Here is a 72,089-nt window from a genome sequence, read left to right as displayed (position 1 = left end):
TATAAGAGAAAATGTTTCAGGAGTTACAAACGCAACTTACAAAAGGAAAACCTATTATTTCAGCAGTTTCTGAGGGTCTTCAAATGTTGGTTGTTTTAAAAGTATTTTTTCTCCTCCTCCCTCCCTTCCCCCCACCACAGCTCCCAGCTAAGGAACCAAGACTGCAAGTCTCCAGCCTCAGCCTTGAGGTTAGTTAATGGCCCGAAGGTCCAAGGCCAGCTAGTTTCAGAAGATTAGCACCTACGTGCAGAAGTAACAGCCCAGCCTGAAAGATGTAGACATTATTCTTTAACAGATTAAGCAAAGAAACCAACTTTCAAGTACACTCTAAGCTTTCAAATATTAAAAAAAAAAAAAAGCTTTCAAATTGCACAGCTAAAAGAGACCAGCGTTAACCCTCTTCAGTTTAAGGCCTCCTTTTATATGAGAGTTTTTTTTTTTTTAATGAGAGCGTAAACTGTTCACTTGGCTCCAAAACTTTCTCCCAGTGCTATTTCTGTTCAATGGAAAAAAATTTATTCGGCATTCTCATTTTCTGTCAAAATGCTTTAAAGAGAAGAAAAGCCTCCTTTATTTTTTTTCTGTTTCCTCCTGATGTTAAACCACACATTTCGAATGTTAAGATGCTGCTTCAGGGACTCTCAAAGCCACAATTTCCTACAAGAAAACAGAAGGCAAATTCTCCACGTATGATACCTCTGTTATTCTATGGTGCTGTCAACATGGTGTCAGCTATTATGAAGTATTGTGAAAACACTTGGCTTTACACAGGGGTCAAGGACATTTACTGTGAAACTCAGAGCAGTATTAAGATTTGGGGCCCTGTAAAGTCAGGAGGGATGAGTGGCAAACCTAGTCCATCCATCTAACATGACCACTAAATACTCCTTAGTTTTAATTTCCGTTACAGTTGAAACGATGTTCAAAATTATCGCCAATTTAGTGAACTCTTTTGTTAGACTAACTTTATTGTCAAGATATCATTTATTATTTGGATGTGTTCATATTAAGCCACTCCCCAGTGGCTTGGACAACGGTCCAAGACTTCTGGGTATCTTACCCTTCTATATATCCCTGCAAACCAACCTCATTAATCCCTCAAAAATACCTTTTCTTGTTTTCCCAAAGGCCTTGCTCACGTTGAAGTAACAGATGGTAAATGTTTAACTTAAAAAATTGTTTTTCCTAAGTCCTGTATCTATAAGATTTTGTGTATTCTATGTGACTTGTTCTTCTGCATTACTGTATAACCTTCAAAGAACCAACTACATTCTTTCATCATAAGATAGTAAATGGCAAATAAGCAAAAAGCAGCTTTGTGATTCTCGCAGTAGGTTCTCTAGAACTGACAGCCCATTTGGAAATGTCTTTCTCACTCTTAATAAACAGTCGTTTTCTTTAATTGTCAAAGTCTTATTGTTTCTAACAGTTCTGAAGTCAGAACCGGAGCCCTGGTGGCACAGTGGTTAAGAGGTTGGCCGCTAACCAAAATGTTGGCAGCTGGACTCCACCAGATGCTCCTTGGAAAACTTATGGGGCAGTTCTACTCTGTCCTATAGGATCACCATGACTCGGAATCAACTCCAATGCAACAAGTTTATTTATTTATTTATTTTGTTGTTGGCGTCAGAACCAGGACCTGGTGTTTCTTGCCCTGAAGACCAGCCTGTTGGTAATAGGCAGGAGGATCCCATGAGCTATTTTCAGCTCTGTTTTCCCCAGATGTCTGGAGTCCTTCTCATAAGCAATCCCCAGGCTGGGCTCCACTGTCTTTGCGGTGCCGCTCATCGGGAATAAAGTGTTTATTTTTCTCCCATACCAGGTCTGGCATTGAAGTCTTTCTCCTGGACAGGGTTTGGAATTGAGGGATTTCTCCCAGACTAGGTCCAGCATTGAGGTATTCCTCCCATGGACTAGGTCTGGATTGGGGATCTTTTCTCCCCGACTAGATCGGCACTGGGGTAATTGTGACTGACTGGCCAAAAATAAAATTAGGTTTCAATGAGCAAGCGCAATTTTGAGATTTGAGCTATTCAAGATAATGCGGCCCATGAGTTCTAAGGATGGGTTGATGGAGTCCCTCCTGCAGGTTAACTAAATGGGTTGTTGATTGCCTTAGAGACAAGAATTGGGAGTTCCCCTTCCCCCTTAGCCGGAACATCTGCAATTATATTCTGTCCTCTGATCTGCAGTTTCTTTAAATCTATGGATTGATTTAACTAAGGATGATCTTGAACCTCAGAGGCCTCAGTGAAGCTCACTCTTTTTAGATGATTGTTTATGTACAGGGCAAATTAGAAAAAAGAAGAGAAAAACTGCAGTACTAAAACTAAACAGCCTGATTGGGACATTGATTTCAACTGGTAGTTTGAGGTCACAAACAGATTTAATAAATCTAAAATAGCCTACAAAGAAGAGGTTATTTTCTGCAGAAAACAAATGAAAACCTGAAATACTAACAGTTAAGTATCTAATCTTGAAAACAAACCAAAAAATGAAAATGAATCACTTTGGATTTTGAAAAATATCACAGCAAATTTTCTTGATAGATTAAAATCTAACAAAGCTTGTTTATAAAACAAATATAAACTTAAAGGTAACGCTTCAGCTTGTTAGCATTATGAGCAGGCCTTAAAATATAGAAGAAAAGATACTGAGAGCTGAGAAAAGATGGTTTGGTAATAAGTTATAATAAAAGGAAAATGTATGCTTGTTTATAAACTAGTTAAAAACATTTAATTTTAAAATGCTGAACTAATTTTAAGGTTGTTTAATTTCCTAATGAAGAAAATGTAAAAACATAGAAAAGAAGAGTAAAAATAAATCAAAAGAAGAGACTGTAAACTCCAGGGCTGACAGGCTGGAAGATAAGAGAGTTTCCAAGGATTTATGATTATTTGCTAACTCCTGCTAAAAAAAAAATGTTGGTAATTCAAATCCACCAGCCACTCCTTGGAAGCCCTATGGGGCAGTTCTATTTTGTCTTAAAGGGTTGCTATGACTCAGAATCAACTCTAGGGCAATGGGTTTGTTTTGGGTTGGTTAAACTGTAGTTTCCCATGAATTTATATTCAATTAAAAAAAAAAAGAATTTAAGGGAGAAATGGAAAAAAAATGTTTTTAGAGTTCAGAGAGATCTGGAGACAGAAAGGCAAAAATAAGATTTGAAATAAAGGGAGATCTATGTAAATAGCTGAAGGATCAGATAACTGGAAAGAAGGTCTCTGTAAGTGAAGAAAAGATGAAATATAACTAATGTAAGAGTTAAAAAAATTTTAAATAAGTAGTTAAAGAATTAAGAAAAGAACCATGAAAGTGTCAGAGTTAAAGTCAAAAAGGCAGTGGAGCAGACTGCGAACTAAAGTTATTTTAAATTTAAAAGATTTACTAACATGAGAATCAGGACTCAGATTCTGCCTTAGAAAAATGAAAGAAATGTCCAGGATAACAAAATTAAAGGCTAATAAGGATAACTTTGCTATAGCAGCTTCAGATCCGGTATTGATATGCCATGCATTAGAAAAAAATTATATTAGAATTACAGGATTCAGTTCAACAGTTAAAAATCTGTTATAATGATAATCTCTAAGGAATCACAAATTTTATGAAATGATTTTACAAACCAGGTTAGCTTTACATTGTAATGTTAGCTGTTCAAAGTGGTGTCTATAGCATGGTTGATAACCAATGTCATATGTATATTAATGACACTCAAACTGAAGTCTATTAAGATGTTGTTATAACCTAAGCCTGTGCCAGGGCCACAGCTGATGCTACCTATTTTAAACCTAACCTTCCTCACGGTCTATTTACTTCTTTTCTTGATTAAATGATATTGGAAACTGGTTTCAACAGAGGTTTCAATCAATTGGCCTAAGCTTCTTGGGTATTCTCTACTTTGTCTTTCACCGTGTGGTGTCTGAGGTCTTAAAAGTTTTCAAGCAGCCATCCAGGGTACAGCCACCGGTCTCCATTCTACTAGAATAACAAAAGCAATGAGGAGTTCATGACAACCTACATGTATATCTACACATGTGTCCTATAAGATTGTTGATCCAATATATGGAGACCTGAACAACCAGATGGTGCCTAGCCCAATGATAAGGTTGATCACAGGTCCTAAATAGAATCATGATCAATAGGGATGAAATTGTTAAAATTGAACCGTTTGAGGATCTCTGTGTGTCATACCATTAAATAAACCAATCCAAAACAAAACCAGTTGCTGTCCAGTTGATTCTGCCTCATAGCGACCCTATAGAGTGAGTATATTTAATAATACCATTAAATATAGCCCTGCAAATCAACCACATTAATCCCTTCTTGTATTCCCAAAGGCTTTGCTCACTTTGAAGTCAAGATGCTAGACATTTAACATAAAAGCTTCTTTTTCCCAAGACATACATCTCTAGAATTTTGTGTATTCCATGTGATTTGTTTTTCTGCACTGCTGTATAACCTTCAAAGAACCAAGTGAACATTCGCTTTACCCAAGATTGTAAAAATCTTTGCTATAGTCACAGCAGTTTCTCTAGAACTGACTGCCTGTTTCCAAACAATTCTCTTTCTCTCTCACTTTAATAAATAGATGATCTCTTTAATTGTTAAAGTCTTATTGTTTTCAACCGATGATTTGGAGAGTCTCCAGAATATGACGTGTTGCTATATACTCTCCCTCAACCCCCGCTTCACACACACACACAGAGACAATGATTTCTTAGGTAGCATGAGTACATGGAATTTTCTGAGGTGAGGAGGATTACAGATAAATATTTTTTTTTCAACTGAATCACAAGCATATTCTTCACTAGAAGTTTCTCTGGTTTATTTTTGTCCCTCCCTTGATCTCCATTGCCTGGTACATCTAATTTCCATTTGCTTTAACTTATTCTCTAATATTTGTATCATGGGACACTTCTTATAAAGAAAAAAAAAACATTCTGAAGGTTTGTAAAATAGATGTCATATTTGTTGTTTTGTTTATTTCCTGACATAACCTTCCCAAGGCAGTATTTCTAGTCAGAAAATATGTGTGTTATACTTCTTAAAGGGTATCTGACTTTCATCATGTTGTTTCAAAATATCAAATAATTGCCATCTGTCATTTAAAAATTTCTCCTATGTCACTGTTACATTAAATTGTTTTTTTGTTTTGCTATGAATTATCTCTTCAATCATCTACTTATACTTGTATTGAGTTTCCTTGTTGAACTCTATTACTCCTAATCTAATAAATTTTAATGTAGATCTATATTAAAGAACATGATTATGTGTACATGGGTGTTTCCTTTCTTCACATTTATTCCATAATTATTAGGATGTAATTTAGTGAATATTGTGGTAGAAAAAAAAAAATCATGATAACTCCAAAATTAAGTGTCGATAACTCACTAAACAAACTAAAATACTTAAAAACTAACATAAAATAAAACATGAATAAGTGAAGGCATATGTCATGTTCTTGGACACCCACTGCCCTTGAGTTGATTCTGACTCATAGTGACCTTATAGGACAGAGTAGAACTGCCCCATATGGTTTCCAAGGAGCAGCTAGTGTATTCAAACTGCCGACCTTTTGGTTTACCAGCTGAGTCCTTAACCACTGCTCCACCAGGGCCCCATGTTCCTGGATATACAAGTTATTATTTATTGATGTCAGTTCTACCCAAACTAATTTATAAATTTAATACAATTCCAATTGAAATCATAATGGAATTGTCTTGGGAAATGGAAAAAGTGATTCTAAAAAGTGTTTGAAAACATAAATTTATATAAATAACCCACAAATTATTTTTGAAAAATAACAATAATCAACAAATCCAATTTTCAGAATGAAAAATATATTACAGGTGTACAAGAATTAATTAAAAGTATACTTGCAAAATAATTAAAAAGGTGTGTGACAATGGTACTATGTCAATATGAAAGAAATCATCTATTAGAGACCAACAATTTAACATTGAATGAAAAGTTTTTACTGGCAGCCAGGGACCCTAATCCAACACAGAACCATTCAAAGTGTTCAGAGTGAGGCATTTTAAAGACGAAATGGAAAATTTTTAAAAGAGTTGATTGCTTGCAATATCTGTTTGTGGTATAAGTACTAGACTAGTCTCAGTTGGTTTGTGATGAACGTATATTGTTTATCATGGAGCTATGGCACGTTTTTACACCCAACGAGCATCCAAAATGCTTGAGTCAGGATTTTGACACTCAGTCAGGTCGTGTCAGTGTCTAAAGACTAAATTGACTTTCACTTCCGGCCAAGATTGCAGAAGCAACAACTGGATTTACCTTTTTACCTGCATGATCAACACTCAACAGTTGGCAAGACATTTATGACCAAAATTTAACAGCTTGAAAGACACTGTCCCCAAAGAGAGTGGCAAAGATAAGCAACAACAACAGACAAATGAACAAACAAAAACTCTGACAAACAACAAATGTGGGCTGTTTGTATAAATATTTACTCTTTTAATTATTGCCAAGATTCAAGCTCAAATCAGAGGTGTTCAGGTTAGCTACCTGGGTAGATTAAGTAGTAGAAATAGAACTTTTTCAATGACCACAGATCAGTTTATCCTACACAGGGAATGCCTTTGCTATTTTTAAGATAAGAGCCATCTCGATATTAATTCAGAGTTAAATAAGAAGGGATCTGTTGGATCAGACCTAACTCAAGTCCTTGACAGTTACGTGGTTCCCCTTCATCTGGAGGAAATAAAATTACATGATTAAGATACCAGTAATATTTAACAATGACATACAAAGCAGACAACAAAGTATTGCCTAAGCTGGACGTTGTCTGACTAAGAATTAACAAGAGTTCTTCTTGTCATGTGTAGACAGCATTGGTGGTTCAATGGTAGATCTCCTCCTTCCATGTAGGAGACCAGGGTTTGATTCCCAAACATCCCACCTCATGGGCAGCCACCACCATCTGTCAGTGGAGGCTTGTGTTGCTATGATGTTGATCACGTTTCCGAGGAGCTTCTAGACCAAGACATACTAGGAAGAGAGGCCTGGTGATCTACTTCTGAAAATTAGCCAATGAAAATCCTATGTATCACAATGGTCTGATCACCAAATGATCATGGGGAAGGAACAGGACCAAGCAGCATTTTGTTCTGTTGTGTATACGTTCCATGAGTTGGGGGTCAACTCTACAGCAGCTAAAAATAACAGCTTGGCCACATGGAACCCTTAGAGCTAGTGCAAAGTAATCATTGTATCAGCAGAGCTTCAACTAATTTGGCTGCAGCTGCCAACTACACATAAGCAGGAGGGGTATTCTAATGGCATAGGCTTCCTCTCTATTATGTTAATAGTCCTAACTCACAGTCAGCCTTTTCTTTCCAAACAACAAGCTTAATTAGCATAATTAGCATAATTTAAGCAGAAACCAAACCAGTTGCTGTGCAGTCTATTTGGTCTCATGGCAATCCAATGCGTTGAACATCTCCTTAAAGGGTTTTTTGGCTGTAATAGTTATGGGGATCCTGGTGGTATAGTGGTTAAGTACTATGGCTGCTAACCAAAAGGTCAGCAGTTTGAATCCACCAGATGCTCCTTGGAAACTCCGTGGTGCTGTTCAACTCTGCCCTGTGGGGTTGCTATGACTTGGAATCGACTTGACTGCAAGGGTTTTTTTTTTTTTTTTTGGAGTGGGGGAGTTTAATATTTAAGGAAGCAGAACACTGGCACTTTCTTCCATGGTACCACTGTGCCGATTCAAACCATCAACCTTTAGGTTAATATTTGAGCACAAATAATTAGGGACACCGAAAGTAGTAGGTTGCTGCTGTCTGGTCTTTAATGAGGAGAAGTCTTTTCTGCTTTTATATCCCATGGGAGATAGTAGTATTTCTAAACTGAGGTAAGTGCTCAGCTGTTTTAGAAAAACTAGGCCTTATTGCCTACAAAAACCAATCAATTCTAAACAAACAATCAAAAATCCCTTTGTTGACTTTTAGTTTGGGGCCTTGGGTACAATTGAAAAGGTTTTATTCTCACAGAGGACAGAAACTATCTATCTGCTCATATAGTGACCCAAATTTTACAGTTTCTTTATGGATTTGCACCTTTTCTCTAGATGGTTTATGTTCCTCTGCAGCTGATCTTTGAAAGAGTTGCAAGGAGTCTTTCCGTGAACAGCTTCAGGGGAACACGTAGTAAATCATCTACAAACAATTCCAGGATGGATCCTTAGGCAAAAGCGAAAACTTCAAAATTATTATTTAGACACTGAGAGAAATATGAGAGGGTTTCTATAAATACTTGAGGCATAACCAACCAGGTTATACAATATTGGCTATTCATTGCCACAATGATAACTGGTATGCCTTCTAAAAGATTGATTTAAGTTATATGAGTCAAATTATTTTCCCTACTTTTCTTAGAGAAAATTCTATCAAGGGCTTAGAATTCATTGTGATTTATGGCTTCTGTGTCTACAGAAGTGTTTTTGAGTGCACTCTTTTCTCACACAAGCACCTTGTGAATTGATTTGCCATATTACATACCAGAACAAATAGCCGGTTGCTGTAAGAAAAGAGGGCAATTCCCATCACAGCCTCTAAACTTTTTTTTACCTTCCTGGGCAATTCAAAACACCTGGCTTAGAAATTGTATCTATCCTTTTCTGACAGTATGTGCCCAATTGCTTAAATATCTGACCTGTATCTATTATCTATATTGAGTTTTCTTTGTGTTCAAACACCTTTGGGGAATTCTTTAAAACTGTACAAGTGTGTTTCCCTGAAAGGTAAAAAAATGACCCTAGGGAGCTTACGTGCACAAGAGTAATTCTGACGTGTTCTATCTATTTACACCTATGCAATCCTACAAATTGTTTTATTTCATGTTCATAATTATAAATCTTTTATAAGCCTCTCTGTGAAATTTATTTTAGTTCTAGCCGTGCCGGTGTGTAAAATGATCTAAATTATACACATTTCACAGTAAAATCCAAGTCATTAAAGAGCAAAATTGTTTAAAAATATTTCAAAAGACTTTATTAACCCGCCTCAGATGTTACAAAGACAGGTGAAAAATAGATCATTTTATACCTGACACAAGGTGAAATTAAGACTCTTTAAAGAATAATAAATAATGAAAAAATACTAAGAGAGTAAAAAAGAAGAAATGCTGTCTGGTTTAAAAAAATTAGTAGAGAAGAGAAATTTTTCAAACTTATAGACTTTTTTTATAGACTTAGCTTCACATTGATGCGTGGCAAGTCTTACCTTTTTGAAAGATGGTTTACTAAAGTATTTAGGAAGAGAAGAGGTGATTTCTAAATTGTGACATTGTTTTAATAGCTTAAATTCATATGTGACAATATTTCTCTCCTTTGAGGAGGCTACTGACCGAATAAAGTATGGTGGAAGTATGAATTACAAGTAACACACATGAAGCCAACTTTTCCACATTATGGCTTACTCATTATGATTCATTGATGTGACAGGGCCGTCAACAAAATCTCATGCTCTCCTATGTTTGTTCCAAGAACCAAACTGTCTGGAACAAGAGCCGTAATGTTCTGCTCTTTTCAGAACTCACAAGATCACAACTGGAGTGTTACATTCCCTTCTGAGTTCCATATATTGCATGTGAAATGAAGAAAACAGGAAATGTCATGAGTAGAGTAACCACAGTGGTGAAACAGAAATTACATAAAAAGGGAGGCAACATCAGGGACTTTGCAGCTTTCAACTATGCCTAGCATATTCCTTTAGATGACGGATGATTGTATTTGGGATTTAAATCTATGTAGACAGATTTAAATTTATTTTTAACATCTGTTTATTTATTTATTTTGATTTTTTTTTCTTAAGGCACAAAGAATTTCCCCCAAATTATTTAAATGCCCTGTCTTTCCCCATGTATTTTAAATGTGTTTTAGATTTTAAATTCTTATACACACAGGCATTTCTTTACCCTAGATCCTAGTCTATTTCATTCATTTTGACAGCATTTTATTAAACTATTTAATGTAGTGTGATAGTATTTATTGATCTGGAAGGATATGTTCATCTTTAGTAATATTGTTTACAACTAAGAAACATACAAAAACTTGGCTATTAACATCAACATCAATCAATGCTATCAACTCTTCCTACCTCTCCAGAAATTACAGAAGTAGCCAGATGTCGTATAAAGCAGTTCATTAGAGCACAGGCTTTATGGGATCAAATTTGTCACTTTACTCCGTGGTCTGTGATCATTTTCCTATGTGTATCTTAAAATTTTGCATAACTATATCTAAGTTATACAGTTTTGAGAATTTTAGGAGAAGGTGCATACAAAGTAGGCAGCACTGCACACGGTATCAGATATACGCTAAAAAGTTAAAATTATACTATTATTTTTGATACAATTTGGAAAGAAGTTTCACGGTTTCTGGATCTGGAAAACAACTGTGTCAATACATTTTGGAAAACATAGGCAACAGGGCAGTATTGGATTTGTCCACTAGGAACTTGATATTTCTCTTGATTTTTCAGAATTTATGAATGTCTCACAGTCAGGAATAATAATTTTCTTCATATAGATTTGATAGTGGTTTTTATATTTTTTCCCCCAGTAACTTTGCAAGCAAAGATTGAGTTAATTATACTCAAGTTGGTAAAAGTTTGTGTCCTGTTCACCCTTATCTGAGTTTTTTTTTTTTTTTTAACTCTTTGGGTACCAATTAATATGAGAAGCACCGTGTATTAGAATTCACATAATGGGTTGATCCTGAGTCTTAATTCCTATCCTCCTCACCACAACAAGTAATAAAAAATGAATCCCTAATTTGCAGGGATTAACAAATACTGCAGTACATAATGCCTGTGTGGCTCTGGTGTTCCGCTTGGCTCTCTGAAATACATCTTTACTTTAAATGTTGACCTCATAGTTCCTTATCGCATTGTCAGCTCTTTGATGTTTGAATGAAATTATTCAAATTTTTTTTTCAGCAGTTTTACTCATTTCCAGTGAGACAGCTGATTCTAATAACGGAAACCATCATTCCTGGAAACAGAAACTCTAAGGTAAGATTTTAAGCTCTCTCCCTGTTGCTATACTATCATCTAGTTCACTGCAATTTACAACTGCATCGTGCTCTGGTGTATGCCTCTCCTCCAATTTACTGACGGATTCTTCTAGTGTTAGCTAGAAAGTTCATTTCCAAATCTCTGTAACACAATAGCATTGAACTTAAAATTGTGGAATTACTGGGTCATATGGTTTTGAAAACTAAGTTTAATCATCTTAATATTTTAAAATTCAAGACTGAATCTATATCTTCTCAGATCCCAAAAGGCCATACACAGTATGAAGATAGTAGGAAGTTGTATTATAAGGGGGAGAAAAAAATGAATGTGGAATAACCTGCATTCTATGGGAAATAGAACCTCCTGGGCAAACCCAGAACCAAGGTGTAACCAAGGCAGTAGTTAAAAAAATACAGGACCAGTCCTGAAAGGAAAATTTCAAGTAAATCTGAAAAAAAAAAAAATTCAGTTAAAATCCTAAAAAGGTAAAAGTGAGCATGAGGGCCAGCGGTGATCATCCAGAGAATAAAGCTTTTCAATGGGCACGCCACATCCAGGAACAATAGTGTAGACTTTCTTTTCATATCTGAGCACGGACTTTCTGCTCACTTGCATATTAAATTTCAGTTTCCTTTACTGTTAACAAAAGTATGTTTCAAATAAGAGGAATATAAACAATTAAGATAAAAGAACCTCTCCATTGTATGAAGCACTGATCAAGAACGTGGCAATCAACAATGTAATTCAGATTTTGAAAAGATCTGGGTAAACTGTACTTTCTGGGTGAAAGACATTACAGAATAAGAATTGCAGTCCTGTTGATGGTGTGCCTCCACAATACCACCTCTGGTTCTATTCTCTAATTCTAGAAAATATGCATTTGTTCTTATATTCTATACATAGTGGTAGATACTTCTTTGTATACCAAGAAGAATAAGGCATTTCCACAAAATGCCTTCTTAAAGCTGCTCACAGATAAATTAGGAAGATAAGAACTCTAAAAATTGAAAGAATTTATAGTATTATACAATTTAAGATTTTAAGAAATAAATAAAACCTTGTCACGGGTGGACAGCGGCTGGTTCAAGAGATCTGGTCAGAAGGAGAAGAGACGGTTCTGCCTGAGATACAAAGAAGGCTCTGAGGTGCCAGTAAGCCCTGAAATAAACTCCCCTTTCAAAGACAGTTTGAATTTGGAAAGGTGAAGGATGATAATGATAGGAGAGTGTTAAATGTATAATTCCCATGAGAATGAAATCAGAAGAAATGCTCTAATGAGTTGACTAGCCAATTTTGGCTACAGATATGATTATCCTTTAATTTGTTAAAAATGGATATTTTCCCACTTTTTATCCCCAGCTATGTTTTGAAAACTGGCTTCTTTGGATAGTCTTTTCAAGACTATTTAAGTGTAGATACATCATAACTAAATGACCTTTGAAGTGCTTTCAATTCTTTTTGAATCAGAAACCAGACGTGCAATTTATTTTTTAAACTATTCTCCTTATAACGATCCTGTACACTGCACCAGCCTCAACTCTTACCACTTTTGCCTTACACAATTATGTTGTTGTTAGGTGCCGTAGAGTCGGTTTTGACTCATAGGGACCCTACCTACAACAGAATGAAACACTGCCTGGTCCTGAACCATCTGCAATCATTTTTATGCTTGAGCCTGTTGTTGCAGTCGCTGTGTCAATTCACCTCCTTGAGGGTCTTCCTCTTTTTCACTGACACGGTACTTTACCAAGCATGATGTCCTTCTCCAGGGACTGATACCTCCTAATGACATGTCCAAAGTATATGAGACTTAGTTGCACCATCTTTGCTTCTATGGAGCATTCTGATTGTACTTCTTCCAAGACAGATTTGTTTGTTTTTTTGGCAGTTCATGGTATATTCAGTATTCTTTGCCAACACCACAATTCAAAGGTATCAATTCCTCTTCGGTCTTCCTTATTCATCGTCCAGCTTTCTCATGCATATGAGAGGATTGAAAACACCATGGCTTGGGTCAGGCACACTTTAGTCCTCAAGGTGACATCTTTATTTTTCAACATTTTAAAGAGGTCTTTGCAGCAGATTTGCCCAGTGCAATGTGTCTCGATTTTGTGACTGCTGCTTCCATGGGTGTTGACTGTGGATCCAAGTAACATGAAATCCTTACCAACTTCAATCTTTTCTCCGTTTATCATGATGTTGCTTGTTGGACCACTTGTGAGGACTTTTGTTTTCCTTATGTTTCCATGCTGAAGGCTGTGATCTTTGATTTTCATCTGTAAATGTTTCAAATCCTCTTCACTTTCAGCAAGCAAGTTGTGTCATCTGCATAATGCAGGTTGTTAATGAGCCTTCCTCCAATCCTGATGCCCCATTCTTCTTCATATAGTCCACTTTATCAGATTATTTGCTCAGCATACAGGTTGAATAGGTATGGTGAAAGGATACAACCCTGACACACACCTTTCCTTACTTTAAACCATGCAGCATCCTCTGGTTCTGTTGGAACAACTGCCTCTTGATCTATGTACAGGTTCCTCATGAAGAATTAAGTGCTCTGGACTTCACACTCTTAGCGATGTTATCCGTAATTTATTACTATCCACACAGTTAAATGCCTTTGCATAGTCGATAAAACACAGGGAAACATCTTTCTGGTATTCTCTGCTTTCAACCAGGGTTCATCTGACAGCAGCAATGATATCCCTTGTTGCACATTCTCTGATGAATCTGCTTTGAATTTCTGGCAGTTTCCTGTTGATAGATTGCTGCAGCTGCTTTTGAATACCTGCCACAAAATTTTACTTGGGCGCGATATTAATAATATTGCTCAATAATTTTTTCGTTCAGCTGGATCACCTTTCTTGGAAATAGGCATAAATATGGATCTCTTCCAGTCAGTTGGCCAGACAGCTGTCTTCCATATTTCTTGGCATAGATGACTGAACATTTCCAGTGGTACAGCCAATTGTTGAAGCATCTCAGGTGGTATTCCACCAATTCCTGGAGCCTTGTTTTTTGTCAATCACTTCAGTGCAGTTTGGACTTCTTTCAGTACCATCAATTCCTGATCATATGCTATTTCCTGAAATGGTTGAACATCAAGCAATTCTTTTTGGTATAGTGATTCTGTGTATTCCTTCAATTTTCTTTTGATGCTTCCTCGGTCGTTTAACATTTTCCCTGTAGAATCCTTCAGTTTTGTAACTCGAGGCTTGAATTTTTCATTCAGTTCTTTCAGCTTGAGAAAGGCCACACATGTTCTTCCCTCTTGGTTTTCTATCTCCAGGTCTTTGTACATGTCATTATAACACTTAACTTTGTCTTCTGGAGCTACCCTTCGAAATCTTCTGTTCAGCTCTTTTACTTCATCAGTTTTAATTTGCACATGATCCCTCTGTTGTAGGAATGGCCTTTACCCATGTTCTGCCTGGCTAATTTCTCATTCTGCGAGATTTAGTTCAGTCACAATTTCCCCAAGGATGCGTCCTCTGATTATCCACTAAGCAGGATTTGTTTCTTTTCCTGTGCAACATCTTCCCATGTTTCCTACTGTCATAATATACTAGACTCTTCTGAAACATTCGGTTTCTTTGTTTATTATTTTAACAGACTGTGAGCTATTTCAGAGTAAGAACCACTGTTTATAAATATTTTCACCTTTCCCAATAATATAATACCGGAAACAGCATAATTAATGAACACTTCTTAAATGAATAAAAGAATGAGTGAACACGCATGAACACAACATGCACTTATACACATACACACACACACACACACACACACGGAACATTTTGCAAAGTCATGCTCAGAGCAACATGAACCAAAAATAGCATAGCCTCCCACCCCCTCCTTTAGATGTCAGTGTCATCTGAGATAAATCTAATTCTGCGTGTCGGGCATGAAATGATGTATGAGGCACACCTCTGAACTGTTGCAGCCAGAGGGGAGATTTAATGATGCTATACGTGAACGGGAGAGCATCTCTATTTCTGCATAACAAAGGAATCCATTTTTAGCTCAAACTTTAAAAAGAAAGTTAGTATTTCATCAAAAAGTAGAAATTACAGTAACGCTTTTGCTGGAAAAGCATGTGGCAGAAGGCAAAACACAGGCAGATCAAATCAGAGAACACTGAGTGCTTCCATTGGAAAGAAGCAAAATAGAAAGCGCAGGGAAACACAAAGAGGCCAACACATGACAATTAGTAACTTGTGAACTAATGGATGGCCTTTTTAAAGACACATTTAAAGGACAAAGCCTGATTACTTCAAGTGAACCTTGAACAGCACAATAAAATGTTTAGAAATCTTCATTTAAATTGAATCAAAGATGAAAGTTAGTAGACATAGCAAAAGAAAAATATCTACTATTGAATCAGTCTAAATCAATGTCCCAGCAGGCAGCACTGTTTGTGGAGTAGTGAAAATGATTCTAAAATTCACCTAAGGGGGAAAAGAAGTATGAGAATAGTCAGAAAATTAAAATACATATATATATTAAAAGAATCTGTCTTAGAAAGTATTAGGATGCATTATATCTTAATTGAATTGGGTATTATTGACACAAAGAGATAAAGACAGAGAATAATGGAATAGAATAGGATCTATGTTACAGGATAGGAGTTGCAGTCCTATTTACGACCTTCCTTTAAAACATCATGTCTATTTTTTTTTCTAATTCTGGAAAATATCCAAACTATATTTATATATATATTTTAATATATTAAAAGACTGGCATTTCAAGTCAAGTAATTTCTAATCAAGTGAAGGCAGAGTAAAGCCATTTTGTTCTAGTCTTCTCCCTGGAACACACTGGAATAAGAGCAACAACAACCTCAACAAAGAGATAGCAATTCAAATTCAATGAAAATTTTACCTATGAATCAATTACAATCTCAAATCACTAATGAAGGCTTTTCACAGTGTTAGAATCTCACTAAACTTCTTATCTCTCTCTTTTTTTTTTTTTAACTTTGTTTTGTGGCACAATTATAACTTTAATTATAACTATAATTTTTCATCACAAAAGTGTTACAATTCGAGTGTGTGTTTTGTGTTATAAGAAGTTCACTGCAAATATACATAACAGGAATCTATTTCACTTGTTCGTGCCAGTGATGATGGTGGTATTGAAGTCAGAGAAAGTGTAAGGATCTAGAAAACAGGAAAGAGATAGCATGTATGGAAGGGGGATGGATTGAATATGACAGTAAGAAAGTTATACCAATGGTTACAAAGTGATTTACTAACAGGGAACATGGAGAACACACAGACATTATTGAGAGAAAAAATAATTTATTATTGGACAGGTTGGATTTGAATTGCTGTTTTGATATCCAAGAGAAGTTAAATAGGCAGATGGAGTTACGTATCTGAAGCTCAGGACAGTCTGGGGATAGGATGTAGAGAAAGCTTAAGGTTTGACATTGAGCCATTCTGATATTTAAATTGCAGGTAAAGAAAAATAATACAAGATAAGAGTATGGTAATGGACAACCAGAGAGGATAGGATTAAATCAGTAGACTGTAAAGACAAAAGAATGAACAGAGAAGGGTATTTCCAAATAGAGGAAGTGATCACCAGTTTTCATTGTTTTTGTGAAGTCAATTAACTATTCTGTAGTCGACATGCACAAAATCAGGAAATTCAGTTTATTATGTTTTTATATGACTAGGGAAATAAGATGATATGAAGCTTAATTGGGTTTGGGGTTCTTATCAGAGTTCTCTTATATTGTGAATACTAACAAATCACTTTACCTTTATACGCCTCTGTATCTTTATTTTCACAGAATTTTCATGACAACTAAGGGAGATAATGTCTCAGAAACGGCTCATAATTGTAAAACTGTTATCTAACACAAATATGAAATGCACTGCTGTCATCATAATGATTAAATCATATAAATAATTAAGACACAGTATACATGTATTATAATACATATTTTATAATTTATAATTTTATAGAATTATAAAAAATTTATATTTTATAATTTTATAATTATAATTGAGAAACCTCTCTTCCCAGAGAGCCCCGGTGGTGTAGTGGTTAAGAGCTGAGGCTGCTAACCAAAAGGCTGGCAATGTGAATCCACCAGCTGGTGCTTAGAAGTCCTATGTAGCAGTTCTACTCTGTCCTATAGGGTCACTATGAGTGGGAATCAACTCAACACCACTGGATTTTTTTTTTTTTCTCCCCAAAACATCTGTATTTGTAGAAGGATGATTTAGATCCAGATTATTGCTAAAAGGCTTTTAGTTTTGCCATTCTGAAGCTGGATATATGAAGATAATATGTAAGGGAGAATGACAGAATTAAGCGTTATTATTGAGTATCTGTTATGGGCTATCCATTTAATGCAGTACTTGGTGTATCCGTCAGGATAGGTTATTATGCTGCAATGACACAACACATTTTTCTCATGCTATATATCCAACACATTGAGTGAGACAGAGCTCTGCTCTTCGTGCTCTGGGATCCAGGCTGACAGAGGCTCGATCCTGATACCTGCTTCCCAATCTTCTAGGAAGGGACGGGATGTGGCAAATCACACGCTGACTCTTCAAATTCCCACCCAAAAGTGACACATGTGACTTCCCAAATTTCAATGGCCAAAGCAAGATACGTAGATATGTCTATTTTTAAAAAGGGTGAGAAAGTGCAATTTTATCTTGTATCTGGAAGTAGAACCAGAATATTTGTAGTTAAGCCTTGATTGCTATCACATTGTGGGTGTATACATGAACTATTTTAAATCATAAAATTATGCTGGTTGCTGATTTGCGGATAAGGAAATTTAGGATCCAAGAAGTTAGGTAAGTTTCTTAAAGGCAAATAGCAAGTAGGTATGGCAATAAGGAGCCTCGTTTTCAACCAAGATCTCTCCGGTGCCAAAGTTCATGCTTCACAAGCTGTAGAATATTTGAATAGTGTATCTAAGAAATTATCTTGTTTAGTAAGGGGATGAAATTACTTCAAATAGATAGAAATTATGCACACATAAGAATAAATATATTCTTAGGTATCTGATACTAATGTTGAACCCATGAGAAAGTAATAAAATATTCAGCCACATTATAAGCAAACAAACAAAGAAGCATACAGTTTAGCAGAAAAGCATAGAGGTCAGACTAACATACAGCTCAGATTGAATATGATATATGGAGTCAATCAGTGGAGCTAGAAAATAAACAGATCGAGGTACCGGAAAAGGCTTACTGGACTGAATAGAGCAGGAGTTGTGATTTGAATAGAGCGTAGGTAGGTTGTTTTTGGCTCACTTATGTCTCAGAGGAAACCCTGGTGCTGAAGTGGTTAAGAGCTATGTCTGCTAACCAAAAGAGCAGCAGTTCAAATCTACCAGGTGCTCCTTGGAAACTCTATGGGGTGGTTCTACCCTGCCCTATAGTTGGAATAGAGTTGGCAGCAATAGGTTTGGTTTTTGTTTTTTTATGTCTCAGAACCAACTCACAGGGATTTAACTGTATGTTACATTTTTTTTTTTTTTTTTTTACATTTTACCTTTATTACAGCATTCAGGAGCAAATCAATTAGGAGAGGTCTCTACTTCTTAAATTCATATTGTGAGTGACTTACACATATGAGATCTGAGAGGATTACAGAAGCAGACATAACCCTAGTCATGCCAGGTCTTTACTCCTGATCCACAGAATCTGTGAGGAAATAAATGTGTGATGTTTTAAGCGATGTTAGTGGAAATTTGTTACACAGCAATAGTACTTTTATTCTTAATTGTATGTTTATTTTTTTCTTAAAGTCCCCCAAATTGTACCAGGTATAGGGAACAGAAAACATGAAACTGTCTCTCTTTGAGAAGGAGAACAAAGTCCTGAGGGAAGACTTCCTAGAGGAGATGAATTTTAAACCAACCATTCAGGTAAAAATAACTATTCCTTTTATAAATAGGAGAGGGCAACATTCCAGGAAGAGAGAGCTATGAGAAGATCTGAGACAGTGAGACAGGACTAGGCTGGAGCAGAGACAGTTGGGCCTTTCCCTGTCCCTTTCCCCCCTTTTTTACACAGTCCGAGAAAAAAACAAGCAGGACAGAGAGTGGAATAAACAACCTGGCCCACTCTCTGTAGATCAGAATAGAACACACAGGCCCTGTGGGCAAAATGTACAGGCTGAGGGGTGGTACAAACTGAAATGTTGCAAATGAACTGTTCATGTAGTTTTGCAGGACCCCACAGGAGTGGAGTGTGTGCAAATGAAGTAAAGGCAACCACTGTTTGTCCTTCTGGTGCCCGCGGAAGGGGGCAATGTGATAAACAGACCCAGTGTGCCTGCTTCACATCCTATAATGAGTTATGTTAAGGGCAATTGAAGGACTTCCTTTTGGAAGAAATCCTGCCTGCGCACCTGCATTTGCATAACCCAGTCCTTCCTCCCCCCAGAACCTCATGAATAAACATCAAACCCCTCCTCCCCCCCCCCCCGCATTGAAACCCTTAAATACTTGGCTCTTAGGCATAACGGTCAGACAGTCTCTCAAGAAGGTTCTATCCCTTACTGTCTCCTTTTGCTAGCTGCTGGCAAAGTAAATTTGCTTGTGTGACTCCAGGCTGCCTCAATAGTCTTATTGGGCAGCATGAATCCGGTTGGGTTCAGCTGAGGAAGGGGCCCTCAGTAACAGATCCACAGGCAGAAGGGTGTGAGAACAGGCTTTATCGCCCAGACCCCAGACCCTACCACTGACTTAAGAAGGGCCCTCTTCCCTTTCTCAACTTCTGAAACAATTAATAGGCTCTGGCTTACTTGGCTTTACTTTAGGTGCTAGCTAGATAGATTTAAAACAGTGTATTAACAGAAATGACAAGATCCAGTCGCCAAAATTCCAAGAAAAAATAAATTAGGAATCACTAATAAATGAATGGTGCTCTTCTTCTATTAAAAAGAAAAAAAGAATTGTAACTGCTGGATTCTAGCAGATTCTGGCCAGATACCTGCTGAAGAGCTGCCCTAAGGAGCTCCTCCCCCTGCTCACTGAGCCAGATTCATCCTGTGTCTTCAACAATGGCTCACATCTCTTGCATGATACCCTGAGGAAACTTAACTTAATTTGGCCTGGGGTAATGACGTGTTGCCATCACACCGCCATCCATACTCTGGTAAGTATACCGCCACGCACTGACCTCGAATCCCGGTTGCAAATCACAAGGGCTTTGGGATTTTCACCACCAGACTTCGATTTCTAAAGCTTTTTTTGCATTTTCCTTTACTTTCTCCAATTCCTTCTCCTGATTTCAGGTGCCAGCTAACATCTAATTATATTAGGCTGAGCTATATGAGATTGCTAATATTTTACGGTACCGGGTCGCTATGAGGCAGAAATGACTCCAAGGGCAACAAGTATTTTTGCTCTACAAAAAGGGAAATTTCGTGCTTGGAATGTGGTAGACACATAGATATAGTAGAAATGATTTAATGTACATTGTTCTAATTATGCCACAGGTTAATATTTACTTTTTCAAATTTAATGTTTTCTGGCACAGCCACATGTTTACCTGGGTTTCTAATTTCCGACCTCGCTACTGCTGTCTTACTGCGGAGAGGCCTGATTACCCTCACCATCATCACCTTTCTAGACTGTTAAAAGAATATTCATTGTATCTTTCCTGCCCCATTTCTTACATTTTTCTCACTTGGTTTCAGTCATCTTGGCAAAATTAATTTCTAAACCAAAAAAAAAAAAAAAGAATCCGAAACCCATTGCTGTTGAGTGATTTGGACTCATAGAGATCCTATAGGACAGAGCAGAGCTGCCCCACAGAGTTTCCAAGGAGCGCCTGGTGAATTCCAAGTGCGGACTTTTTGGTTAGCAGCCATAGCACTTAACGGCCACAGCAACAAGGTTTCAGAACTGTTTCTCGGCCTGTTATTTTCATACTCTAAAATTTTGGAGTCTTCTTCTTGACTATAGGACAAAATCTAGTATCTTTATCATTCTGCCTTTTTTCCTGAGCTTGGAGAAACCACCCCATTTTTTTTTCCAATTTGTCAATGGCTGATTACCTTCTAATATTCAGCTCAATTTCATCTCATCTCTTATTTTTACCCCCAAAAGGACCATCTTCTACCCGTAGCAGAATCAGAGGAAAAAACTCCCTCTTCTGTCTTTTCCCAAAGCTCTCCCATTTAACTGATCCTTGTTGAATTGTCTTCCAGTTGTTGCATAGGCGTCTACTTCTCTGCTGGATTGTGGTATCTTTAGTGCAGAATTAATGTACCAAAATCTCAAGCATAGAATTGAACTTGAAGTAGGTTCTCCTTAAATGGGTCTTGGGTTTAATTAAATTAGATTGGGACTGGTACTAAATGCATAACAATATATATGTGTCTAGTTTGTTGTGGGATCCTTGGTGGCACAGTGGTGAAGAGCTCAGCTGCTAACCAAAAGGCCGGCAGTTCAAATCCACCAGCCACTCCTTGGAAACCCAATGGAGTAGTTCTACTCTGTCCTATAGTGTCACTATGAGTCGGAATCAATTTGACGGCAATGGGTTATTTTATTGTGAAGGGTCTAGATATCACCTATCGAGTGACTTCAATGTCTTAATTTATGGGATTTTCTGATCACAGGAAATTAGAAATTTGTCTGGAAACAGAAATTTATGGCACCTAAGCTTGACTCCACACATAAGTCCTCTCTCCTTGGAGTCTAAGATACAGAATTAAAAACTGGGAAGGAACTTGAAAACAGATTTTTTTAGTTTTGATTGAAGTGGCTCAACCCATAGATTACAGAGTAAAGTAGAAATCTCTACACAAGCAGAACTGGAGTTTTACTTGGTAACGTACATTCTTTGTTTTCTAATCTACAGCAAAAGTTTCTTTTCAAGGCTTAACCTAAATCCTTCATGTGAAAATTCTAACTTATTCCCTCAGTTAACAGAAAAGGCCACTGCTCATTGTTCCATAAGCAGTATTTCTTCTCCGTGAAGATTAAGTCTCCATTCAACCTTCTCTCTCTCCAGCTACAATGAACCTATTTCTTCTATCTCTCTCCCATAGGGCCAATTCCCTAACTTTTCATCACTCTGCTTTTTCCTCTGTGGCTTTTTGCTCGAACCCCATGACAACCATCCAGTCAGGGTTTCTGCCTCATCTGAGGGCTATCAAAGGTCTGTCCTATCCTTCTATCCTATGTGACACAGGTGGCAATTAAAGATGTGAAAATCTGTATCCTCATACAGGTTCCTGCAAGGAAGCCAGATGACTTCTTTCTCAGACACAGTGAAGACTACAGGTTTTATAGCTTTTATCAAATTCACAAGATGTCTGCTGATAGGTCCTTAGATAAACAGGGTACCAGATAACTGGGCACCTTATAACGTGCAAACACAGTGGTCTCTAATGACAGTCCTTGGTTGCTTTCTGAAACTGAAGACCATCTCTAAGTATATCATTTCTTTTTAAGAAATGCAGAGATGTTGTTAAACATAACTCTATTCTTTAAAAAATTTAGACTCTGTGGCCAGTCAGCAGAACAAATAGAAAAGGCTCCAGTGGGCCTCACATATGAAATCACTAGCAGGATAATCCTACAGGATTTCAACGTCTATGCTTCGATGACAGAGCACTTCAATAATAGTTTTCTACAGAGGTATATTTTACAATCCAATGAGCTAACAAATTCTAACCCATTGAGCTTAAAACAAGACGAAATAAAATAAAACATAAAATGTTCTTGTTCTGCAGAACTGGGCATGGCAATTTCTTGTGGTTTTTTTTTTTTTTGAGGGAAAAAATTGAATTTCAAAGGCTTCTGCATTTGGGTAAAAATAATTCATAGAAACGATTGTTCACTAATAGCTGCGTGTTATTAAAAGGCTGTTGAGATTATTATTTTCCCTTCATGGTCTGAGAAAATTTCATATAATGCCTTAAGCAGGATAAATTAATGTTCAGTTCATCCCTTCTGCTGTCTTCTCTTGTTTATTAATTAGCATAATCTTCTAACATTTAGCAAGATAAAGCCTGCTGAACACTAGGGAGATTCATTTAGAAAGGGAAACACAAAAATGCTGGAGAGAAGACTGCCTCATAGCCCGCTGCTTCTCTTTGTCAGACCGTTTTAATCAAGGATGTGGCTGTAAATACATCATCACTTTATATTTACGTGTAATGCTTCCTGATTAGCAACGAGAGAGACTGAGGAAATGGATGATAAATCTGTCTGTCCTCATTATGGCTTCCTAGAGTAATTCAGAAAATGAGACATTTGGAAATGTATCTGGAGCGGATTATGCAACACTTGGATCAACATGGCCAGGAGAGCTGGCTATGTGACATGCAATAGATGGCATAGGCCTCCACCTGGGCTAGACCAATTTCATCCATGTTTATGTCAGTGTGCTAGAACTATTCCATCCGTGTGTATATCAAGCCAAGGAGCCCTGGTGGTTCAGTGCTTTAGCCTTCAATTGTTAACCTGAAGGTTGGCAGTTTGAAACCACCCAGTGGCTCCATGGGAAAAAGGCATAACGATCTGCTTCCATAAATATTAGAGCCAAGAAAACTCTATGGGACAATTCTACTCTGCCACTTGGGATTGCTATGCGTCAAAATAGACTCAATGGCACTCAACAATATACAGGCTGACTTCTGGTTATGAACGTCTGATTTACATAAAACTGTAGTTACGAACCAACCTCCCAAAGCAGATTATGTTAAAAATTTGAGGTACATATGATGTTTCATCTTGCAAAATTCTATCATGCAGTCTCTGGCATTGTTTCTATTACCAAAGCCATATTTTCCAATAGCCAGTCCTGCTTCTTTGTTTCCAACTTTTGCATTCTCACCACCAATAATTATCGATACACCTTGATTACATATTTGATCAATTTCAGACTACTGAAGTTGGTAAAAATCTTCAGTTTCTTCATCTTTGGCCTTGGTATTTGGTGCAAAAATATGAATAATAGTTGTATTAACTCATGTTTCTTGTAGACTTATGGACATTATCCCATTATTAACAGCTTTGTACTTCAGGATGATCTTGAAATGTTCTTTTTTGAGGATGAATGCAACCCTGATTCTCTTTAATATGTCATTCCCGGCATAGTAGACCACGTGATTATCTGATTCAAAATGGCCAATACCAGTTCATTTAAGCTCACTAATGCCTAGGATATCAATCTTTATGTGTTCCATTTCACTTTTGATGACTTCCAATTTTCATTAATTCATACTTCATACATTCCACTTTACGATTATTAATGGATGTTTGCAGCTGTTTCGTCTCATTTTGAGTCATGCCGCATCGGCAGATGAAGATCCTGAAAGCCTGACTCCATTCACATCATTAAGATCTACTCTACATTGAGGGGCCCTGGTGATACAGTGGTTAAGATCTTGGCTGCTAACGAAAAGGTCAACTGTTTAAATCCACCAGCCAATCCTTGCAAACCCTATGGAACAGTTCTACTCTGTCGTATAGGGTCGCTATGAGTAGGAATCAACTCAATGACAATGAGTTTTCTACTGTGAGGAGGCAGCTCTTCCCCATTTGTATTTTGGGTGCTTCCCAACCTGAGGGGCTCATCTTCTGGCACTACATCAGACAATGTTCTTCTGCTATTCATAAAATTTTCACTGGTCATTTTTTTAAGAAGTAGACTGTCAGGTCCTTCTTCCTAGTGTTAGTCTGGAAGCTCAGCTGAAACCTATCCCCATGGGTGACTCTGTTGGTATTTGAATATGGGTGGCAGAGCTTCCAGCATCACAACAACATACAAGCCATCAGAGTACAACAAACTGACAGAATTTTGCAAGACCAACGACTTCTTCATTGCAAAAATCTTTTTTCAACAACGTAAATGGTGATTATACACGTGGACATCACTGGATGAAATACACAGGAATCAAAGTGACTACATCTGTGGAAAGAGACAATGGAAAAGCTCACTATCAGGAGTCAGAACCAGGGCCAAGGGCTGACTGTGGAACAGACTATCAATTGCTCATATGCAAGTTCAACTTGAAGCTGAAGAAAACAAGAGCCAAAGTACAACCTGGAGTATATCCCACCTGAATTTAGAGACCATCTCCAGAATACATTTGACACATTGAATGCTAATAACCAAAGACCAGTCAAGCTGTGGAATGACATGAAGGAGATCGTACATGAAGAAAGCAAGAGGCCATTAAAAAGGCAGAAAAGAAGGAAAAGGCCAAAATGGATGTCAGAAGAGACTCTCAAACTTCCTCTTAAACATCCAGTAGCTAAACTGAATGGAGGAAATGAAGAATAACTGAAGAGAAGATTTAGAAGGGTGACTAAAGAAGACAATGTAAAGTATTAAAATTACACGTGCAAAGACCTGGAGTTAGAAAACCAAAAAGGAAGAACACACTGGGCATTTCTCAAGTTGAAAGAACTGAAGAAAAAATTCAATTTCAAGTTGGAATTGTAAAGGATTATGGGGAAAATATTGAATGATGCAGTAAGCATCAAAACAAAACTGAAGGAATACACAGAGTCACTGTACCAAAAAGAATTGGTCCATGTTCAATCATTTCAGGAAGTAGCATATGATAAAGAACCGGTGTTACTGAGGTAAGAAGTTCAAATTGGACTGAAGACATTGGTGAAAAACAAGGCTCTAGGAATTGTTGGAATACGAATTGAGATGTTTCGGCAAACAGATATAGTGCTGGAAGTACTCATTAGCCTAAGTCAAGAAATTTGGAAGACAACTACCTGGCCAATTGACTGAAAGAGATCCATATTTGTGCCCATTCCAAAAAAAGGTGATCCAACAGAATGTAGAAATATCATTAATAACAGACTCAAGTAAAATTTTGCTGCAGATCATTTAAAAGTGGTTGTAGCAGTGCATAGACAGGCAATTGCCAGAAATTCAAGCTGGATTCAGAAGAGTGTATGGAATGAGGGATATCATTGCTGATGTCAGATGGATCCTGGATGAAAGCAGAGAATACCAGAAAAATGTTTACTTGTGTTTTATTGTCTATGCAAAGGCATTCAACTGTGTGGATCATAACAAATAATGGATAACATTGGGAAGAATCGAAACTTCAGAACACTTAATTCTGGGGCTCTGGTGGCACTGAAGTTAAGTATCTGGCCACTAACAAACAGGTCAACAGTTCTACTCTGTCTTATAGGTTCACTATGAGTGGAAATCGACTAGACGGCAACCTTTTTTTTTTTTTTAATTGTGCTCTTGAAGAACCTGTACTTAAACCAAGAGGCAGTTGTTCAAACAGAACAAGGGAACACTGAGTGGTTTAAAGTCAGGAAAGGTGTGCATCAGTGTTGTATCGTTTCACCATACCTATTCAATCTGTATGCTGAGCAAATAATCCAAGAATCTGGACTATATGTGAAGAAGAACCTGGCATCAGGATTGGAGGAAGACTCATTAACAACTTGCATTCTGCAGATTGCACAACCTTGCTTGCTGGAAGTGAAGAAGACTTGAAGCACTTCCTGCTGAAGATCAAAGACTACGTATAGCCTTCAGTAGGTATTACAACTCAACATAAAGAAAACAGAAATCCTCACAAGTGGACCAATAAGCAACATCATGATAAATGGAGAAAAGATTGAAGTTGTCAAGGATTTCATGTTACTTGGATCCACAATCAACACTCATGTAAGCAGCAGTCAAAAATCAAAGGACACATTGCATTGGTCAAATCTGCTGCAAAAGACCTCTTTCAAAGTGCTAAAAAGCAAAGATGTCACTTTAAGGACCAAGGTGCGCCTGACCCAAGCCATGACATTTTCAATCACCTCATACGCATGTGAAAACTGGATAATGAATAAGGAAGACTGAAGAAGAATCGATTCATTTGAATTATGGTGTCGATGGAGAATACTGAATATACCGTGAACTGCCAGAGAACGGACACAACTGTCTTGGATGAAGTACGGCCTGAATATTCCTTAGAAGCAAAGATGAGGAGACCTCATTTAATGTACACTGAACGTGTTATCAGGAGGGACCAGTCCCTGGAGAAAGCATGATAGGTAAAGTAGAGGATCAGCAAAAAAGAGGAAGACCAATGAGATGAATTGACACAGTGACTGTAATGATGGGGTGAAACATAGCAAGGATTGTGAGAATGGCACAAGATGTTGTTTTGTACGTAGGGCTGCTATGAGTCAGAATCTACTGGACAGCATCTAACAACAATAATAACATGATCAAAACTGCTATGGGGCAAACATGTCTTGGGAGAAATACAGCCAGAATGTTTGCTCCTTAGAAGCAAGTACAGCGAGATTTCATTTCACATACTTTGGACATGTCCTGCAGAAGGACATCATGCTTGGTAAACTAGACTGTCAGTGAAAAAGAGGAAGACCCTCAAGGAAATGTATTGACACAGTGACTGCAACAATGGGTTCAAGCATAATAATGGCACAGTGTTTTGTTCTGTTGTACGTAGGGTTGCTTTCAGTTGGAACAGACTAAATGGCACCTAACACCAACAACAGGGTTCTTGGAGCCCTGATGGAGCAGTAATTAAAAGTTTGGCTAAGAACCAGAAGGTGGGCAATTCGAATCCACCATTTGCTCCTTGGAAACCTTATGGGGCAGTGCTACTCTGTCCTTTAGGGTCGCTATGAGTCAGAATTGACTTGAAGGCAATGTGTTTATAATGGTTCGTAATAACAAACAGGTGCTACATTGCAATGTGCATCAAAACATTACTATTAGTGTACTATTATGTTGAAGATATTCTAGCATATCTGGAAATGTTTCTTTAATGTTTTTTGTTATAGAAATGTATACCGTACACTATATACCAAGACAAACTTTTGACTAACTGATGTCAGTAATGAACTGTACCTAACTGTTCCGATTTAAGTACAAGTTCAACTTTAAAGACATTTAGGAACTGAACGTATTCATAATCCAGGGACTGCTGGTATATCAAGCTTCTTTGATACATCAAGCACTGGGGATAAAAAACATATGTAGAATTTGCCTTCTGGAAGAATTGCCTACTGGAAGAATTGCTTTCTGGAAGAATTGCCTTCTGGAGAATTGCCTTCTGGAAGAATTGTTTAGCATGGACATACGGACACTGATTAAATAATCACACAACAATGAGAATTTCTTAAAACAACAATAACAACAATGGCAAATCTAATCTTTATTTAATCTGGGAAACATTTCTCTGGGTTGATAATGCTTACTCTAAAAAATTAATAAGATGGACAAAAGTGAGAATGCTTTTTTTTTCTTATTAGTTGATGTCTTAGTTATCTAGTGATGCTATAACAGGAATACCACAAGCAGCTGGCTTTAACAAACAGAGGTTTATTCTTTCAGAGTCTAGTAGGCTAGAAGTTTCAATTCAGGGTGTCAGCTCCGGGGGAAGTCTTTCTCTCTCAGTAGGCTCTAGAGGAAGGTCCTTGTCATCAATCTTCTCTTGGTCTAGGAGGTTTTCAGTATGGGAACCTCAGGTCCAAAGGCCAAGCCCTGCTCCCAGCATTGCTTTCTTGGTGTTATGAGATCCCCACATCTCTCTGCTGGCTTCTTTCTTTTATATCTCAAAAGAGATTGACTTAAAACACAGCCTCATCTTGTAGTATGAGTCATACCTCTTAACATAACTGCCTCTAACCCTGTCTCATTAACATCGTAGAGGTAGGATTTAAAACACAGGAAAATCACATCAGATGACAAAATGGTGGACAATCACACATTACTGGAAATCATGACCTAGCCAAGTTGACAGACATTTTGAGGGGACATAATTGAGTTTGAAACAGATGGTTATTTGAATAACAGTTGTTTTAGCAGTGTTCTATATACTGAGAAAAATAAACTGCAGTTTTTCTGTTTTACAAAGAAAATATTTGCTATAGAAAATAATTTTATGGGGAATCATTACTAAGAATTACATCAAGTTTGATAACTGTAAATTATTTTTTATGATTATGCGTCTATAGATTTTTAACCTGTTTTTTAGTAAGTATACTTTTTTGTGGTATTTCTTTTTTTTTTTTTTTTAATTTTACTTTAGCTGAAGGTTTACAGAACAAACCAGTTTCTCATTAAACAGTTCACATGTTGTTTTATGACATTGGTTAACAAACCCATGACATATCAACTCTCCCTTCTCTACCTTGGGTTCCCTTTTACCAGTTGTCCTGTTCCCTCCTGCTTCTAGTCCTTGCCCCTGGCCTGGTGTGCCCTTTTAGTCTTGTTTAGTTTTGTGGGCCTGTCTTATCTTTGTCTGAAGGGTGAACCTCAGGAGTGACTTCATTACTGAGATAAAAATGTGTCTGGCAGCCATACTCTTAGGTTTTCTCCAGTCTCTGTCAGACCAGTAAGTCTGGTCTTTTTTTGTGAATTAGAATTTTGTTCTACATTTTCCTCCAGCTCCATCTGGGACCCTCTATTGTTATTTCTGTCAGAGTAGTTGGTGGTGGTAGCTGGTCACCATCTATTTGTACTGGACTCAGTCTGATGGAGTCCGTGGTAGAGGTGGACTATTAGTCTTTTGGACTAATCTTTCACTTGTGTCTTCAGTTTTCTTCATTCTCCCTTGTTACTGAAGGGGTGAGACCAGTGTTGTGTCTTAGATGGCCACTAACAGGCTTTTAAGATCCCAGATGGTAAACACCAATGTAAAACATAGAACATTTGGTTTGCAATAAGAACGTAAGCACACACACACACACACACACACACACAAACACCTCATTTTTCAATAAGGACTTTTTTTCTCTAAATGCACACATACTAGAAAATAGAAAGAAAATGGTACACATGACACCCCAGAGGGTCAGCTATGTGTCACTAATCTGAAATTAGTGACGTAGTTTTAGATTCAAAAGCATTATCTGCCATAAATCTGCACTGGAGTGACCCGATATTAAGTTTAATGTTCCTGGAAAACAAAATGTGTAACATTAATTCTCAATCTATGTGAAATTATTGTCTCAGAAGCCTTTTGAATTCATTAAAAAAAATAGAGAAATATGAATTATTTCTCAATATAGTTAATAAATTTCAGGTAAAATGAATGATAAGCATATTCACGCTAACTTGAAAATAGCAACGCTGTTTGGTTTCCTGGGATTCCTCTGTTGGTCCTGCATCTCCTTCATTGCCTCATCTGTCGTAATTTGCCCCATTTCTCATTTCCATCGCTTCCTCTTTTTCTTTCTTCTCCTCTTTTTCACCGTATTCATATCATGGCATGTTTTGGAACCCTTTGTTAGAAGCAACATAGTTTATCCCACAAAGTTATATCTCTTGGCTCTTAAGAAAGAAATGTATTCCTACTACTTTATGTTTTCCAATTAATTTTTTAAACATTAAAGAATTTCCATTCATTTCTCCTTCCTGCTTTATGTTAGCCATCAAATGTATTACCACATTTCAAAATTTAAAAGCCTATTCTTTCCTCTTAAAGCAGTAGTTCCAGATACATATTTAGTGAAATATAGAGTTATAAATCCTCATAAAATCTTGGATAGATGCCTGCTCAATTCTTTGAAGATTCAAAAGCCTAATAAATTTTGAAAGTGAACATAGGAACAGAAAGGAGGTTTGATAATACATCTCAAGCAATACTAATTATTCAATAATAGATAACTTTCATCCACTTTTGGGGGTTCAAATATTTGTTGATACTTCGGCATCATTCCAAAACAATAGGTGAATTTTCTCTTTCAATAAAATTAAGTATTAAAAAATGGATTGTTTAATTGAGTTAATATGCAAGAGTGATGAAGTTTTCAAATGGGAATTAGGAGAATTTAGCTAGCAGTGAATTACCTGATCAAAATTAATTCATAAAAAAATGGTAAATTGCTGGAATATATTTTCTTGGGTTGAATTATCAATGTAAAAACAAACAAGAAATAAAGGAAGGGTATGAAGCAAGTGGAATTAAATGGAGTATGAAGAAAATAGGGACAGATGACATCAGAGATATTGCTTTAAATATAAATTGTGTGGAAAATACATTTAGATCCAAACTCTAAGTTTAGCTCCTTAGTTACTGGACTTTCTTGCGGTGGAGGGGCAGCAGTCCAGTGAGGACAGGTCTTCTCCAGTCCCAATTGCTAACCTACCACCCATCCAATTCTCCTTTCCTGTGGAGCTGAGTACTCTTGTTCACATTCTTCTTGTCAGAATCAAAGGTAGATTCTGGGTTACTGATTTCAATTTGAGGGAGTACTGTTAGCTCACCAGCCCCACTCACAGTAATTGGAGCAGAGCACTAATTCTTCATCGTGGTAGGTTGTGGCAGTTCCCTGGCATTTATCTCTAGATGCCCGTAGTACATTCTCACAAGTGATGACAATCAAAAATGTCTTCAGAAATTGCCAAATGTCACCTCAGGGACAAAATTACCCCTTGATTGAGAACCACTGGTTTAGGTGGTAGTCACCAGGCTAGGACAGTCCTCTAGTTGTCATCAAATGGCCAGGGCTCTGCTTCATCCCATGTCTCCAGAAGACAACATGCAGAACTTTGAAAGTGGTCCACGAGAGTGACAGACCCTAAAGCTTCATCTTCAAGGTAAATCTGGTTATGAATTCAAACCTCCTATACATCCATATTACAGCATGTATGATAGTTTAAGCATTCTATTTTACTTATTTGTTTATGTAACTATGGGATGATTTGATGTCAGGGAGTGCCCCTTGCTCATCTCTGTTTTTCTAGCACTCTTAAATGCATGAAAAATATAAGATCTTTGATAAGCATTTACTAAAATAACAGAAACACTAAATCACAAAATAATTCCACTAATTTACTAAACCAATCAGCGTATACTTTTGTAAAAAAAAAACTGAAGAAGAGTTTCATCATAGGTGAAAATCTGTCCCTCAAACATTGCCATAACTGGGAGAAGCTTCCTCAGTTAAACTCTATTATGTTTTAATGTTCTACCTCTCTGCCTTTTCATATACTTACTATCAGTGGCACATACTTTTTTTTTTTTTTTTTACTAAAAGCAAGTAACCACATTTTATTTAATTTCATATTTTTGGAAAAGAAATAATTTGAAGATAAACGAGTGTCCCCACAATGTCAATAAACAGTAAGATGTGAATCTTGTCATCTACAACAACGTGTGGCTAGTATTTCTGAAGAAGTTAGAAATATACGCAGTGTTCTCAGGTGTGTGGAAACCAAACAAATTACAGCTACAGTATGTAAACTAAATCTGATCCTTCAGAGAAAAGCAGAAGTAAGTATCCTTATTTATTACACAGTAATTATTTTAAACGTCAGTTCAATATTCAATTAAGCGGAATGAAAGACTTTAGACTAAAGGCTACAGTACATGCGTATGCATATGTGTGTACATAGACTATACTTCAATCCTTTGTTGGTGGTAGCAATTTGGTTTCATTATATCAAATGGACTTAATTAAATTAAAAGGCAATTTCTGACATATTTGAACTTTGTAACTACAGTATGACTTCTAAGTGAAACTGAAATCCTACACAGATGAATGTCTTTATGATCATATTTACATGCAAATGTTTTTTAATATCAATTACTTTTTTCTTTTTTTTAAATTGTACTTATTGAGATTTACAGAACAAAGTAGCTTCTCATTAAACAGTACACATGTTGTTTTATGACATTGATTAACAATCCCAGGACATGTCAATGCTCTCCCTTCTTGACCTTGGGTTCCCTATTACCAGCTTTCCTGTCCCCTCCTGCCTTCTAGTTCTTGTCCCTGGGCTGTTTTGCCCCTTTAGTCTTGTTTTGTTTTATGAGCCTGTCTAATCTTCGGATGAGAGGTGAACCTCAGGAGTGACGTCATTCTCAGGCTAAAAGTTTGTCTAGGGCCATATTCTTGGGGGTTCTCCAGTCTCTGTCAGACCGGTAAGTCTGGTCTTTTCTTGTGAGTTACAATTTTTTTCTACATTTTTCTCTGGCTCTGTCCAGGACCCTCTATTATGATCCCTGTCAGAGCAGTTGGTGGTGGTAACTGGGTAGCATCTAGTTGCACTGGACTCAGTCTGGTGGATGCCGTGGTAGTCATGATTCACTAGTCTTTTGGACTAATATTTCGCTTGTATCTTTAGTTTTCTTCTTTCTCCCTTGCTCCTGAAGGGGTGAGACCAGTGGAGTATCCTAGATGGCCACTCACAGGCTTTTAAGATCCCAGATGTTACTCACCAAAGTATAGTTTACAACATTTTCTTTATAAGCTGTGTTATGAGTGGCATATAACTTAAAAACAAAAGTTCATTTGTCTTTCCTGTTATCTCTTCACTTCTCAGGAGTTTGATTTATCTCTACAACCCTAGTGTTGAGGACATGAGATAACCATCAATGTTTTCCCTTTGTGCCCAGTACAGTATCAGTGGCAAAACTTTATTAATTTGATTGAACACTTCTTTAGCATACTCTGAAAGCAAACATAAACTAGATTATGCAAAAATCATCCCAAACCTTCAGATTTTAGACTGATTTGAATTAGTCTTTTATATTCCGCATAGTAACTTGAGAGCTGAAGGAACCAAGACAGATATATCTCATTATATCAAAGTTTAGTTACTTCTTTTATTCATTCTTTTCATCTGTTAACAAAGATTTTCTATAACTTGTAATCTAGCCATGAAGGCATCCTTGGAAACAAGGAAGTGTCATAAAAACATATAGATGTTATGATAAAAATAAATGGACAGAGAACCAGTACAGGATAATGGAAAAAAAGCTTGAGCTCTGTAGACAACTCTGTCACTTATTAGTTATTTGGCTTTGGAAAAGATACTTATTCTCATTGTGCCTCAATTTCTTCATCTGTAAAATGTATATGATAACAGTCATTGAGTTGCCGCTGAATAGAATATTTTAGATGATTACTTTTTCTTTCAATGCAAATATCTCATGCCTCTCTCTGCTTGTTCACATGGTTTCCGTCAATAAGTTGGCTGGAATTCTGGTATTTATTTCTCTATAAATAAGATCTTTTTTTTTTTTTTCTTTCAAGCTTCTTTAAAAATATTTGTTCTTTGGCCGTTTGAAATTATATGCCTATGTGTGTGGGGTGAGGGGATAGGGAAGGAGGTAAGGGGAGAGTGTGTTTTGTTTTTGTTTTCTGTTGATATTTATTTTGCCCAGTGTTCTCTGAGTTTCCTGTATGTATGGTGTGGTGTCTGTCATTTATTTTGGAAAGTTCTCCATAATTATTACTTCAAATCTTTCCTCTGCTTTATTTTCTTTCTTTTATTTCTGATATACAAATTAAGCATGCATACATTTTGAAATTCTCACACAGCTATTGGATCTTCTTTTCTGTTCTTTATATTTTTATAAAAAATTTTAGAATATATATATAGATTTATGGACACATTGTGAAGATAGTACAGAGAGTTCCCATATAACTCACATCAGACTGTATTATTAAAATCTTACATTAATATGGTATATTTATCACAATTAGTGAACTAGTATTGATACATTATTGTTAACTAATGTCCATAAACCAAAAAAAAACCCCATTGCCGTCGAGTTGATTCCGACTCATACTGACCCTATAGGACAGGGTAGAACTGCCCCGTAGAGTTTCCAAGGAGCACCTGGCTGATTTGAACTGCTGACCTTTTGGTTAGCAGCCGTAGCACTTAACCGCTATGCCCCAGGGTTTCCACTATTGTCCATGGTTTACTCAAATTTCTTTAGGGTTTACCTAATGTCTTATATTCTATTCCAAGAGCCTTTTTGGGTTAACTTTATTTAATCTTTTAATCTTCATGTCCTTTTAGGCTTTCACTGGCTGGTACAGTTTCTCAGACTTTCCTTATTTTTGATGACCTGGACAGTTTTGAGGAGTCCTAATCAAGTATTTTAAAGGATGCCCTTCTATTGGAATTTGTCTGATATGTTTCTCATGATTACACTGAGTTTATGGGTTGCTGAGAGGACAACTACAAAGGTAAAGTGCCATTTTAATTGCATCCTATCAAGGGTACATACTACCAACATGAGTTATTGCTGTTCATATTGTACTTATTTGTTATTTAGGAAAGCAATTGACTTTTCTATATTCATCTTGTATCCTGTCATCTTCTGTATACTCTCTTACTTGTTCCAGGAATTTTCTCGTAGAATATTTGAGATTTTCTACAAAGACAATCAAGTCATCTTCAAATGAAGATATTTTTATTCCTTCTCCACCGATCTGTAAACCTTTTTTTCCTTTTTGCATTTTTCTTGCGTTATTGCACTAGTAGGACTTCCAATATGATGTTGAACAGAAGTGGTAAGAGAAGACATTCTTGTTTTGTTCCCAAATTTAGAGGTAAAGCAGCCACTTTCTCATCATGAAGAATGATGTTTGCAAGACGTTTTGTGTAGATGTCTTATCTCAAGTTGAAGGTTCACTTCTATTTTTAGTTTTGTGAGAATTCTTTTCATAATGAGTATTGGATTTTGAGAAATCTTTTTTTTTTGTTATAAATTTGATCATAACAATCATTTTTTTTTCTTCTGTAGCCTTTTGATGCAAGGGATTAAATTAATTTTCAAACGTTGAACCAGCCTTATATAACTGTCAGAACAAAATAAAATAATTAATTCACTAAAAAGTTTTTGTGCGAGAGACAGCAAAAACTTAGAAATTTGAAAGCCTGAGGAGAGTAGATAGACCAGGCATCTCCCCTTACCTTAAGAACTTCTGTCTCATGCAATTTATGTACTCTCCTCAGACCATTTAAACACATTTTGGAGCAAAGCTTATAAGCATAATTGTCAATATTAGCCCACAGAACAGTTACACATTAGGAAGTATCCTTGAGGCACATGCTCAGGTTTTCAGAACTTTGTAATACCAAGAAAACAATCAGGATTAATTCATAGTTATGTGCAATTCAAGCCTTGGTTTGATCTAATTCTTTCTTAATATATGTAATTGATTAGTATTATGTATTATGTATGATTATGTAGGGTTCAAGTTGCTTTTTAAAAGTAGCTCTAAACATCTTCAGGTGGCGCTATTCCTGTCCTTCAAGCACATTTAGTTTTTAACGTGCAGAGTGTACCAGTGTTTTAAGGATGCAATTGCCCCTCTCCAAATAAAAAGAAACAATAACAAATTCAGCAATCATGAGAAACTTCTTTCTTGTTCTTAATGAATTATAATCACAAAATAAAATCACCGTGGCAGAGTATCACAGAATAGTGAACAATAAAATTGTTTTTCCATCTTAATTGTTTGTGCAACAGGATTTGATATATCAGTATGCATTTGAATAAACAAATAATAGTAAAATTTCAAACATTTAAAATGTAAAAGCCACGAATGTTTCCACCAGTACATTCAAACGTTACCTTTACTATATGCATTTCAATTGCATTTTCATTAGCTAGAAAATGTTGCGATTAAAGCCATAAAAAAAAAAAAAAAGCCATACAGCTTATTAATTCAGTAAAGAAATGAAGTATTCTGTTGTGATCTCTCTCAGAAGGAAGATTTGGAAATGTCAGAAACTGAGTTATAGGCACAAAAACATTTCATGGCTTAGCAGTTGAGGCAATACATGCTAAGCAATAAGAAGGCGAGAAAGATAATTGAAGTAGGTAGGCTAGAAGAAAGATTGTGAGATAAACATTATGTATGAAGCCATGTACCCCAGGTAATGAGGTGATAGATCTAATCTTTTCTAAAATGTAATGTACAAATAGGCCTGTTTTCTAAAAACAGACAACACTTGCAGCTATAAAAGAACAAGTAATCAAACATTTATTATTCTCTAGCTCAAGCAAGCAATAGGAAGAAAATTATAAGTGAAGGAAACTCTTTTAGAATTAGGACATGGCTCAAGATAAGCTTTTTCTAACTTCAGGTTAGCTCTCAATTATATACACTAATGGAAAAGGAGGTGTGATGCAGGCTATTTAAAATGGCAGCTATAAAAGATTACAAGTGATTTGATTATTCACAATATATATTCTCGTGTGAATAAGAATAAAACGAAGAGCCAACATTTCCTGATTTTTTTTTTTTTTTTAATGGGAACCCTAAACTTGGGTATGCTTTGTGCTGATAGTTGAAAAAATTTTTTTTCTCTTAGGAGAGAGGTACAGGATTTTGACATAGCGGAGGATAAGCAGTGAATTTGGTCTCTCAGCTCCTTAGTGTTTCCACCAGTAGAACTGTCCCAATATTTACAACGCTCGTCTTAAGTGGCTATTATCATCAAAATTTAATAAAATAGGTTGTGTGAAAACATTTGGGAGCTATTTAAATTATAGGTCTCGACAGTATACCATGAGCATAGATAGATTATTTGCCTTTTTTAACATATCCTCAGAACCTGGTCCAGTATCTGGCACACTTGTTGTTGTTGTTGTTGTTAGGTGCTGTCAAGTCAGTTCCGACTCAGTGACCCTATAGGACGGAGTACAACTGCCCCATGGTGTTTCCAAGGAGGGCCTGGTGAATTTGAACTGCAGACCTTTTGGTCAGCAGCCTGAGCTCTTAACCACTGCAACACCAGGGCTCCATTTGGCACATTAAATAAATAAATAACCCATTGCCATTCAGTGCATTCTGACTCGTATTCTTTTATTATTGTTATTTTTTTAAAACTGTGCTTTAGGTGAAAGTTCAAAGCTCAAATTAGTTTCTCATACAAAAATTTATACACACACTGTTATGTGACCCTAGTTACTCTCCCTATAATATGACAGCACACTCCCCATTTCCACCCCAGATTTCCCATTCCATTCAAACAGCTTCTATCACTTTCTGCCTTCTCATCTGGACTCCGGACATGAGTTGCCCATTTATTATTTTTTTTATCTACTTGAATTTTATTTTTTATCTACTTGAATTAAGAAGCACACTCTTCACGAGTATTATTTTATGTTTTATATTCCAGGCTAATCTTTGTCTGAAGAGTTGGCTTCAGGAATAGTTTTAGTTCTGGGTTAACAGACAGTCCAGCAGTCTTGTTTTCTGGGGTCCTTCTAGTCTCAGTCAGACCAAAATTCTGGACTTTTTACGTGAATTTGAGTTCTGCACCCCACTTTTCTCCTGCTCCATCGGGATCTCTCTGTTGTGTTCCCTGTCAGGGCAGTCATTGGTGGTAGCTACGCACCACCTAGTTCTTCTGCTCTCAAGCTGAAGGTGTCTCTGGTTTATGTGACCCTTTTTGTCTCTTGGGCAAGTATTTTCCTTGTGTCTTTAGTGTTCTTCAATCTCCTTTGCTTCAGGTGGGTTGAGAAAAAATTTCTTCTGTGTTTAAGCTTTTTTTTGAGTTTTTATAATAGTGGTCTTACACACTGTCCTTTTGCAGCCTACTAATTTCACTCAGAATAACACCTTGCAGATTCATCCACTTTATGAAATGCTTTAAGGATTCATCATTATTCTTTATCATTGTGTAGTATTCCATTGTGTGTATGTACCATAATTTGTTTATCCATTCATCCATTGTTGGACACCTAGTACTGATGTTAACTCTTCTCTGAAAGTTTAGTAGAATTCTCCTTTGAAGTCGTCAGGGCCAGAGCTTTTTGTTGCTGTTGTTGGAAGTTTTTTAGTCATCTCTTCAATCTCTTCTTTGTTATAGGTTTATTTAGTTGTTCCACCTCTGTTTGTGTTAGTTTAGGCAGTTAGTGTGTTTCTAGAAATTTGTCCAGTTCCTCTAGGTTTTCAAATTTGTTGGAGTACAATTTTTCAAACTATTCTGCTACGATTTTTTTAATTTCAGTTGGATCTGTTATATCACCATCTTATTTCTTCTTCAGGTTACTTGCTTCCTGCTCTGTTTTTATTTTGTCAGTTTGGCCAATGGTTTATCACCTTTGATCTTTTCAAAGAACCAGTTTTTGGTCTTATTAACTCTTTCAGTTTTTTCTTCTATTTGCTATTTCATTTATTTCTGCTCTAATTTTCATTACTTGCTTTCTTCTGGTACCTGAGGGTTTCTTTTGCTTCTCTCTATTTGTTTGAGTTGTAGGGTTAATGTTTTGATTTTGGCCCTTTCTTCTTTTTGAATGTGTGTGCATTTATTGCTATAAATTGACCTCTGAGCACTGCTTTTGCTGTGTCCCAAACATTCTGGTAGAATGTGTTTTCATTCTCATTTGATTCTGTGAATTTCTTTATTCTGTCCTTAATTTCTTCTATAAACCCAGTCATTTTTCAGCAAGGTGTTATTCAGTTTCCAAGTATTTGATTATTTTTCCTTGCTTTTTCCGTTATTGATTTCTACTTTTATGGCTTTTCTGTCAGAAAAGATGCTTTGTAATATTTTGATCTTTTGGATTCTCTTAAGGCTTGCTGTATATCCTAATATGTGCTCTATTCTGGAGAATGTTCCATGTGCAATAGAAAAGAAAATATACTTGGCTGCTGTTGGGTGGAGTGTTCTGTACCTATCTATGAGATCAAGTTATTTGACTGTGGCATTTAGATCTTCCGTGTCTTTACTGAGCTTCTTTCTGGATGTTCTGCCCTTCACTGAAAGTGGTGTACTAATGTCTCCTACAATTATTATGTGCCTATTTCTCTTTTCAATGTTGTTAGAGGTTGTTTTATGTATTTGGAGTTCTGTCATTGGGTATGTAAATATTTATTATGATTATGTCCTCCTGGTGTATTGACCCTTTAATCATTGTATACTGTCCTTTCTTATCCTTTTCAGTGGATTTTGCTTTAAAGTCTATTTTGTCAGAGATTAATACTGCCACTCCTGCTCTTTTTTGATTGATATAGTATTTTCATTCTTGAGTTTTAGTTTGTTTGTGTCTTTAAGTCTAAGGTGAGTTTCTTGCAGGGAGCATATGGATGGACAGTGTTTTTTAAATGCGTTCTGCCACTCTCTGTCTCTTTATTGGTGCATTTAGTCATTTACATTCAGGGTAATTATTGTAAGTATGAGTTTAGTGCTGTCATTTTGATGTACTTTTTGTCTGTGTTGCTAACAGTTTCTTTGTTCCACTTAATTTTCTTTGCTGAGTTGTTCATATATTTTCATCTTTTTCACTGTTGTTGATTTTGTATTTGCGGAGTCTTTTATGTTTTTCTTGTTTTTTATTTTGATGTGTAGAATTGTTAGTTTTCTTTAATATTTACCACAATTTTTCTAAGTTTAAACAAGTATTTTATTTCTTCATATTTCCATGACTTCCTTTCATATGAAAGTTCTATAACTACATTATTTAGTTACTCTTTTTTGTTTTAATATTGTGATCTTTTACATATTGACTTCTCTGTTTCCCTATTTTCAGTGTTTTAGCTTTGGTTTATTTTTCTGACTTCCCTATCTGGGTTGATATCCTGTATTCTAGTCTTGGTTTGTTATCTGATGTTTTTGATTTTCTAACTGGAGGACTTCCTTTAGTATTTCTTGTAATTTTGGTTTGGTTTTTACAAATTCCCTAAATTTCTGTTTATCTGGAAAGGCCCTAGTTTCGCCATCATATCTGAGAGACAGTTTTCCTGGATATATGAGCCTTGGCTCGCAATTATTTTTTTTTTTCCTTCAAGGCTTTATATATGTCTTCCCATTGCCATCTTGCCTGCATGGTTTCTCTTGTGTAGTCCAAACTTAGTCATACTGACTCTTCTTTGTAAATGACTTTTTGTTTATCCCTAGCCACTCTTAAAATTCTCCCTTTATCTTTATTTTCTCAAGTTTGATCATAATGTGTCTTGGTGACTTTCTTTTGGGATCTACCCTGTGTGGGGTTCGATGAGCTCTTTGGATAGATACCTTCTCATCTTTCACAATATCAGGGAAGTTTTTGCCAATAAATCTTCTCTAATTCTCTCAGTATTTTCTGTTATCCCTCCCCCCACCTCTCCATTCTAGTACTCCAATCACTCGTAGGTTATTCCTCTTGATAGAGTCCTACATAATTCTTACGGTTTCTTCATTTTTTTTTTATCTGATTTTCCTTAAATAAGTTGGTGTCAAGTGCTTTATCTTCAGTCTCACTAACTCTGACTTCCATTGCCTCAATTCTGCTCCTATAACGTTCTATTGAGTTGTCTAATTTTGAAATTTTATTGTTAATATTTTGGATTTCTGTTTGCTGTCTATGGATTCTTTCAGTCTGTTCAATTTGTCATTATGATCTTGTATAACCTTCTTAAGTTCCTCTGTTGCTTTGTCTGTGTGTTCCTTGGCTTGGTCTGCATTTTGCCTGATCTCCTTCCTAATCTCTTGAAGAACTCTGTGTATTAACTTTTGAATTTTACCTCTGGTAGTTCCAAGAAATTATCTTCCTCTGAGAGTTTCTTTGTTCTTTGTTTTGGTAGCTTGCTGAAGCCATCATGGTTTGTCTTTTTATGTGGTTTGATATTTGTTTTATGCTTGCTTACTGTTTTGTTCTGTTTTGATATGCCCAAATAGGCTGGTCATGTGAGCTACTTTGATTATTGATGTCTTCGAATAGTTCACATCCTGTCATCAGGTGGTTAGAGCTGTTACTAGGTATGTGAGCCTATGAGTCCATTTACTTTTCTTGTGTGGATTCAACTCAGGTGTCCAGGTTGTCAGCCACTGAGTGTATGGTGCAGGCTCCCATCTACATTTCTAGAGAGGCAGTGATGATTGGAGTAGGCACAGGTATCTGGCTACAGTAGAGAGCCATGTGCTGAGCAAGGCAGGGGACTGACGGCTGTTCCTCATTGTCTGGGTGGAAGGTGTATCCCTGTTCCCTAGAGTGTGTAGGTGGCTGGGTTTTGCAGCCCGATTTCGGGCGCCCAGTGCTGCTGGCTGTTAGGACTGGAAGGAACCACTTATTCTTGGACCCATGTCACAGGTGGCTAGCGGAGTGGGTGGAGCCACCAGTCATCAGGTCCCTGATGTGGTTAGGTGAGGACATTGCTTAATGGGGACATCAGTGTCAAATGTCACAAATTTGCCACTCCCCCTTATAGCTGTTGCAGTTGAAAATAGGTTTCAGGAATATATCCTGTTGTACTGTGCTAATGAGGCCCTATGCTGCTCAAATGAACCCACACGGGTCTGTGCAGAGGTGAAAGGCATTCAGAGTTCATGGTCCCTTTATGCCTGTGCCGAGGCAAAGGAGCTGTGCTTACCCTGAGTTCCCAGATTAGGGGATTTGGCAGGTTCCCCCCCCGCCCCCATTTGTTACTTTGTTCCCTCTCCAGAGCCAGGAGAATGGCTCAGAGGGCCCAACAGGCTCCACTTCCAGCCCAGGGGGTGCAGCAATTGTTGAAGCTGGACTAGGACTGGACCACAGTGGGGAAGGGGCAGGTAAATGGGAAAAGGTTACTTCCCAATGAGGGTAGGTTAGACGTTTGTACTTATCTTTTGCTGATTGAACTCCACTTCTCCCTGATTACGGAGGCTTGAGTAGACTCTCTGCCACTCAGTTTCATTTGATATGGAAAAAGTGTCCCAAGGGCTACTGCTTGCCTTAGCCCATGTGTGCCAGTTGACCCAGCCTGCAGGTCAGGTCTGGCAAATCCTCACTGCTTCTGAACTGTCTCTCCCTCCCTCTGCTGCTCAGCCCAACTTCTCAACTTTGTCTTTGATGCTCAAGGTTCCTAGATTGTCATATATAATATATAATGAATTCACTTTTTTTTTTCTGAGTCTTTGTTATAGGAGAGACCACAGGAAGTGTCTGACTACTCCACTATCTTGGCCCCGCCTTCCCTGACTCATAAATATTCTTAAGCAAATGAATAAATGTATAAATGAATCCTTATTAGTATTAATATAATCTATAAAATAAATTCCTGATGACCCCTCAAATCAGGGGTATTTTATAATATGCTAAGTGAAGAGGAAGGAGCCCTGGTGGTGCAAATGATTAAGAGCTTGGCTGCTAACCAGAAGTTTGGCAGTTAGTACTACATAGCAGCTCTGCTGGAGAAAGACCTGGTGATCTGCTTCAATAAAGATTACAGCCATGCAAACCCTATGAGTCAGTTATACTCTGTAAAATGGGGTCTCCATGGGTTCAACTTGATAGCACCCAACAACAAATGAAGAGGTAACAGCCAAGTAAAAATGTAATTGGAATAACATGAAGCTATACATTTTCAGAGACTTGACAGTGATCATTCTTACATGGGCAGCAATGTCCTAACATTAATGCTCTAAAAATGTCTCTGTATCAGTAGATCAATTTTTATAGATCTGTAATTGGTAGAACCTGATATTAGTTGACTACTTAATCAAAACTATGCTAGATGCTTTAATGTTTATTTTTTTATTTAAATCTCTAAAAAACCCAGTGATATGTACATTAATATCCCCAATGAACAAAATAATTATCCTCTGAAACCAAAATGTCTTAAAATCTGTCCAGAGTAAATAAAAAACACAGCAGAGATTTATATTCTGTTGTATAAGATTCCAACTCCCACCATTTTTCCATAACAACGCACAGTCCTTATGTAAATTGACCACCTCCTTGAATTCATCTTAAGTACAAGATGTAAAATATAATGTTCTTTACTATGTAAATTATCTCAACTGCATGTTCAACTTTGGTAGGCAGAATTCCTTAGGGCTCCCTATATTCACCTTTTATAAATACTGGAAGGTTTTTCTATGGATTTCCTTGACAAAGTAATATTACGGGCAAGAACAAGATACGGGATTTGAAAAAAAACATTTATGTTCATGTCAACCTTGAAGGTTTATGCTCCTAATAGTATTATTATTCTTGCTTATAAATATTAAAAATACAGTTATGAATAAATTTCAGAGTTAAAGGAGAGGAGGACTCTTCCATCTCCAAAGCCATACCTAGTCTATAAGGATGTAAAATGTGAACAAGAGGAGCCTATGTCTTATTCATCTTCATCCCCCCCCAAAGTCTATAACTGTCCCCGTATATGAATGTTTGTTCAATATATTTATTTTTTATTTTTATTTTTTAATTGAGGAAAGGTGGAATACAATGTCCCAGAGGATTAGTAGAGGCCAGATATAGCATAAAAGCCCCTTTTTAATTGACTTTATTCAATTCAGTATATTGTGGACTTTATTTATAAAAATGTGAAATGTTAGTCAAATGGAAGATAGAAATTTATATAAAACATTATTTTAGAAGTCTTATATATTAGTACAGTGTGTAATCAAAACTGTGTTTGTAGTTGTGTTTCGTTTTCAACATTACTTTTTCTTATTTTCTCAGGTAAAAATAATAATTCTGCTAACTCAGTTCTTAGCATAACTCTGTGATTTACTGTCTGTTATTTTGAGTTAGTTACAACATTTTGAGCCTCGGATTTTTTGTTTAAGGCTTGAGTGAAACTATGTGTAGGATTCATAAGTGAATTACTGGAGAAGAAATATGACAGTAGGTATCCCATGGAGAAATCAAATTAAATGATTGGGACAAGAGCCATTTAGGAAAAATCAAAGGGAATTAGTGGAAAGCAAAGGATGATAATGATGATGACGGTGATGATGATGATGACAAAAATCAAAGAAGATGACAATCATGTACACGAAAAACAGGATGGTATTACACATGGAAATACATTATAGTTTCTACATTTTCCCTTCATTGTTTTCTGAAGTGGGGTTGTAGAATTTCCTTCATGTCTTTTTATGGCTTGATAGCTCATTTCTTTTTATTGCTAAGTAAGACTCCACTGTATGAAGGTACTACAGTTTGTCCATTCAATTATTGAAGGATCCCTTGGTTGCTTTCAACTTTTGACAATTATGATTAAAACTACTTATCTGCCAGTTTGTTGTATTGTGGAGGATTGCATGTTGCTGTGATGCTGGAAACTATGCCACTAGTATTTCAAATACCAACAAGGTGACCCATGGTGGACAGGTGAGCAAATAATTTGAAAAAAAATGAACTATATGAAGAAGCACACAACATCAGAATTGGAGAAAAACTAATTAAGAACCTTTGATATGCTTCTGAAAGTGAAGAGGACTTCAAGTACTCACTGATGGAGGGAGACCAAAGAATACAGCCTTCAGTATGAATTATGCCTCAACATAAAGAAAACAAAAATCCTTGCAACTAGACCAATAAACAGCATCATGTAAGTGGATAAAATATTGAAGTTGTTAAGGATTTCATTTTATTTGGATCCACAATCTCACCCATAGAAGCAGCAGTCAAGAAATCAAAGAACATGTTGCATTGGGCAAATCTGCTGCAAAAGATCTGTTTAAAACTTTAAAAACCAAAGATGTCACTTTGGTGCTCCTGACCCAAGCCACAGTATTTTCAATAGCCTCATATGCATGCAAAGGCTGGACAATGACTAGGAAGACCAAAGAAGAATTGATGCCTTTGAATTATGGTATTGACAAAGAATATCGAATATTCCAAAACGAAAACATCCGTTTTGGAAGAAGTACAGCCAGAAGACTCCTTAGAAGAGAGGATGAGGAGACTTGTCTTTTTATTTTCTTAACAACATTACCTACAGAGCAGAGTTCTTAATTTTAATGAAGCCCAATTCTTTCTTTTTTTCTTTCATGTATCTTGCTTTTTGTGTTATAAAACTCTTTACCAAACTCCAAAATTTCTTAGATTTCTTCAATGTTACCTTCTGGAAGTTTTACAGATTTGCAGTTTACATTTGGATCTATGATCCATCTTGAAGTAATTTTTGTCAGTGCCTGTTTATTTATTTATTTTGGTATGTTGATGTCCAGCTTTTCCAACATTTGTTGAAAAGGCTACCCTTTCTCCATTGAATTGCTTTAGCTCTTTTGTCAAAGACCAATTGACTTTTTTTTTTTTTTATTTCTGCTCTCTATTCTATATCATTGATCTACTTATCTATTATTTTGCTAAAAGCACATTGTCTTGACTACTGTACCTTTAAGGTAATTCTTAAAGTCTGACATTGTCAGTCTTCACGCTTTTTTCTTCTCCAGCATCGTATCGACTACCTTCCCATCCTTTGCTATATTACTGTCACCTATTTCACTTACCTATTTTTTATAAGCTATGATTTGACTTGGCGGCACTGGGTTATAAGCTCTAATCACCAGATACATTGTTGTTAGTATTATTTTAAGCAAATCGCTATCTATTAAATCAATTAAGAATTAGAAAAATAAAGTTTGATTTTACTTTTATTTATTCTTTCTTGAATACTCTTCCTTTCTTTATGTAGTTTTGGGTTTCCGGCCTAAATTATTTTATCTATCTCTGAAGAAATTCTTTTAACAGTTCTTGCAAGCTTGCAACAATTTCCTTAAATTATTTTTTTGAGAAAGTCTTTATTTCTTTTTCACTTTTGAAGTATATTTTTTACTGGATACAGAATTCAAGGTTATAATTTTTTCTTATTTCTTTAATAGTCACTCCTCTTGTCTTGATAGCTTTAAAACATAATTTGTATGCTTGTTCCTCTATAACTAAGGTGTCCCTCCCCCTCCTTCTAGAATCTCTTAAGATTTTCTCTTTGTCTTTGGCTTTCCTTAATTTGAACATGATATGCCTAAAAATAAATAAAAATAAATAAATAATTTTTTTTTTTTTTGATGCCTAGGTGCAGATCTTTTTTGTGTGTGTGTATTTAGCCTGTCTGGTGTTTTTGAGATTCCAGGCCTGTGATATGGTGCCTTTGATTAATTTTGGAAAATACTCATCCATCATTACTTCAAACATTTCTCCTCTTACTTTCTGTTTTTCTCCTCCTTCTGCTATTGCTATTACACACATTACATGTATGTTACACCTTTAGTAATTTTCCTATTCTTCTTGGATAACTTGTACCATTTATTATTATTTTTTATTTTTTTTATTTACATTTGCTTTTCACTTTGGAAAGTTTTTACTGCTATATCTTCAAGCTCACTGAGTCTTCCCTCTACTATATCCAGCGTACTGATGGGCCCATCAACAGCATTCTTTTCCATCAAAGGTATTTATTTCCATCTCTCTGTTTCTATTACCCATCTATTCTTAAGTATTTCTTTTTTACATTAGTGTCTTCAACATATTACTCTTATTTTATTTTCCCTTTCTGATAATCCTATTTTTTTTCCATATCTGAGTCTCATTTGACACTTTCTTTTTCTCTTCAGATTCTTTTTTTTTTCCCCTTTTATAGTCTTATAGTTTTTTTTTTTTTTTTTTTTTGCTTAAAGCCGGACATGATTTATCAAGTAAAAGGAACTGAAGTAGATACCCTTTAGTGTATGGCTTTATGTTGTCTGGCTAGGAATAAGCCTGAGTTTACTGTTTGCTACGGCTGGGGTGTAAAAGCTAAAATTCATTCTAGTGAATTCTTTGTCTTCTTTGTCTCTCTTTTTGTTTTTAGTTTTCTCTGGAGACTCTTTCTTAAGTAAAGGATGAGGTTTTCAGTTTTTTAGCAGTAACTTCCTATTACTAAATAGGAATTCTATTGATGTTACGGCATAGTGTGAGCTGAGGAAAAGCAACCTATAAAAACATTTTTGTCAAGTCAATTCTGACTCATATCGAACCTATAGAGAGTAGAACTGCCTCACAGGGTTTCCAAAGCTATACATCTTTATGGAAGCAGACTGCCATGTCTTTCTCCCACCGAGCACCTGGTGGATTTGATCCACTGACCTTTCAGTTAGCAGCTAAGCACTTTATCCACTGCCACAAGCAATCTATAGTCCTCTGATTTGGCCTCAGTCTTTTAGTAAGTATGTGGGCTTTAACCTCACAACTGTTCTTTGAATGATCTTCAATAAAATTTTACTTTCCTGTTATCTTAATGACATTGTTCGATAATTTCCACATTTGATTGGATCACCTTTATTTGAAATAGACATAAATATGGACCTCTTCCAGTCTGTTTGTCAGGTAGCTGTCTTCCAAATTTCTTGGCATAGATGAGTGAGCACTCCCAGCGTTGCATCCATTTGTTGAAACATCTCAATTGGTATTCCACCAATTCCTAAAGGCTTGTTCTTCATCAATGTCTTCAGTGTAACCACAGGTTCTTCATCATATGCTACCTCCTACAATGATTGAATGTGGGCCAATTCTTTTTGGTTCAATGAATCTGTGTATTCCTTCCATCTTATTTTGATGCTTCCCGCGTTGTTCAGTGTTTTGCACAGAGGATCCTTCACTATTGCAACTCGAGGCTTGAATTTTTTCTTCAGTTCTTTCAGCTTGAGTAATGGCGAATGTGTTCTTCCCTTTTGGTTTTACACTTCAGGTCTTTGCACATGTCGTTATAATACTTTACTTTGTCTTCTCCAGCTGCCCTTTGAAATCTCTTCAACTGCTTTACTTCACCATTGATTTATCTCACTTTAGCTGCTCTAAGTTCAAGAACAAGTTTCAGAGTCTCTTCTGACATCCATTTTGGTCTTTTGTTTCTTTCCCGTCTTTTTAATGACCTCTTGCTTTCTTCAGGTATGATGTCCTTGATGTTATCCCGCAGGTCGTCTGGGCTTCAGTCATTAGCATTCAGTGTGTGAAATCTATTCTTGAGATGGCCTCTAAATTCAGGTGGGATATACTCAAGGTCATACATTGGCTCTGGTGACTTGTTCTAATTTTCTTCAGTTTCAACTTGAACTTGCATATGAGTAATTGATGATCTGATCCGCATTTGGCCCTCACCCTTGTTCTGACTGATGATATTGAGCTCTTCCATCATCTCTTTCCACAGAGGTAGTCAATTTGATTCTTGTGTGTTTCATCTGGTGAAGTCCACACATATACCACACGTATACATAGCTGCCGTTTATGTTGTTGAAAAAAGTATTGCAATGAAGAAGTCATTGGTCAAGCAAAAATCTATCATGTAATCTCCAGCATCATTTCTATCACCAAGGCCATGCTTTCCAACTACTGATCCTTCTCTGTTCCCAACTTTCACATTCCAATCACCAGTAATAATCAATGCATCCTTTTCCAAGCATGATGCCCTTCTCCAGGGACTGATCCCTCCTGAAAACATGTCCAAAATACCTGAGTTGAAGTCTCCCAATTCTTGCTTCTAAGGAGCATTCTGGCTGTACTTCTCCCAAGACAGATTTGTTCATTCTTTTGACAGTTCACGGTATATTCAATATTCTTTGCCAACACCATAACTCAACAACAACAATTCTTCTTCAGTCTTCCTTATTCATTGCCCAGCTTTTGCATGTATATAAGGCAATTGAAAACACCCTGGAGAAAGACCTCACACTTAGTAAAGTAGTGAGTCAGCAAAAAAGAGGAGGACCCTCAATGAAATGTGTTGACACAGTGGCTGGAACAATGGGCTCAAGCACAGCAACCACCATGTATATGGTGCAGGACTAGGCAGGACTAGGCAGTGTTTCATTCTGTTATATACAGGATCACTATGAGTCAGAAGCAACTCAGAGGCACCTGAAAATAACAACACCAGTGCTTCTTAGCTGCACCCCTCCCTTAGTTGAGACAGGAAGGTTAGAGGGGATTTAGCTGGAGTTGGGTATTTCCCTTTGCCCAAATGTGTTTGGCTTTGGTAAAGCTCTAGTTAATTTGGCCCTGCTAAAATAAAATCCTTTAAGGACCAGCTTTTTTTTAAAAAAGAACACAGAGCTCTGAGTGCATTTGCAAACAGGTATTTTTCCCCAACCCCGGTAGAAGCATGAAGAGTGTTTTTCTTTGATTTGCACAGTATAAAACTGGTATGACTACTATAGGTAGTATTCATGAATGTGTGGGGACTCCATATTACTGCTCACCATTCCCTGGAGTTTTAACTCTCAAGCTGGTGCACAGTGAGCTCCACCAAATTGGCATATATAGTTTAAAGTGTTGTTAGTGGCAATATCTACAGCTGTGGGCTTCTGTTCTGGGCTTCTGCTACTAGTATGCTGTGATTATCTGAACCCAACTGTCTCTTCAGTCAGGAGTTTGCCCTGTGACCTCAATTCACTGAGAGATTACAGAGAGTTGTCAATTTTTTTGTTTGTTAAGCTTTTTACCAATTGTGAGTATGGATGTGATGACTTGCAAGCTCTTGACACTTTGGATCTAATATAAGCACTTTAGCTTCATTAAGAAAGAAGTACATATTATTTAAGTATTATACATGTGGGACAGGAACAGTGTAAAGAGCTTTACATAAATCATTTCATTTAATTAAGAAAAAAAACAGAATAAGATTTCCATCTGTTAAAATTGTACTATCATTATTACTAGAGGTGATATCTTAAATACTAGATGCACTAATAGTGCATCTTAAATACTAGAAGTCCAGCAGAAGGCATGATTATATTGTAGCATCTAGGGAAGGTGAAAGTGGATAGTCTCACTTTCAGAATAAAGCTCACAATCTCTTTTGTGTCACTGTTGTATCGTCAACGGATGATTTCTCCTTACTCTACGTGAGGCCAGATTGATGTGGACAGAGTACAGAGTAATTAGATTAACCTTCTAAGGTCACTTGTCAGCTGCCTAATTCTTTAAGCCTCTTCAGAAACCAGACACAATTTTGTGGTACTGGAAAAGGAATAAATCATGGTTACAAATTATTTTCTTCTGTATCTGTTACAAAGTGAAACAAAGAGCTATTTGTAATTGCTTTTCTCAAGTAATCATCCCAGTAAAAACCCAGCACCGTCGAGTCGAGGAATTCATATATATGTATAAGTTTGATATCAATTGGTTTAAAGTCAGGAAAGGTGTGCATCAGGGTTGTATTCTTTCACCATACCTATTTAATCTGTATGCTGAACAAATAATACGAGAAGCTGGACTATATGAAGAAGAACGGGGCATCAGGATTGTAGGAAGACTCATTAACAACCTACATTATGCAGATGACACAACCTTGCTTGCTGAAAGTGAAGAGGACTTGAAGCACTTACTAATGAAGATCAAAGACCACAGCCTTCTGTATGGATTACACCTCAACATAAAGAAAACAAAAATCCTCACAACTGGACCAATGAGCAACATCGTGATAAACGGAGAAAAGATTGAAGTTGTCAAGGATTTCATTTTACTTGCATCCACAATCAACAGCCATGGAAGCAGCAGTCAAGAAATCAAAAGACGCATTGCATTGGGCAAATCTGCTGTGAAGGACCTCTTCAAAGTGTTGAAGAGCAAAGATGTCACCCTGAAGACTAAGGTGCACCTGACCCAAGCCATGGTATTTTCAATCACATCATATGCATGTGAAAGCTGAACAATGAATAAGGAAGACCGAAGAAGAGTTGATGCCTTTGAATTGTGGTGTTGGTGAAGAATATTGAACATACCGTGGACTGCCAAAAGAATGAACAAATCTGTCTTGGAAGAAGTGTGGCCAGAATGTTTCTTAGAGACAAGGATGGCGAGACTGCATCTTACATACTTTGGACATGTTGTCAGGAGGGATCAGTCCCTGGAGAAGGACATCATGCTTGGCAAAGTACAAGGTCAGAGGAAAAGAGGAAGACCCTCGATGAGGCAGATTGACACAGTGGCTGCAACAATGAGCTCAAGCATAACAACGATTGTAAGGATGGCGCAGGACCGGGCAGTGTTTCATTCTGTTGTGCATAGGGTCGCTATGAGTTGGAACCGACTCAATGACACCTAACAACAACAAGTTTGACTTATATGTATGTAAGTCAAACTCTAACCTAGAAATTTCATTTATTGATTTGATCTTCCTTTCCTTAAAGTATCTGGTAGATTTTTTTTCCACGTGCATATTGTGATACTCTAGGATTATTAGCATGTCATTTTCATAGATTAGTTGTGGTGTCTTTAATTCTCCTGCCATTAGTTGGAATTGTGGGATTTAAATGTTCACTGTAACCAGATGATGGTCTTAAGTGCCAGATATAAAGTGTGTCAGACAAATTTTCTTGTAAGATTGCACATGTAGCCCACCTTTTTCCCAAAAAGCAGTAGAGTGTGCAAGTGAATGCGTTTTGGTAAAAAAAAAAAAAATATATTAGTATTTCTTGCTGGCAATACCAATTATATTAATAGCATACCTACCAAATTTCAGAAATACTTCCCAGAAACATCAATTGGATAACTTAAATTGATGAGATAATATGGTTTAGACAATGTCATTATGCCCTGGGAATAGGAAAAAAAAATAGTTAAAAATAATTGAGATAGCTGGACTAGCTAAATATAACTGTCTTCTCAATCTGCTTAGATAACGATATATTAGATGAGGGATCCAGGAAGTAGTGAGCCAGTCATTGCCACTATTGCCTTAGGGAATCATGCAATGGTCAAAGATATGTTTTCAGTATCAGATCCTGCAATGTTGGGATTAGGGCAGGTGTTGCTGTGTAATATGCTAGAGGTTTACCACGTTCAATGAATTGCTTTGGGTTACAATAGCTTTCTTTCCTCTCTGTTTTTTCATTGACTTCTGCTCTTATCCTTGTTTTTTTCCTTCTTTGCTTGCTTTAGAGATAACTTACTCTTTTCTTTCTCACTTTTTAATGTTGGAAGCTTTAAGCAGTGATTGGAGACATTTTTATTTCTTAGTGCAAACATTTAATCCTATAAAATTTCCTCCAGAATTGATGCACTTTCATCCCACACATTATGTTTTCTGTCTTTTTTACTAAATGTAAACTGTTTTCTTAGTTTCCTTGTCAATTTCTTCTTGATCCATGAATTATCTAAAATTGGGTTGCTCAATTTCTAAATACTCAGGGAATTTCTAGATATGCTTCTGTTATTGGTTTCTAATTTAATTGCATTGTGATCATAGAATGAATTAAATTACTTTAAAGAGGTTGAGTTATTTTTAATCAACCAAAATTTAGTTAATCTATGCACATATGTAAAGGTAATGTTTTGCTGGGTTTTTTTGTTTGTTTTGAGGAGGGGAGTGTCCTATATGTCAATGAGGTAAAGTTGGTTAGAAGTATTACTGAAGTCCTCCATGCCCTTACTGATATATTTGTCTACTTGTTCTATCAAATACTGAGAAAAGAGTATAAAGTCTCCAAGTGGAATTGTAGCTCTTTCTATTAATCCTTTCAGTTATATCAGTTACTGTTTCTTAAATTTTAAGGTTTTGTTGTTTGATACATACAGGTTTAACACTATTTGTTTTCTTGACTGCTAATATTCCTTTCAGGGCTTCCAATCTATCTGTTGTGCTTGGAACTCCTGCTGAGAATTTGCATTTCCACTCCACGTATACTGAATCAGAATCTATATTTTAGCAAGAACCACATGTGACTCTTATGGGGATCTTGTTAAAAGGTAGATTCTAATTCACTATATTTGGGGTGGAAATGGAAATTCTCTGGTTCAAAGCCCTGATGCCTTTATATACAATTTCCATATGATTGGACTTCAATCTATCATTGTTTACTGAATTGTTTGTCCCATTTTTTCTATTTCTTTAGTTTCTGTCTTTTTTGGATTAATTGTGAGTTTTCAATGAATTCATTCTGTATCCATTATTGTCTTATTAGTTACCCATTTCTATTTTAGTACTCATTTTTATGGGTTATAATATGTATTCTCGATTTATCACAATGCACCATCAAATAATGTTATACAACCTCATATCACGTGTATGGATCTTAAAATATACATCTTTCCCTCCCTTCCATTCTTTATGCTATTCTTTTAATGAAATTTAATTATGCATATGTTATATAGGAAACCCTGGTGGTGTAGTGGCTAAGTGCTATGGCTGCTAACTGAAAGGTCAGCAGTTCAAATCCACCAGGCGCTCCTTGGAAACTCTATGGGACAGTTCCACTCTGTCCTATAGGGTCACTATGGGTGGGAATCAACTCAATGGCAGTGGATTTGGTTTTGTTTTTTGGTTTATGTTATATAACACACGGTACCTTTCTACTCTTGTTGCTTTAGACAGTCCAATATTTTTAAAGCAATTAAAAATAAGGATTATTTCTTTTATATGTATCTACATTTTTACCATAACCACATCTCTATTTATTTATATTCAAATTTCCATCTGCTACCATCTTCCTTCTTTCTGAAGAAATTCTTTTAACATCTGTTGGGAGTAGATTTTGAATATCTGAGAAGAGCTTCATTTCACCTTCAATTGTGAAAGTTATTTCTACTGGGTATAAAATTCTGGGTTCATAGTTTTTTTCATAGTTTCAGGTAACAGCTCAGCTCTATGGGTTTTCCTAGGGTTCAGGACTGGGGCCTTCTCAGAATTCCTTTATACTGTTCCACATAACATCCAATTCTACCTTGTGTCTCTGGTGGACCTTGGGCAGAATATTTTCTTGCCTGTATCCCATTTGCAAGTGGCTCTATATCTACCTTCTTGGAGGAAAAAAAAAAAGTACATCTTCATTTTGTTCCCTGTATAGAGAAGAGGGTTTTCTAACCTCCTCAAAGCAGAAAGGCACCACTTTTACCCTTTCAACAATGGTTCTGAGTATTAGAAGTCTTGATATTCCTTTTGTGGCTTAAAGCCTTTTTTTTTTTTTTTTTTTAATGTTTGAGAGGAGGATTCTGGGAAGTGGAGAGTATTCTGTGCTTGTCTCTCATATGAAGCTGATCACCTCCAGTAGGACTATACCATCAAGAGGGCTCACGCAGACTTTCTGCCTTGTCACTGGTCTTTTTCTGTGAGTACCCAGGGGACACAGGAAGAAAAGAGCTTCTGAGTAAGTGTAAAGTCTCATTTGTTACACTAGACCACACTTGGCCTTCATAAATTTATTAAAATTTTATCCAACTCATTCTGACACACTTCTGTGAAGGCTACTTCTTCCTTTCATGTTCGTCGATGGTCAAACAGTTTATATGTCTTCTCTCTCAGAGGCATTTGTTACTCTTTGGAATTCCATTTCCTTTCTTACCTTGTGAACTCAGTTCTTTGATGGGGTTGAGAGAAAATATGATTTTGGAGATTATGTGACTTTTCTAATTCTTAGCATGGTAGAAACATTCTCTTGTATCTTTCGGCATTCTATTTACAAGCAGAATTCACAGTCATTTTTTAGGCCTTAAACTTACGTGGCAATTCAGGGAAAACTAAGGGCCTGGTCACTGTAAGTATTCATTAACTTGTTTTATTTATTTTGGTTATTGTAGGTTTCACTCCCCTGGAATAAAAATGTCTTGAAGGTAGGGATTTTTGTCAGTTTCAGTCATTGCTATAGCACTCAGAATGCATGGAAATGTGTCTGGCATAAAGTTACTTCTCAATAAGTATTATTAAATTTATGAATATTTAATAATATAGAGTTGAATGGAGGATCACTGGTGGCTCTGTGATTAAAGCACTGGGCTGCTAACTGGAAGCTTGGTGGTTTGAATCCACCAGTTGCTCCGAAGAAGAAAGATGTGGCGGTTTGTTTCCATAAATATTTACAGCCTTGGAAACCCTATGGGGCAGCTCTACTGTGTCCCATAGGATTGCTATGAATTGGAATTGAATCGACAGTAATGTTTTTTTTTTTGGTATACAGTTGAATGAGGTATTAAATGTTTTCATAGTTTGTAGTCAAAAACATTTAATATAGATAATTTCATCCCCATACTTTGGAGGAGAAAAATGACTTTCAAATAGAATAAATGAATTTTTATGTGTAGGTAGCATGGTTCTTGATAGGGAAAAAGCAAAGTAACATTATGTACAGAAACAGAGTTTTTGTGTTGACAGACCTAGGTTTATAGCCTGACTTTCCTATTTACTAGCTTTGAGGGTTTGAACAAGTTACTTAATTATTCTGGACCTTAGTATTCTCTTCTTTAAAGTGACGACAATTCTTCCTTCTTCAAAATGTTATATTAAAAAAATTAATGAAAAAATTATTAAAGGTAACTCACATATTAGGCACTCAGTACCTATCAATCACTATCATTCCTACTACTGTTGATATTGCTGTCATGTTCGTCTTACCATTCTTGTTATCTGGGGCTTGATTCTAGGTTCTCCGTTGCTAAATTCTGAACAGATTGTACTTTATCAAGCTCTTTTGGAACATAAAGTGTTTGAGGTGAAGAATACCCTATTTTGTATATTCTTCTAGTTTATAATGTGAACTAATACCTTTTCCATGTTTTAAAATAATTTAATGACTTAACGGTCACTTTGCTTAGATAAATGATTTGACTTTTAAAAGGTACAAGGTGAGTATGGTAGGATTTACAGCACTAACATCTGCCCAGATCTTATAATGCACTTAGCCAACTGCCTGTTATCTCTGACAAGGAAGTCAGGATTAACTCTTCTTGTGCTAAATGTTAGTACAATCGTTTCTAAATAGATTGACCGTGATGCTTTTTGGCATTTGTTTGCACTAGAATAAATGCATATTAAGTTTAGGTTGTATTATGTTCATTACATTCCAAGAAAGAAATGGTCAAAATTTGAACTATTAAGTTGGAATAATACATGCAGAACAAAATAAGCAATTACATTCCATTTTAAAGCTTAGCAGCTAATTTTGAGAAAGAAAACAACTTGGGCATTTTTCTAAAATGGAGTTTTTAAAAACATAGTAATGAAACATAAATAGCATTCAGGACAGTGTCAGAAGGAATATTGATGAGCTACTGAACGTAATATCAGAAAGGGTGTGCTGAGCTTAGTACCTTGGACTTCATTATCAGGGAGATGGGAGTGTGGAAAGCACTTAAGCAGAGTAACAGATCTAATATTAGGAATTTATCTAATATTAGAAATTTATCTCTCTCTTTTTTTTCTTCAGAATGGAGAGCAGAATAAGAGTGCAGTCAGGAAGACTCATTTAAATTCAAATGCTTTATTGTTTTATGTTGTTTCAGACATGATGTTTGTGTATGCCTAGGGAGTGGGGTGCTAGATGAAGAGATTGGTGGAAAAACATAATAAAAATTGTAATATAAATTCAATTACTAATGCTAGAATGATCACACTGACTTAAAAAAAAAAGAACAATTCTTTGTATATCTGGTGTAAATTTTCTGGGAGGCCTAGGCCTGCTGCCTGAAGTGTATCATTTCATTCATTTAGAAGGAACAATAGGTCTTTCTGTATCTTTTTTTTTTTTTTAATGCAAATTATTTTTCTCTGGGTACAAATTTTATGGTGATGATCAGATATTTTGAATAAAAATATGTTGGTGATGACAAAACACGTTTTTCTTATTAAAAATAGTCACTTATAGAGAGTTTCTTTGTGTTTTCATGGAAAACAGCCCGAGGCATTATGAGCTAACTTATTGGTTAACAACTATTTTTGGAGAGTTCATTAGTCAAGGAAATTCAGACTGAAAATTAGTGTTTTTTTTTTTTTTCTTTTTTGTTATGTGTTTATAAGTAAGTGGGACTATTTCAAAGACCAGAAAGACATCATAAGTGAAAGTAATCTCAGATTTCAAGGAAAATCCATTTTTCTCATTGTTGACAATTCCAAGCCTCAAACTAAGAACAGTATGACCAAAGTCACATAATTATTTTGTTCATAAACTAGGTTTTATCCTAGGTGTCCCAACTGCCATGTAATATGCTTTACACTGTAGCTTATTGCACATGAGTGCATCTTTCATAAATTGTTGACCTTAGAGAAATGAATATTTTATTTTTCCTGTGTAATATATAAATATATATTAATATATAATGTGAACTAAGAGCCTTTCCATGTTTTAATGTAATTAGATAAATGATTCGAGTTTTAAAGAGATCACTTACCTCTTTTCTAATTAAATAGCATCTATTAATAGAAAAATGTATATAAAGGAGTTTGCATAAAAATGCGTAAATTAAAGAAAAAATGAAAATGTTTCAAATGTCACCACTCAGAAAAAAATGAAGTTCACGCTTAATGCCTGTTACATGGACATTCAATGGGACCCATAGTTTGGTAAGACATGAACCTTTTCCTCAAAGAACTCATCAATTACTAGTGAAACACACCCTAAGCAAATACTTAAAATGTTTTATTTTAATTGAAATACTAGAGTAATAGAAAAAAAAGGCTTTTCAGGATCAGTATATGAGAGTCTGACATACATAATATGCTTTAGGACCATAGTATGAGGAGTGTGGTATAGAAGTTATACGGCCTTACAAACAGATGCTGCTATTGGGATTTTTTGAAAATAGGCTGTGTATCTAATAAGGTCCCTAGGTGAAGCAAATGGCTTATGCTCCACTACTAACCTAAAGATTGGCAGTTTTAATCCACTCAGGGGCACCACAGAAGAAAGGCCTAGCAATCCCCTTCCATAAGGATGATAAAAAAAAAAAAAATTTTTTTTTTTTTTTGCCGAGAAAATTCTATCCAACAGTTCTAGTCTGTAACACATGAGGCCACCATGAGTCGGAACTGACCCAACAGCAACGGGTTTGTGTTTTAGGTACATCAGTAGGCTGATTAAGTGATTCACCATGGGATATGGTTTGGGAGCAACTAAAGCCCTTTACAGGGTTTATCTCCACTCCCATCTTGATATTTAACTACCTATAGTCTTCGTCCATCTGGTTGCTCGCACATTTAAATGCATTGCACAATTCAAGGGGACATGTTTGCATCATAGTCTAGGTGACTTCATCCCTTCAATTTATACAACACAGTAGCCCTGGTTGTTCGGTATACACAGTCCTTCCCCCTACCCCAGGGGAGTAGCCAGGGTAACAAGCACCCAGGGGAAATCTCTAAACTGCACTCCCTCTCCACTTGATAGTGGAGATTGGAGACAGGACAGCAGAAACACCCTCCCTGCTTCTTGTCCGACTGCCTCAGTCAGGCCCTTTTGTATTTGTGGTGCCTCAGAATGTCATTCCATGCCTCTTCTGGTGCCTCCTTGGACTTGCACCTGGGGGAAAATCCTTCCCTTTACCCTCCCTTACTAAGACCCTTTCCCCCAAAAAGTAGAATAATTTAGAGAATATTTTACCTAAGTTCTGGCAAAGCCTATGGTCGGCAAATTGGTGTCACCAATAGCCCCTTCTAAGATCCCCACTGCATTGTAGGGGAGAGGCCAGGGACTACAGAAATTTTCTCTTTTGGTTTCTGTTTTAAAAGGCACTGATATGAGTTTTGAAAGGTTGGAAGGAAGGAGAGGCTACAATTCTGCAGTGCAATTTGTGGGCAGATACATGTGGGAGGGCTCATGTGGGCTGCTAAGCGCCATCCCGAGGAGTGCGTAAGAGCTATCAATATTGGTGCTGTGGAGGACATATACACTGACCCCTATGACTGCACCTCTCAGCCTTTTAAGTCATGTGTAAGACTTGAATTGTCTCTAATGTAGCCATTAACTCTTTGAGTTCATCAATAACTTCTGTTTTTTTCTGTCAAAAAATATTTCCCAACAATAAACACTAATTCTCCAATGTTTGGATGGCTTTTTGTTGCCTGAACTGATTCAGCATCTCTCTCCCATGTATGTGGGTAAGGTCACGATGATGAATTTCCTTCCATGACATCAAATATTTGGCAGGTTTTTAACATTTAGCAAGGGATCCTTTGATAATGAGCATTCCACAGATTAAGCTATAAAACTTCATAAAAAAAGTTTATTAATTATAGAAATATTTAATCAGTTTCTGATTTTGTGTCAAAGGCTGTCCTAGTGAAAATTTAACAAATGAGTTTAATAAAATAAAATGTAATCACGGGGAGTCAAAGTAGGAAAACCTCAGTCATGATAAGGGCAGGGTTCAGAGGAACAGACACATAAGTTGACAAATGGAATAGGAATTAGTTTAGTAATGTTAGAAGGCTCCTCTGACAAAGATATTTTACCTCCTCCCAAACAACAGCTATGGATTAATTTAAAACAAACCTCAGAAACACTATAAACCTTTCTGTTAGATCATATAAACCTTAATATCTTTAGAACAACATTTTCACAAAGAAGAAGTTTGTTTAAGATGGAGGCCAATCTTGGATATACTTCCACATTGCCAATAGCTCCCCGATTACAAACTGGGACATGCTATTGGACAGAGAATCTGCCTTACATTAGAACATGAAAAAACCAAACCCATTACCATCAAGACAATTCTGACTCACGGCGACCCTATACCACAGAGCAAAACTGCCCAACAGGGTTTCCAAAAAGCGCCTGGTGGATTCAAACCGCCGACCTTCTGGTTAGCAGCCCTAGCTCTTAACTACAGCTTTTCAATTAGGACAGATTTTAAAATGTTATCTGTCTTGGAAGTTGGTTAAGAACTTACTTAGATATTATTAGCTTCTTTTTGTTGAGCACCAACTCCCTGTCTAGCATAATGTTTGGCAATTTGTGGTTTTTATTGGACCTAATTTTATCCTCTAAATCCTATGTGTAAGGTATTGATTCTACGCAGAAGGGTCACGCTGTAGGAAATTACACAACTTGTCTGTGGGCATACATCTAGTAAGTAGCAGAGCAGGGTATGAGCCTACCTCTGACTCCAAGTCCTGGGCTATTTCCCCCCCATACAATGGTTCTTAGGCTCTACTGTATGTGTTGGATCTCCTATAACTCATGTGAAACAATTATATCTATCTGCTGAATTCCTGTGAATTAGACTACATTCTTCATTTTTTATAGAAAGTAGTATTTATTGAGAACATATTATACTCCAGGCCTTGTGTTAGCTGTTTTACAAAGACAAAATAATTTTATTTTCACAGCCCTCTGAGTTAACATTTTTATCTTTATTATATGAAAGAATCATAAACTAAAATAAATAAGAGAAATATAAGTCCCTCAAGTTAGTAGTAGCAGGAGTTTGGATTTAAATTTGGCTGGTCTAATAAGAAAACCCCTTAGATTTTTTTTTTTTTTTTAACTATCTAACGTACATGACCCTTAGCAGATAACACTAAGAGAGTTTGCCATAGTCTAATACATATTCAAGTTCAAGTAGAAATAAATTTCTCAGTGACAGAGATTTAGTGCAAATGTGTTCAAGAACCTGATAATTCATTCTGACAAGCTGCTGAAACAGTCCATCAGATTGGGCTGTGAGCTATAAGTTAACACACACCAGAAATTAAGTATAGATGTTAGAGCTGAGATAGCTGAGTACATAAACAAAGTGGAGCCTGAGGGATGATCACAGGGTGGCAAATAGGACACTTAGCATTCTGAAACTTTTATAATGAAGGTACCCTAATGTATGAGGGCATGCTCTGTAACTTTATGGACCAACAACAGAGCTTTGAAACTCCTGCAAAAAAAGGTATCCTAATGTCTGGTCCTGAAGAAGAGGTGAGGGCACTGCTGAAACACAAAAAGCTATTCAGGCTCTAGATAATACAAGAAAGACTGTACTACAAAAGAAAGGCATCCAGAGAACACAGACGTTTTCCTAGTCAGGAGGGATGTACAAAATTAAGTTAAACTACTTTATTTTGTGGAAACCAAGAGAAGATTAATAACATATCTCAGGCCACAGAGTTATTAGTTGTAATAACTTAGGTCTCTTTTTCCTTGCCCAATGATTTTCCTGTAGGCCACACATTAGTGTGATTCAGTCGTGTACCTATGTGATATTGCTGTCAAGAGATATTATTAGTTTTATGCACACGGGCCTGGTGCTATCCAATGGGAAGTTTATTTTCAGCTCAGACTACAAAAGAAGTGATTCTTTTCACCAGATGATTTTTAAAATCCTCTCTTATTTGTACGGCTTGAGCAATATACTGATCGTGACAGAAAAAAAATGCAGTCTGAAAAGAAAACACAAGTCCTGAAAAGCCTCTTAGTTTAAAGAGCAAAACATTACATAAAAATGGAGTCCCATTCACCTGTTTTACAGGTTAGTTCCATCATCTCTCAATTTGCTGTATTGTGGTGGCTTGTACGTGATAATAATGCTGTAAGCTATGCGGCTGGTATTTCAAATACTAGTAGGATTACCCATGGTAGACATATTCAGCAGAACTTCTAGATTAAGAAAAAAAAAAGAAAGAAAAAAAGGCCTGGTGATCTACTTTAGAAAACTGGCAAGCAAAAATTCTATGGAACACAACAGAATATTGTCTAATACAGTGCTAGAAGATAAGCCCCAGGGGTTGGAAGACAACAACGGCCTCAGGTATGCCAATGACCCTCAGGATGGTGTGGGGCCAGGCAGCATTTTGTTCTATTGTGCATGGGATCGCCTTGAGTCGAAGAGTAGTTGAGGACAACTAACAACAATAGGTTAATTGATGGAAAAAATCAACACCTTGCAGAAGATATTGTAGATAATTAAAGCATATTGTGGAACCCAATCAAGAATTTTTGAGGCTTAGGACTTGTAGCAGAAGCAAGGGAATAAACAAATACCGAAATATACTAAATAGGAACATAAAAGCAAAAAGTGACATCTTAGCATAAATGCTGGACATTGAAAACAGGAAAAGAGAACATTTTTTGGAATTTGGAAACTAAATGAACGATATGGGTTTAAAAGAATGTTTCTTTCATAGAAGTAATTACACATTTCCCATTTAGTTAGATAAAAAAGTGAATTCAGAATTCACTTATTTTAAACCAAAAATAAAACAAAACCTATTGCTGTCGAGTCGATTCTGACTCACAGCGACCCAACAGGATAGAGTATAACTGCCCCATAGAGTTTCCAAGGAGTGCATGGTAGATTTGAATTGCTGACCTTTTGGTTAGAAGCCATACCTCTTAACCGCTACACCACCAGGGTTTCCTGTCTTAGCTTAAAAAAAAAAAGTCTTAGTTTAGGGTCCCCTTTTTAAAAAAAAAAAAAACAGAGCCTGAGAAAAGGACTTGGAAGCAGGTGGTTTTTTTGGGAGATCATCTCAAGAACAATGGAGTGGAGAGAATGAGACAGGAAAAGAGGAAAGCCAATGTAAAGCCAATATTCTTTCTTCTGTAGGCAACATAGGGTATGGGTCCTCTGGGACCTCTGAGGATCATAGGGAACGCTTCCCAGAATTCTCCGTCTGAAAGGCTATAGCTTTTATGCACTGGCTGCAGTCCCTACCAGTTAAAGTTTGAACCAGGATTGTTAACTCTCTGCATTTCCAGATAGATAGCAATATCTACTGGAAAGGGTCCTGGAAAAAAGTGCAGAAAGATGGGCCAAGTAAACTTGAAGTGAGTTACGGGTAGCAGGGAATGAGTATGAGCTATTCAGAGCTCTTCACTACAGTTGTGGCTACACTGGAGGGGCCTGAGGGAATGTGCCATAGGCACCAGAGGGATCTATTTCATGTGTGTTATACCATTTCATGTATAATGTCTTATAAGCATTTTTTTTTCTTCAGATACTGGTCTCTTTAATGTCCATAAAATATTAACTCAAGGGATCCACCCAGGTTATGGATACGATATTGGAATAATTAGATCCCATTTGCCTTTTACGATAGGATCTAAAGGTCAGAAGCCGACGTCAGAAAAGCAGCCACCCCTGGACCTTCACTCCCTCATATGCCTATTTACACAATGGTATGCGATTGATGTTTACCTTTATGTGCTTCATGTTGTAGTTCTTTTACCCTATCCCAACTATCTGATCCATGTGTTGAGGGACAATTGACGTCTTCATGAGTCCCATAGTGCTCATCTTATTATGCATGTAGTTGCAATACCGTGTAAAGCAATTTCAGTAATCATTTGGTCTAAAATTAAAAAAAAAAAGTCTATCACAGTATCGGCAAAGCTTCAAATAATGACGGCATAAAGAAAGGCGAATCTTACCGTGAAAAGAAAACGAGTTAGTTTATTAAATACTGTTTAGTAGGTAACAGGAAATTTCAAATGCAAAAATAAAAATATCTCAAAGCTAGAGATATAGACTTGGGAATTAACAATGCTACACGTAGAGAGGAAACTCTGGTGGAGCAGTGGTTAACAGCTAGGGCTGCTCACCAAAAGGTAGGCAGTTCAAATCCACCAGGCGCTCCTTGGAAACGCTATGGCGCGGTTCTACTTTGTCTGATAGGGTCACTATGAGTCAGAATCCACTCGACGGCAAGGCTTTTTTTTTTTTGTTTCCCGACCTAACACGTAAAGAAGGCGAGTTTGCTGAGGGAGAGGTGAATATAAACAGATGCAGTGTCTGGATAAAGAGATAGTCCATGTGGATATAGAAGGAAGAAGAGTTAGAGGAGACAGGATGAAGGGTCAAGAAATTAAAAAAAAAAAAAAAAACTACATTTATATTTTAGGAAGGAGAAAAAAAATCTTTGATTAAACTGTCGAATGATGTCATAAATCTAGAATATAGAGGTCAAAAAGCACTCTACATTTAGTGATTTCTGAACTTTTTTTTTTTTTTTCCTTTAAGAATGGTGGATGGATTGAAAGGGCTTATTTCCTGGAGAAGAGTTGGAAAAGAGGTATAATCTGAGGATATTTGTAAAAGTTTGTTATTGAAACTGATCATTTGGAGAGTATCTCCTATTATCATGGGTAGATTTTTAATTTATTGGAGTTGTAATTGTTACAGAATTTTAAAAATCTGAGCGTATTTCTAGTTCAGAAGATAGAAAAAGGTTGGAAATAGACTGAATGCATTGGGCAAAGAGGCAACCGCTGATGCATAAACTGGTAGAAAAGTTAATCTGATACAAGTAGCCATATAATGTTTTCTTTTTCAAAAAAGGTAGGATAGATTTACTGAATACACAAAATACTCTGGAAATAAAAAGAAAATTGTAGGATTTTAGATCAGATGGTCTTAATCTCAGGAAAATAAAAAGGTAGAAGATCAAATTAGAAATTTCTAGCATAGAAAGTGGGTTTTCCGTACTTGAAAAGAATAAAAAATCATTTAGTGAACTGTATTTGACAGTATATATTTAAGAGATAGTAGCAGGATTCTGATTAAGTGCTTGGTAGGAGACCAAAAGGGAAGGATTAATTTGAAATGTAAGTGTCTCATGGGAAGTCAGAATATGGGTACTAACCATTGCTTTGTTGCTGACTAACCAAATGACTTTGAAAAGTCACTTAAGTGTCCTGAGTCTTATTTCATTTATTTTTTTCAAATGTAGATGCTAAAGAAAAATTATTATCTTTTGTTTTTTGAAGTGTAAATAATGACGCTTTTATGCAAATAAAACTGGCATAAGAAAGTAAGATTGGCAGAACAATTCATACTCTGTGGAATTAACACATAGATATGAACATTAGAGGCAAAGGTGGCCTGTCCCTTGAGACAGAAGTGTGGCTGGAGGAGAGCATCTTAATGGCAAATGAGATACTAAGTGCCTGCTCCAGGCATCTTACACACTTGGCACCCTGTGGGACATGAAACATACTGTACATGGATTTGGTTATTGTCTGTAAGAGGTGGCACTGTACTGTGAATATACATACAAAACTGTCCTCACCATGAGACATCAAATATGGGCCAAAAATATCAATCATCTTTCAAATGAAGATTAGAATGAATAGATATGACATAAAGTTCACACATTCCATTCCTTGTCAAATTAATCAAAAACTTTTGAAATAGTTATATTTATATTTAAACAATTTTCAAATTAGAATGAACTAATGATTCCCTAAAAGAAGTATTACTCTGATATGATTTAGGAAACAAATGCAAAAATTTTGAAGGAAAACATTCAATATCTGCATAATTTTCCAGGAGTAAAAGCAAGTTCTGGATTACCCATTCGTATTGTCAGTTTTGGTCCTCTACCCCAGATTAGACTGGCAGCTTTCTCTGCTCCCAACAGCAATCCGAATGCTTTCTCATAGAGGCAATTTGTAAAGGCATGCGGTGGGGAGAGTTACATTAATACACTACGCCTTTCTATCTTTTTCTAAATCATAAAGAATTTCCTATTATTTGATAGTAGAGTTAATGAATAAAATAACTACAGGATGAAAGAGACCATTTCTATGAGAATATTAAAAAAAAAAAAAACCCATTTCCGTCTAGTTGATTCTGAGTCATAAGGATCCTATAGAACAGAGTAGAGCTGCCCCCTAGGGCTTCCAAGGAGCAGCTGGTGGATTTGAACTGCTCACCTTTTGGTTAGCAGCTGAACTCTTAACCACTGTGCCACCAGGGCTCCAAGAATGAGAATACAGTGTTCATAATACAAGAAACATCTTCCAATATTTGACAGTCAAAATGATTCACAATTATCAATCTTATATACCTATTTCGCTGGATTACAGATAAAAGACTTAATTCAGGCCCTACTTTGCTGAGCTGTTTGTGTTTTTCTCAATCTCACTCATCCCTCAACAATCAGCTTAAATGTCACCCTCTCTGTGAAAACATTCTATCCCTTTCCTTGTTATACTGATTAATAAATTAATCAGTAAAATTATGCTGCCACTTCACATTAAACGTCTCATATAGAATATGTATAAGCCAGGGTCCAGTCAGGTAATATATACTATATTTCTTTCAAATGGGGAATTTAATAACAAGAAAAGGTTGTAATATGCTAGAAGGGCAAGAGATGGCTAAGTTCCTTTACCAACTGGTGGCAGACTCACATGTGTCTTGCCATTAACCAACTGAGTGGGAAAAGCAAGCAAAAGAGTATCTTAACCAAGAAAGCATAATCTCAAAAAGTTTGCTCAAAGAAGCCATACTAAGTTAAAGCAAAAGCACCAAATGATATGACTTTAAAAAACAGAAACTCTTCCCCTAGAGCAGTGCCCATCTAATGTACACGCATCTGCCCCGATGAGTATTCTGTCTCAGAGGTGTTGAAGTATGTAAACAGAGTGTCTAAAAAAATTGACATGGAATAGAAAACTTGCAGCTATTTAAAAAATTATTCTGAGAAACATAGGCTTTAAAGTTAAACAGATTTGTTGAATTGCTCAATTTTTTTGACTCAAATCAGAGAATACAATTTCTTTCTAACAGAATTGCTCTTAAAATTCAACCAACCCAAAACCCACTGTCATCGAGTCGATTCCAACTCATAGAGAAGGAAATAAATACAAAGAGTATGTAGTATTTGCTCAGCCACTTAAAGCCACTATTATTATTGCTATTTTTCATTAAAACTCTCTAGCTCCCTTTGCTCTGGTTCTATTTTCATAAACTCCCTTTAGAATGATTCATTTGGCTTTCTTGATTCTGATAAGCCATATCCATATATGGTTTACGTAACGCTAGACCTAACACTAAGGGCACACAGACTCTTCTGGTCTTTTTATTTGTGTCCGCATCAAACTAGTACCAAGACTAAGAACATTTTGCAGTGAATTGAGAAAAACTACTTCTCGATGGGCTCTGTCTGAGGACCAAATGTGGGGCATGGTGAGTTTCCCAAATTAATCCAAAACTAAACCAAACTGGTCACTATGAGTTGGAATCCACTTGATGGCAAAGGGTTTTTTCTTTTCTTTAATGGTGACAAATCTGCCTGTTCTTTTTCCTCTGTACCCAACCCATCAACTCTTTCACACCCACTATGCCAAACTGCTGTCTCCTTAGCATTTAAATTTTAGCACTTTCCAAGATTTCTTTGACACCATTGTGTTGTGCTTTGTTCTCAGAGCCCATCCATATGTTGATTAATACCCGCTCAGTGTTGGAAAAAAAAAAAATTTTTTTTTTCACAGTTGAAGAACTAGCGCCAGAAGTTTTTATTTCTACAGAATAGGTAGACTTTTAAAAATAGTGTCACAAAATGTATTTTTCATAAAACATTAAGTTACATACAAATAATTCATTTAAAGTAAGTACAATACTTTGAAACATTCTGCCTAAAATAAGAACTTACAGATCACCTTTAGCTAATAACAAAGTTTCTAAGTTTTAAAAAAATTATTTTAGTATTGGAACTTCCTACAATAAAAAATTTCAGAACAAAGGATGAAAGCATTGGGTAAATAGTTTTATAGTGCAGGACACCATAAGCTTATTTATGTAACACAGCAGGCAGCTTTTTGTGCTAAAAACAAAATGGAGAAAATTTTGAATTAAACCAAAAATTCAGGAGATTGGTGTTCATAAATTTCTGGCTAACAGAAATTTCACTTTGTAAGGCCCAGAGGCCTTTGATTATCAAGTTTTGTTCATAAAACAAAACAAAACTTCACTAATGAACAGTTTTACTTCAGCAAAGATATTTTTTCTTTAGGTAATTCAGAGCCTTGCTATTTATTTGTCAAATTTTATAAATAACAATGGGTTAACTTCTTAAATTTAACTACCAATATCATATTTCAGATGAACCCTGATAGCATGACTGTTAAGGGCTTGGTCAGAGGTTTGAACCCACCAGAAGCTCTGCAGTAGAAAAGACTTGGCAATCAGCTCCTTTAAAGATTGAAAAAAAAAAGATTACGGCCTAGAAAACTCTATGTGGCAGTTCTGCTTTGTTGTGTAGGGTCCCTAGTAGTTAGAATTGACTCAGTTGCACACAACAACAGATGTATATATAAATACATATATGTATATATATGTATTTTTTTTTTAATGAACACAAAACCTGTAATCAGGAACAACCAGAGACACATTTAGATAATTGGTCTTAGAGATGTTTTATTAAGTAATTTAGCTATAAAACCCATTGCCTTTGAGTTGGTCCTGACTCATAGCACTCTATAGGACAGAGTGGAAATGCCCTATATGGTTTCCAAGGAGTGGCTCGTGGATTCAAACTGCTGCCTTTGGTTAGGAGCCATAGCACTTAACAGCTGCACTTTAGCTAATATTTATTAAGTGCTGACTGTATTCCCAGCTCTGTCTAAACAATGCAAGACAAACACAATCCCTGCCTTCAGAGTGCTCACATTCTAGAAAACAGAGGTCAGCACTGTTTCTGAATCACTGTGTATCTTCATCTTTTACGATTTGCACATGTATCTATTGCCTCTAAAAAAAAAAAAATTGCCTCTATGAGGGTAAAAAAAAAAAAAAAGCCACTTTCTTAGGCATATCATTCTTTGGATTCTCATAAGAGGAGTTTTGAAATACATGTGTTGACAAGGCCTCTCCTCTGCTTTATCTAACTCCCTTATTCGATTTAAGACAATGTCATGTATTTTGTTTTTCCACTCAGTTTTCCCAATACACCTTCTATAGTTTTGTCTACTTGGTGGTTTTTTTCTCTGATGCTTTACTATGGCTTTTTGTTCTCATTGTTGTCTTTTGTCACTTTCCTCCTTACTAAGAAGTCTGGTCATAGGGACTTCTCCATTTTCTCTTTTGCAGCTTGTTACTCACCTTTGGTGGCTAATTTTGACGCTTTCTTAAACTTTGGGTTTTCTCTAAGTAAAATGAATGTCTTAAGCATTTCCTTGAATTTGTTCAGACTTCAGATCTTCTTTCCAATAATATTTCCTTCTCAAATGTCATTTAGAACTCCTCAAGAGGACAATGGTTTTTTCAGGACAAGTGTTTTAAAGATGGTGTTAAAATAGATTGATAAAGGAATGCATACTTCTCCAAAGGATACTCCTAATACATTGTTGGTTGTCATCACTGAGAACAGTTGTGGGATTCTTGATGTGGGATGTCAACTTATACACTTAAGGGACAGATCAAAAAAGCCAGATTTTGGCACTGTGATTATAAAATAAAATTTATATGAACACATGAAATTTGAAACTTAAAAAAAAAAAAAACTAAGTGATGAAAGATATTTCAGCATTGATTGGTGTGCCTATTGTATTCATTATAAATTATATATAATTCAGAATTCAACAATTTTTCAGTCCTGACAATCAGATGCCATCAAGCGAACTGACCTCTATGAACCACAATTTCTTTATTTTTAATTTTAAGACAAATAAGATTATTACATTTTAATTTCTCAAGTATTTTCTAGAAGAATGATCAGATATGTCCTACAGTTATAAAAATAGCCAAATCATCCTTTGGCCTCAAATGAACAAAGTGTTCATTGTAAGGTAGCAATGAAAGACTGCGTGATCTTCCACGGTGGTGCTGGTCTCTTTGCAGAGCATTCCCTATTTATGTTAGCAATGTGAATAATATGAACAGACAGAAGAAGTATCTTTAACTCTTTCATTGACTATTGGCATTTTCGTTGTATTTTAAATGGCCTGATTTCAATGTTACAGAAAATAATACAGGTATTTATTCGAAAAGGTAATCACATGTCCCAATTAGCAGACATTAATAACTTCCAACACAATCTTTAGCAATAACTCCCTGTGATGAACTATGAACATTTCCAGAATCTGTGCAGGATTCCATCGTTGCTAATAATTGCATTTATTGCTGCAGGAACTTTAAATTCTGCTGTTGCAAATGTTCAGGCTGCTGTGAAAAGTATACTTTGAGGAATTGCATACTTTGTACAGCAGCCATGGACAGACATCAATGTAAACACGAAGGATTTTATAATATGGTGGAGCCTATCTGGACAGAGACTTCATGGCAACTTTTCCAGTTGTCCCCATATCCTCCTTGGTGCTGGAATTTTTCCCACTCCACATGGGAGTAGCTAGACTTTTAAGAACAATTCTTTTTTCTACCAGGAAATGAGTATAATAATGCTATATGTCACAGATGATTTACCATCCAAGAAAAGCAGAGTCTTACTGCAAGTCTAAGGCTGTGTTTCATGCCAAGAAGGCAATGGGATATAAAGGAAGAACTGTAAGATTCTAGCTCTGATTCACCTCCAGTGATCTTGTGCGTATCCCTTGGTTTCAGTGAACCTCAATGTCCTCATCTGTAAAATGAGGCTATTGACAGTTCATTTGTAGGATTTAAAAAAAAAAAAAATAGGATTTTAGAGATGATTAAATGAAACCATGTGTAAAATAGCCTGATATGTATTAAGTACTCAGTAAATGGTTCTTGCATTGAAAGTTTCTATGAGGTATTTAATAGCTCTCTGTTCTGCACTTGATTTTGTAAATGAGAACACTTACCTCATCCATCAGACAAGTCCTTACGGAATGTTGATTTCCCTTCACCAGTGCAGTTCTTAACCACACAACCACAACTCTTTCTTTTCTCTCCTGATTCCCTGTTTTCAACAAGACGGTGTTTTATCTCCAGTCAATGCCATAGGGCATTCCTATAAAGATGATAATGAAAACTTATCCACAACTTAATGGAAAGAAGCTTTTGGGAGCTAAAGTCTGGGCATCAAATGATTGTCTGGTGCACACAACTAAAGGAAGTCTGGACTATGTAAGCGATACTGTGAGCTTGTCCATGACAATAACCATTTGAATGCTGTAGATCAAAGAATAAAGGGCAAAACAAAAAAGGAAGAATATATGCTGTTAAGATTTTCCACTTTTCTACTAACCACAACCCTAGTAGGTCAAATGATTGGATATAGAGAAATAACTTTGGGTGTCTGAAATACTAAAATACAGAGGGCTCGAATGCATACAGTGTTTACGACTTGACATTGCAATCAATTTCCTTTCCTTTCCAATTCATGATGAGTAAAAATTAAGGTAAGAATATAGACAATGCCTTTGGAAAATTGCTCCTTATCTTTCTAAATCTGAAATAGAAAACTTTAGCTAAAGCAGAATATATATCTACACACATACACACACTCACACACACACACACCAAACTATATTAAGAGTGAATATGTCTATACGTGATTGTTCTACAAATCTATCAGTTTGCAGAAGTCCATTATGATGAAAAGAGGATTTTCATTTTTTTTTTCTTTGCTCTTGTTGTATATTCTACAGTAATATTTCCTTTGCTCTAAACCTTACTCCCAAAGCTGCTGGTTTACATAACTCCAGGAGATGCCTACCACATGAAGTTGATATGAACGGCATCCCTTGGACTTTGTATTCAATGTACGTGGATGTACACAGTCTCTGTCCATTTTTCTTTTGTGAAATGATGTGTTGCCAGAGAGGATCTCTAATGTTATTTCAGGCCTGAATATTCCGAGATCCCTGTCTCTTCTGAATTTTATTCTCCCTCTTCTTTGTTTCTGAGCCCTCATGGCAAAATGGTTAAGACCCATGGCTGTTAATCAGAAGGTCATTAGTTCGAATCCAACAGTCCCTCCTTTGAAACTCTATGGGGCAGTTCTGTTCTATCCTATAGGTTCACTATGAGTCAGAATTGACTGGACAAAAATGGGTTTGGTTTTTGGGTTCTTTATTTCACCTGTAATCCTCTGACATTGTATGTTACTAACACTATGTTAATCAAGGTAAGTATTACTAGCTGATGTTACAAGTAACCTCAAATTTCAGTGGCTTAACAAAAGTTGTTTTTAACTCATATAACAGTGCAACTGGAGTTTTTGTGGTATTTGACTAGAATAGAGGATACTGTCCCAAAATTTGCTATCTTTATAGG

The sequence above is a fragment of the Loxodonta africana genome, chromosome 12 (assembly GCF_030014295.1).
Source record: "Loxodonta africana isolate mLoxAfr1 chromosome 12, mLoxAfr1.hap2, whole genome shotgun sequence".
In the NCBI taxonomy this organism is placed as follows: domain Eukaryota; kingdom Metazoa; phylum Chordata; class Mammalia; order Proboscidea; family Elephantidae; genus Loxodonta; species Loxodonta africana.
Note: the sequence above shows the minus strand (reverse complement) of the source record.